General features: G+C 36.1%; 3 protein-coding genes and 1 non-coding gene across 4 annotated transcripts; 2 read left to right on the top strand and 2 right to left on the bottom strand.

Annotated features, from left to right (window-relative positions):
- Positions 1-6,611: 6,611 nt before the first annotated feature.
- Positions 6,612-20,854, bottom strand: LOC105058404 (protein LNK1). The gene is given in 10 exon segments (XM_019855198.3): positions 6,612-7,043; positions 7,045-7,068; positions 7,160-7,295; positions 10,267-10,409; positions 10,992-11,717; positions 15,981-16,278; positions 16,404-16,512; positions 16,658-16,994; positions 20,474-20,551; positions 20,674-20,854. Coding segments are annotated over 9 exon segments (1,947 nt in total). The 5' UTR covers positions 20,489-20,551; positions 20,674-20,854; the 3' UTR covers positions 6,612-6,884.
- Positions 20,855-40,823: 19,969 nt separating this feature from the next.
- Positions 40,824-40,896, top strand: TRNAR-ACG (transfer RNA arginine (anticodon ACG)). The gene has a single exon. It is a non-coding gene; the product is annotated as a tRNA-Arg (tRNA).
- A 738-nt stretch (positions 40,897-41,634) lies between these two features.
- LOC105058405 (annexin Gh1) lies at positions 41,635-48,531 on the top strand. Its single transcript, XM_010941329.4, has 5 exons — positions 41,635-41,794; positions 41,940-42,085; positions 42,185-42,403; positions 43,711-43,923; positions 48,029-48,531. The coding sequence occupies exons 1-5, from the start codon at positions 41,719-41,721 to the stop codon at positions 48,320-48,322; spliced, it is 948 nt and encodes a 315-aa protein (XP_010939631.1). The 5' UTR covers positions 41,635-41,718; the 3' UTR covers positions 48,323-48,531.
- Positions 48,532-58,473: 9,942 nt separating this feature from the next.
- On the bottom strand, positions 58,474-69,917 carry LOC140854139 (putative pumilio homolog 7, chloroplastic). The gene is made up of 5 exons (XM_073249619.1): positions 68,365-69,917; positions 68,081-68,243; positions 60,334-60,497; positions 58,720-58,978; positions 58,474-58,634 (listed from the first exon to the last, which is right to left on the bottom strand). The coding sequence occupies exons 1-5, from the start codon at positions 69,774-69,776 to the stop codon at positions 58,527-58,529; spliced, it is 2,106 nt and encodes a 701-aa protein (XP_073105720.1). The 5' UTR covers positions 69,777-69,917; the 3' UTR covers positions 58,474-58,526.
- Positions 69,918-72,089: the final 2,172 nt, after the last annotated feature.

The raw sequence follows: 72,089 nt of genomic DNA on the forward strand, positions 1-72,089 counted from the left end.
CTAGGATCATTAGGTTCTTGTCTCCTAGTGTGATAGATAAGCCATGTTCCATTAAGAGGCCACCAATATTGTAGGCTTTGATATGATATTTAAAGGTCTCTAAACAAAGTGGGCTAAGAAAATAAACCCATCCCAGAGGGGTCACCCATGAAAGGGAAAAAAAAAAAATTGAAATCCAATGTGTGACACAAAATTTTAGTTTGCTACGAAGCAAAAGAGTTTATGAACCAAAAAAGAATGGGTGATAGACTAGTGCTTTTTGGCTTAATAATTCCACCATCTTTTGCTGACTCCTCCTTGCTAGCTAATCAGTTGGTTGATTTCGTTTACGGGATATAAATTTCTATGCTTTTAAATTGTAGCATCAAAATTTTTTATAGTCCTTGTGATGCCTTATCATCTAAAGATACCAACTATCCCTAAATACTGGCTCGTATATATGATGTTCATCCAAAATCAATCAAAATTTCATATGGCCATGCTAGTGGAGAATTCGATAATGTAAAATATTTCTAGGAAAGGGTAAGTCTTGGACTGTTGCACTCAATTTATAGCGGCACCGATTAGGACCACAGTTTATAACAACACCAATAATGCAACGATTGAGGACTCACAATTCACGGCTTGCTAAATTCTTATAAATGTAACACAAATCGCAAATATGTTAGATATGTCTGACTATTATCACGAACAAAAATTTTTAATTAGAGAATGAAATCGAGAAACAGTCTAGCTGCTAAGCCATGATGCTGATCAGAGTGGCTTCATTTCTTGGTTGAATGACCTTTCTTTACTCAAGATTTTGTTGAAGTAGATGGAAAGAGTAGCCTGTTTTGAAAGAAGGACGCAATCATTATCTTCCCTACATGAGAGAAAAAAAAAAGGGAGGAAACAAAATTCGAGAGAGTGCATCTAGGAGTCTAAATAGATCGGATAACGTAATCCTGACGCACTTTTAAAGGCCATTAGGTTCAATTTGGGCTTCAATTTGACTCATTGATATGAACTAATTTAAGCCTTCACCGAATGCAACCAGGCCGAGACTGGCAAATGGACCACCCAAAGCCCATCAGACGGGGAACCAGTAGGCCTTCTCAAGTGGACCAGTCCAGGCCGTGTGATGCTCCAAGGGCCATCCATCGACTCACGTCAGCAGTGCGTGATGCTTACGCACGGGCCCAACGGGAGAAGGTTGGTCCCGGTGGGGCTACTTCTGTTCACGAAATTGCAGTGGGACCCGCTTGGGGGCCCGAGAATTGCGGCCGAAAGCTGCAGCGTCCATTTATGATGGGGTGGGCGGTGCAATGGGTTTCCGTTCCCGCGATCGTGACGGGAGGTCAGCATCCGACGGTCGTGGGCGGTGCGCATCCCTACGCCCTCCGTACGGTGTGTCATCAGAAGCCCAGCACCCCATCTGACGTTGCCTGCTAGGGCGGTCCCTGCTTACGTGGGCCGTCTGGGCCCACAGAGCACGGGCCTCGCTCTTTTGGTGCAGTTGTACCCTGCTCCTGGTGCACCATGGCCAATCACCGGGATGCGCAAATGATCAATGAGGACGAGATAATTGGTATGATTCATAGTCACGCGGTGCATGTAGTATGGTATATAATTTATTCATCAATCAATTCAACCAACTCAATTATAGATCAGTTCAATCAGAGAGCAGAGGCTTCTATAGCCCTCTTTTTCCTCTTCTTGCTTCTTTGTCATATTTACCCGTATCATTCTCTAGTTGGATTGATCTATTAAGTTGGTAGATCTGATCCAATTAATAATTTTTTTTATTATATATCTTTTTGAGAACTTAGATGCTTATGGAGAGAGGAAAAAAAAAAAAAAAAAAAGCCATCTAGCAAGGTACATGAGGATTTCAGTATATACGTTAAAAAATTTGGATTGAAAAAAAAAAAAATGAATTGCTTATCATATTCATGATACCAATGTACTTCATATGCAAGCTGAGTTTTTTAACTTTAGGGATCAAATAAGATAGAAAAAATAATTAAATCTCATAATTATGAAAGAGATACTAGAGACCTAGTATAAATAACAAAATCTCGAGATTTGATATATTTACTAAATATAAATATGTAATCAAATCTCATAATCATTAGAGGTTGATATGTCAAGATTCGGCAAGTAATATATAGCAATTGCGATTATCCAAGATTCTATAACAAGCTGATATGCTAACATTCTATAAGTAATATATAATAATTGTGATATCCAAGATTCTATAATAGGCAATACTCCAATAACTTTAATACTCTCCTCAAGTTGGTGTACAAAAATATGTAGCATCCAATTTGCCGGATAGATAAAAAAATTGATTATGCGGTTGTTGCTTTGAAGGACTTGATCTGGATCGTGCCTGCTAGTAATTTTTTCTAAACAACATGACAGTCTATTTCAATATATTTTGTCTGCTCATGGAATATAGGGTTGACAGCAATATGAAGTGTAGTTTGATTATCATAATAAAAAGACATAGATGAGAGATGGTGGATAGCCAAATCAGATTGTAAAGTTTTGAGCCAGATCAATTTACAAGTGATTGAGGTCATTGATCAATATTCAGTCTTGTGAGAGATGGTACTTTATTTTTTATGCACCATAAGATAGGGCTATCATCAAAAAAGCTACAATAACCTATGACAGAATGGCAAATAATAGAACAACTTATCCAATCAGTATCACAATAGCATTAAGATAAAAATTATGCAAGGCAGGCATGAGGATATCAAAGCGAGGATAAGATTTAAAGTATCGTAAGACTTAAAAAACAGTATCCATGTAGGGTTGGCGTGGTGCAGATATAAACTGGCTAAGAAGATTGATAAAAATATAATATCTGGATGTGTGATTATGAGATAGATTAAATGACCTACCAGACGTCTATATGGTCCAGAATCTCACCTATTATAGAATCTTGGATATCATGACTACTATATATTATTTGTACAATCTTGGCATATTAGTTATTATAAAATCTTAGATATCCAACTACTATACATTGTATGCCGAATCTTGGCATATCGGCCCATATCAACCTCCAATGATTTGAATTTTGATACATGTACTAAATATAAATATGAAAAAATATATATGTGACAACTGGATCTCGTGATGTTGGAGGTTGATATTGGCTGATATATCAAGATTCGACATGCAATATGTAGGAATTACAATATCCAAAATTCTATAATAAATCGATATGTCAAGATTTTACAATAATATATAATAATCATGATATCCAAAATTTTATCATAAAAAAAATTTGATAACTTTAATATATGCCTTCGCTTATCGTTATAAGATCCTGTACCCCTTTTTTTTAATTACTATAAATAGTAGCTCGACTATCAGCGAGGATTCACGCATCTTGAGTGTTTACAAAGGTCGAGAGCAAAATATCAGGTAAAATATTTTTATGAAATTTCTGTATTTTATAAAAGGTTATATCAAAAATTAAATAATTTGATACTTTAACCTTTTATGGTACGTGAGATGCTTTAAGTAGTAAACATTAATATCAATCCTGATTAAATTCACAAGCTAAAAAAATTTCTTAATGAGAAATGTATTCTAGTTAAATAAATATAAAGGAAAATATTTTCAAATCCTACGTCTCATGCTGACTCAAAAAAAAAAAAAAAAAAAGGAAAGAAATCAATCATAAATTTATGTCAAGCAGGACTCGAATTTTAAATATTCCATCTATATGTACCTGAATTAATCAGATCATTGATTTATTCTTGTTAATGATACTCCATCTTTGCCTGTGCCACAATCATTTGACGTTGTAAGAGAAATAAAATGGCTTAGGCCCATGTTTGATCGAATCACTTGATCGGCCGGGTTGGGTCAAACATAGGTTCATTCGAGCTTTACAGACTCAACCGATTTTATTCGGGTCCAGATGGTTCTCTCCAGCTCTTGTCAAGTTGGGTGCGCGGTCCATGCTTGGCACGAGTCTTTATTTGGGACCATTAATTGGCCCATCGGTTTGAACTGGGAATAGCTTTGTTATTTTGCTTTCTTTGATCGTGTGTCTGACGCTTTCCTTTAACAGGCTTGGTGTTGTATGGATGGGCGTATTCTTCACCAGTAGTTTAGTGGAATGTCGCTTGATGCAGAGAGGAAAAGCCATGTCTACATCTCGTGGCCCATTCTCATATCAAAAATATAAAGGATGAAGAAGCCTTTTCTTAAAAGAATATTTTGGCTGATTATCTTGCAAAATGCATGATCTTAGGTGAAGGAGAAATATTAATAATTTTAATGATGATGTCATGCAATTATTGCAACATTTACTTCTTTTATATGTAGACTAAGGAGAAGAATACTAAGATTTATGCATTTCCATTGATTGTAGAAATACAACTAGAGATACTACTCACATGAACTGTAATTCCCCAGGTTGGAATGTGTGGGGATAAAAGTTGATATCCTTATTGTAATAAAATTGTATCTGTGTAAGGTAATTTTACCAATGGAGACCTGGTGCATTAGTCCTGCAAGGTGATAATGTGTAACTTTTGCTTCCACTTATATTATTTCTATCTTTAGTTTTTCTTGGATTGTTCACCATTGCATCAAAAACTGAGCACACAAATTAACACTTGAGGCAATAATTTAATGAATTGTAGATAATACATCTCTGGATCTTGGATAATTCTAGCATGGATAGGTCTCTCTCTCTCTCTCTCTCTCCCCCCATCCTCTATGAAGAAAAAGTGAAAGAAATAACAATTTACCAATTAGATTGCAAACCTAACTATATACTATTTCACTAGCTCTCTCTCTATATATTTATTTATTCAAATATCATCAACCAACAACCAATTTCTGGGGCCATACTTCTCTAATCCTACATATGGAATCTCAAATCTCCACAAGGCATTTTATTTGTTCCCCTTGATCTCTTTCTTACAAGCTATAAACCAAGTGTTTCGGATCCTTACATGTTGATGACTAGGTTTTCATTCAGAAACTCCGTATTCATCACAGTCTGGTGATCTTCCTTGCTCCATAAGAATCCACCTAAAGTTTAAGTACATGTATCAGTTATCTGGTGGAGTAGCTTATCATATTATTGCAGTGGTCCTAAATTATGATGAGATATGTTTGGGATGCTTCTAGTTAATGCGTTCTTTTATTCTTTGTACTGGTAATCAATCATTAAGTGAGATGCCCATGAATATCAAAAGGGTCAGATTACCACAAGTGGTGTTCCTATTTGCTTTCAGTTAGGTTTTAGTTCTAAGATTTTGCATGCTTGTGAGATGGTAGACATGTAGACATGTGGTGCCACACACACACACACACACACACAAAATGAAAAGAAAAGAAGAAGAAGAGGAAAAAGAATGAGAAACTACAAATGATCCTAAGGCAACCTACAAATACAACAGTTTTCCAGTGGGTTCTTGTTCCTCAATGGCAACTCTTCTAACTATATGCAGACCCTATTCTTAAAACAATTATATCAATAACCTTATCAAAAAAACTAAAATCACCCCAACATTTCTTCCTTAAGTTCTAGTATTCATAAAAAAGAATTAGTCATCATATGTTACAAAAATGATCACTCTGAGGTAATTCATATATTTTGGCACTTCCTTAGTAGGATTTAACAGTGCTTTTTTATTACTTTTTTCCTGTGGTTTTGCTCTTGTATTATTTTAATACATCAAATAGTCGGTGGGATGGACATTGTGACTGCTGAGCTCTTTTCACATTTTTCTACCAAAATTTTGCATTATTAAGCTTTTCTTCCCCATAAAACAGTGCGACTACGCATCTTGTTATGATGAACAAATTGCATTTTACTTATATCATGACCAATTGTAAGTCTTATTTTCCTCCAATTTTGGCATCTTAGATCTATGAGTCATAAATCTTTGTACAACTCTTTGCTAGATGCTGCTTGATGCATAACTACCAAGAGAGTCATATTAAGTCTGTAAACACTCCAAGGAAATCCCTCACCAGATGTCAAATAGTATCACTCAACAATAACTCCACCTGAAGAACCAATCACTACCGAAGTCCTATGATAGTTTGATGGCAGATCACTGTAATTACGTCATGACTGTGTAAGTTGCAGGAAGAAACTAGTCAATAATATGAAGTTTTTCTGATTTCTTATGAACAATCCCAGATGTATGTGTTTGACTTGGGAATCAACAGGGAAGATGAACAACTGGATTACTTTGGCCGGGCTACACATATCCTAGATTATCCAAGAGTGTAGCACAAAAAGTAAAATATGGTTCCAGTTACTTAAGCCAAAAAACAAACACTACAGATGTAAACTAACATTTTCAAATGTTAACACAACCACCTTTTCCCAGCACATCAACCAAAGAGCAATTCGAACAAGATAAATGACTAAAGAATGTGATCCGAGTCACTGAGTCACATCTGGAAATTGTTGCTAAGAGCTATACTGAAGCATAAATAATGAAAGCATACAAGAACAAAATAAATGATGATAACTAATGGATAAGAACCACAATATAATGCACATCTCTACTGCTTTCCAAGAGATGCATATAACAAATAAACTAAAAGCACCATGTACGTTCTTCCACATGGATACAGAGCACTGACCTAAATTTATACGCATTTAAAGAACTAGTGAGTTCACATAATATCTGACCTTACTGTTCCCAATTTCTCTTTCACAGAACACCTTGGACAGCAAAATCCTTTAGTTAGTTCCAACGGAGCCAAAAGGATACGTGGTACATAATAAATAAAGTAACCATCTACTCCAATAGAACTAAGGTACACAAGTTACTGCAGCTCATATATGATATATAACCATGTGAGAACTTATAAATTACAGCATAAAAGCCTGTCCATCCCTCTGATACCACTCAAATGACACTACAGAGCAGGGGCAACCGTCCATGTGGGAGCAGTGGCTGAAGCACCAAAATGTCATATTGCTGATATGTACCCCTGCAGAACTGTATTGCTACTAATGAATACTTGTTGATAGACCATAAGGATGAGGTGTTACTTCCTGGAAGCTGTAATGTGACCATGAATATGTTCATCCTGTTACATGATAGAGTAAGAAGAGAAAAACAAAAGATTTCAATAGCACAAAAAAATGTGGCAAGGTCAACATTTACAATCAGAAACTTACAATCATATGCGATTCAAGTGATATAGCACTTTCAGTTGACATTGTCACAGTCTCTGACCATCTGTGGAAAAGTAAATGTGCAATTGAGCGATCTATTGGATTTGTCTCAGTTTCCGTAGTTATATATTCTGCAGACCTGATGAAGACCAACATGAAGAATAAATTTGATGGTAGACAGAAAGGAATAAACTGTTAACAAGCCAGAGAAAAAAAAAAATGCTCAATGCATTTTCAGATCTTTCGATAATGGACAATATTCTTTTCATTCAGACTCTTGTTACAATCATAAGGTATTAAATCAAAGTCAATAATGAACCAGCACACAGTGCTTAACATGTTCTTTTCCTATTTATATCATTTAGTATACTCCAGGGATAGAATCCTTCAAACAATAAATCCCTCCTTTCGCATGCTTCAGTGTAAAATTTATGATAATAAATAGCACTTGCTGAAAAAGAGACAATAGTACATGTGCATATACAGATGCTAACAAACTGAGAGCCAGAGCACATGCCATTCTGATTACTAGCAATTCAATTCATTTTCACCAAGACGTTTTATTAGCATTCCTGATGTCTCTATTGGAAAAAGCTTTCTAAAAGCAAGAGATCCCCCCACCCAAGACACACACACTTGCACACGTGCACACACAGTAAATAAATAACTTACATAAATCAATTTAAACACATACACATGGAAAAGTAAAAAGAAGGCATAATTTCATCGCCGTTCATTCACATATATTTCCTACCATGACAGAGCATCATCATAATTTTGAACAACCTTTTTTTACCTTTTCAGATGTTTCGGCGATTGTGTCATTGTAAACAGGTCTGCATAAAACAAGACTATAGATTTTTCTGTTCTGATACAAGCATTGTTCTCACAGGTGGTCATAAATATGAGCAAGAAGTAAAGGATTGGGACCAAAAGACGAGCAAAGAGAACCATAAGAATGAGTTGTGCGCAACATTCATTAGGAAATAATGGCTGAATGTGGGAAGGTGAAAGCGAATGAGGTTCCATATATGAATGGGAAGCATAAGGGTATCTAATGAGTGGAAGAGTTAAAAGTTTTGTAGAATTTAAAGGTGGACCAAGCCTCTTTCTCTCTCTGTCTCTCGCTCTCCTTGCAGCAGCTGCCCTCTAACATGGCTACTGCTATGGCTCTCTACGTCTATCCCTGTCCCAACTGGTCACAGCTGGCACCTTCCTCCCTCCCCCCACCTGCAACAGCTAAGGACCACTTATCCAATCTCCTTCATTCTCTATCTTATGAATATTCTTTCTTTTTTACTGCCCGTCAATATTTCTTGGCCTAGTCCTGTGGTGATAATAGTGATGTCTAGACTTAATTTATTTATATGTGGCATCTAATAAAAGTATTTTTTTCTCGATAATTGAGGGTTAGCTAACTGTTTTCTGCCCGCTACATTAGATGCCTGTTAACAAAAAAATTCAGGATGAAAGCAGCTTGTTAATTAATTGATAATTCTTTGGATGAAAAAAAGAGGCAGCATGCAACATCTTTTTTTTTTTAGATATTTTAAAAGACATTAAAGAAAGTGGCTGAAAAATTGTAAGAAGAGATTGAGAATTTGATGAATAGTAGCTTATCAACTCCTTTTTTCCTTTTGATATTTTTATACCAACTAATTTAATTCAGTAGTGTAATTTATTTTTAATTTTTTGATAAACTATAGTTGGGATCAAGGTTCACTAATCATGATTCTTGGGCAAATTACTTAAGATGAATTACCAGAAAATCTAAGGTATAACAAATAGATGAATTAATTACAATATAATTTTGGTGAATGGTGAGATTAAGAAAAAATAGAAAACATATTCTTAAATGTTCTTTGAATAATCGCTAAAGGAACATTTTCGAAAGGATCGGATGAGAGAGAATGCATAGGTAATGCATTCCAAGGATTTAAATACTGCCTGTTTGGTAAGGTATTGCCATAATTCCGATGTAAACATAGTACCTGCATGAGTGTGGGACACCAATTCTCTCTTGAAATAGTCTGTACCAGTTGTGTACAGATGGTCCATGTTAACTGTGCCAGTTGCGTACTAGTTGATTTTTATTCTTGGTGATACTATCTTGGTCTGTCTCAACTGTACTGGTATCATACCAGTTTCATACCATTCTACGACAATACCCATGTCTCGGTACCAGTATATACCATTCTATGACAAAACCCATGTCTCAGTACCAGTATTTAAACCCTCACTACATTCAATTCAAATGTTCAGAGAAAAAATTGAAAAGTCAATTGGCAGATGTCAAGGGCAAACAAGAAAATATAGAAGTTTTGAAAAACTAAAAAAATAAAAATAATGATCAAATAAATATTTTTGCTCCTATCTTGAAGATAATAAGCATATAATTAAGGAGCTATAAGAGTATGACGGGTGAATGAATATTACTAGAAGTGCCAACATACCCAAAGAAACAATCTGGCTGGTTTCTTGCTCTAACAAGTAATAACAGATGGAGAAACACAAATAGAAGAAAAGAAATTAGTGTTAATCTTAAATTACTTAAAGAAAATTTATACGGAGTGCCATGAAGGTTATTTGGTTAGCTTTCAGAATAGTGAACTAGAGGGATGTGATGATAATTCTAGATTAGCTTATAGAACCAATTACCAGAACAATAAATAGATATACCAAGCGAGCATTCCATTGGGGCAGGCCTATGCAGCTTGGGACAATGCTCCCAGGCACTGGAGATTGTTGGTGCGTATCTTCTATGGGTTTCCCTCATGAAAACACAAGTATGCCTGACTTTTGTACTGATTGAACTGGAAGAGGCTTCTTATTTATTTAAAAAATTGTATTATTTTGGTCAACAAGACATTAAAGCAAACTTATTATTGTAGCTTTTGGATTGTTTTTGGTGACATTGGTCAAGATAATGCCAAGCAATAGCAATAGCTTGGAAAGAAAACTGAAAATACTATAAAAAAAGTTTCAGCAAAATGGGCACATTAAGATTTAAGCATGACAACCCAGCATTTCATAACTTCTAAACTCAAAGGACAAAATCCCATTGCATGTGAGAATTATATATTCAAAAATTCTAGCTGGATTGGGAAGACCTGTTTGGTTCCTCTGCATCCAAAATTCCTCCTCTAATCTCTCTGCTGGAATTGTTTGCACCAGCAAAATTATGCCTTTTTTTGGCATTCCTTGCCAAACGGTACAAGCTATCTCGTATGCATAGTTTTGTTCCAACATCCAACTGAAATTTAAAAAGAAAGAAGAAAAAAGTGAGTACCGATCAGTCACTGCAAAAGCAGTACTTGCAGCATCCTACTAAATTCTTGATTGACCCTACCCATGAAAGAATAGATAAAAGGGTAGCAATCTGGTACAAAAACATAAAAACTGCATACATTCATCAGAACTATACCTCTATATTTAAAGTAGCAAATATCTAATTCAATATAAGGAAGTGATTTCTGAGTATGCAATGGACAGCATTTTATTGGAAATGTCCATCAAGCGGTATGTATTAGGCTTATTTATGGTGCATAATGCTGGCAGAAGATAAGACAGTAGGCAATAGAAATGCTGAAATTGTGCACTGGTTTCAAGCATCCACACAAGCAAAGAATTGCATTAAAGAATATTATCCAGTAATAACAGTGAACAGATGAAATTCATGCATTTAGAATCCAAGCTTCTATTTACCATAGGAACACATATCTACACAAGGAAAGTGCACAAACACTTCTATACACATACATCCATATGCACGTGCATTATTTGCCATACAATGTATACAATTGATGGAAAATAGATAAGATGAGTTGAGCAATACCTGAATCATGACATTGTGAAGCTGTTGAAAGCTAGTTGCTTTCAGTGAGATATCATCACAAAAAGCAGATATCATGTAAGGGCTTTCTTGTACTGTTGAAGAATCTACATCAGTTGCTGAAAATTTAAGGCGTTTGTCCTTTCGTACACTGTCACCTATAGTTTCTTGCTGAAATCTATGGTGTTGTTCCTGACATGAAGTTATACTTGTCGATGGAGCCAGGTGAGGTTGATGCTTAATGGTCAATGAAGAACATAAGTTCTGTCCAAAGCATGGTTTTTCATTGATTTCCTCAGACGTCATAGCTGGAGGCTCGGACAAAGGACCAGGCAAGTTCTCCATGCACTGTGGAAAATAATTTCCAACATGTGCTGAGATTTTATAAGAAGGGGAAGGATTATACTCACTTCCAGATAAAATACTCGACGTTGTCTGTGTAAACAGATCCTGATGCAAAGTAAGGCTGCCCTCCAGCTGTGCATGAGGACTGAAGGTGTGCACATAGCTTGAAGAATCAGAACCCCAGAAATGATTTTGCTTTGGAAAATTTTGATATGAATAAGGTTCCTGAGCTGAGAAAACTGGAGAGAGATTACCCTGATCTGAAAATTTTTGCATTTGGCCAGGGACAGAGAAAGAATTGTTACTTGTAGATTCTGAGCACTGATCGTTTTTATTTCCTTCAAATAAGTATTGTCTTCCCAGATGCTTTGAGTGCATATTGATCTGTAGAAGCTCAAATGAAGAAACTGAAGGATATAAAATGGTGTGTACTAGGCAATCCATTGAGAAAAACCTCTAAGATTGTCCTTTCAATCATAAATCATTGAAAGAAAATTGCAATAATAGGTCTGCGCTGACATTTAACGGTTACAGTTGGTGACTATTTATATGTAGATAGAATGCTTGAAAGTCCAACCAAGATGATGCAATAGACACTGACTGCATAACATAGAAACTTTAAAAGATTTTTTTTTTTTAAATGTGTATAATTCAAATGCCAGCTGTGTAATCAATAAATGTTACTTCCTTTAAGAATCCAAAACATGACTTCTCGTGATCTGCTTAAGTCCACCATATCCCATGCTTCAAGAAAGTAAAACATCCAAAGGTATAAAACAATACTGATATAATAAAATATATTTTTATCAGGCACGCCATTGCAAGTTCATCCTTCAATACACAGCACTATTGTTTAAGTGGATTATATATCTCGTTGTAGGTATTTCACCCAATAATGAAATGGCTCCACAACATAGTCAACATAAAGTAAATGGTGAACTTCATTCTCCTAACAAAACTTCCCCTTTTCTTTTGACCACTTTGTTCCACAGAAATTGGCAATCTTATATAAGCTAACTCTAACATATACAGTGTATTGGTGTATCTCCCTATCCTCTATCATTGTATTTCCATGGAAATTTGAAAACATATATTCAAGAAATTTTCTATACATGAGATTTCATGCTCCTATACAGCCCCCGAAACTGCAATCTCAATAATCAAAAGCACACAATCTTCACTTTAAAGAAACCCTGAAGTTTTAAATTCGGAGTACTACCATGCATGAAAATATTTTAAAAAAAGGTGTAGATAAACTAGTGAGGCTCCTATCACTTTTGTGAGCTAGTAGGTACTAATGAGAGGCAAGCGGTCAGCTTGTAATGCAGGAGCCCTCACATTATCATTCGTGCACTCACCACCTTTTTTCTCCAATTTAAGTCCATGCAAAGTCAAATGGATTGCTTAATCAAGACCACTACTTTAATATCCCAAGTAGGAATTCATGGTTTGCACCACCCATATTTTGAAGGCTTCATCATATAACATATGTCACCATGCTCTCTTATAAGCCAGTATGTCCATCATACATGATTCGTTGATGCAGTGTTCTTGGTCGGTGAAGAACATCCAATGTAAGGAGAAATGCAAGGATAAAATAGCATACAAGGATGTAGACAGTTTGGCAAGATTTCATATTCTACAAGGAAAGTGAAACTAGAGTCTGCTATCTGAAGATGCTTAAGAATTATGAACCGATCTTTGCATTCTTCTCAAAGACATTGTTAGCAGAAAAAATGGGTTTGTATCTGGTGAGTTTTATTTGTACACCATGAGTGTCTGCATCATGCCAAATTATCTTTATCTTTCTATCCTAGTTATACTTCTATTCTTTCTATTCGTGCAATATTTAACTAGTTTCTTCCTTCAGTTTGCATGTAACAAGACACTGCTAGGGAATTTAGTGGGGAGTTTCCAGCCTTGTTATTGATGAATGGTGTTCGCTTCATAATGCAAGCAGTCTATCTATGGCCAGCATATGTTTCTAATTACTCAGCAGCCATACAAGGACATGGAGGGATAACTTCATAAGAGGTAGCTGTATCATCCTTGATTCCTTTTTATTCAAGCATTTGTTTTTATTAAAACCCTAGCTGATGAAAAAGACAAAAAATATATGAATCAACTTATGTAATGCATGGTGAAACATTATGTTGTTTGGATTAAAGTAGATTAAAATTTACCAGCAAATCTATTGTCTGAATTTCCTAGATGTTCTCCATGGTCTAGTGACATGTTTATTTATTGATTAACAAACTATGAATCTATGCTTCATTAGCTTAGGTTTCTACGCTATTTGGATCTTTCTACAAATGCAAGCTGCAGGTGCAAAGTATAGGGGATGGGTACTCTAGAAAACAAATTAAAAGTTGGTTAAAAGCATGAGGAAACCCCAAAAAAGCAAGGATTGGAAAGATAAATGACCTCTCTAGGTTGAGAAAAAAAGGGTCCTCAGTTATTTTTCAGTATGGTGCACAGGGAAGGTCCTTTTAGTACAGTGATGTTCAAGTATCTTACTTTCCAGGATGCTTGATAATTTAGGTTCGCTACGAACAATATTCAATGGACTGGATCAGCAGTAACTTACTAAAATTTTCAAATCCTAGAAACCTTATCTTAGATCAAATTTCATTAGACTGCAGCTTCTCCTAAATGTGCCTTTCACTGCATCACCTCATCTCCATTAGTTTCTTTGCTTTCATTGCTAAACTATTTTGTGAGTATAAAAAAAGACCAAATTAGCTGTATTATTTCAGTATATCCTTCCAGTTGAGTAACCTCATTACAAAAAAGATGCTCCAAGTTATCAATAACAAAGTTAATATGTGCCCCTTGCATGATGAATGAAAGCCTTTGATATTTCAATAGCTTTTTAAATATTATAATAAAGATAAGAAACCTTGAAGTTGCATCACAAACATTGTGGAGTCACACCAAAGCAATGACAGAGCCACATCATTTAGAAAAACACATACAGCTGCAAGCAACCAATCTCAACTATTTGAGAAGAGAAAACTAAATGGCTAGTTATAGAGTTACATGACTGCTTAGAACTTGAACTACAATTAGAAAAGGAAAGGAAAACAATTATAAAGTTCCTTCCAGTGAAATTAATAGAAATCCTATTTTCAGCAAAAACTTTTCCAAATGAAGAAAACTACAGGGCAAAGGTCTAGAAATTAGTTAAGCCTCAAGTTTAGTTTACAGAAGCTACACAATGGCAAACTTGTGAATAGCTGCACCTGCAACATCTTTGGGCAGAAAGTACTTCACATAAAAGGGCATAACTCTTCATTTAAACTCCCCAACAATTTGATTCAGTGTCTTACAAAGCTGATTTGGTATGATTGAAATAGTTTAATTTTCTAATTTCATATGGAAAATACTGGTGAAGGCTTTTTTAAATGCTACTGCCCTTGACCAATTAAGCCCATCGCTTGACTCAAAAAAAACTAGAACAGTGACCCACTTTAAAAGGAGCTAGATGGCCTTCTTCAGACACATTGATGATGCTGGTTGAGCTAGTAGGTGGGAACTCCTCTACCTTCACCAAGAATCTCTTCCAAATCTCACTTCCAGCCCCTCTCCATGTACTCTGTTCCCAGTGTACTGAAAAATATCGCATCAGTAAGAAACTATGGAAGAGCATTATCATCGGAAGCATCTTCACAAATATATTTCCCTTTCTAGTCTGATATGTACAGAATGCCATGTCACCATCTTGTTTTCTTCACATTGAGATGTCACAGATTAGGCCGTATTTCTGGTTCTCATTTACAAAGTTCAATTTGGTTTAGGGTTTCGGAATTTTGAGGTGTGGGTCATTTTAAGTAGAATATACATGTTGCAGCATCTCAAAGCACTAGGCTCCCCTTTTTCCACCTCTAGCGAAACTCACCTTCTAGCTGGTTTCTTTGCAAACCTAAAGCACTAGACTTCATTCCAATCTGGGGGACTTGGACAGGGCTTCGGTTGGAAAACCATCAGCATATGCTCCTATCTTGCACCATCTTGGTTCAGGTCTACTATCTTTTCATGCATTTCACTGTTAATTTTTAGTCTTAACCTTCTACAAGCCCTGCTCCAAATTGATGATCAATGTAGATTTACCTAAATAATGTGTAGAAATTCACTTAGTATTAGTTTCATTTGCTATCCAAATAACTTGTCTTATCAGACAATTTAATATGGATCTAACTTCCACCAGATGCATAGTTCTGAAACTGTGTTGAGATCATAATTTAATGAGCTAGCTAGCAAATTCTGAAACATTTTTCTAAGTGAATGGCAGTCAGCAATATTTGTGGCAATTTAATAAGAACTTAAATTGATAATATGCTAATTACAATATCTAGGACCTCGCATTCATTCAAGCTATTCTCACTGTATAATCAATTGGAAAAGGAAAAAAAAAATTAAATTTGTGAATTTGTGCTGATTACTGTATTAAGATTCTCACATTCATTCAAGCTACTTTCGTTGAATTAATCTAAGTGTTGATTTAATCTCAGTACCTCCACCCTCATCATACGTCTGCATATGTAGAAGCAAGTACTCTAAGAATTTAACTTTATGTAAATATTATACTTTCTCTCTTATCAACGACACATAAAAATGATTGCACAAAATGAAAATATTTTCACTAACCTTTTCTTGTACTGGATAGTCACCCCTATTTTCACTATCACTAACCAATGCAAAAGATTGGTGACCATGACTCAAGATCTTATCACTGTCAGCAGCCAATAGATCTTTTTCAGGCAAAATGTTGGTTATTGAACTACGATATGCTGATGTACCCCTTAAAGATGCTGGGTATAAAACTGAAGATTGTGGGCATGACTTGGAAGTATCTCCTATCCCGTGGGTGCTATGTGAAGAAGATGAAAACCATGATAGCTCTTCTGCAATGCTGCTTCCTTGCCCAAATGTGGAATCACAAGTCCTCCAAAAAAGAAAAAAGAAAACTAATGAAAACAATCATCATGAAAACAATCATCATGGAAGAAAATATTACAAATTACTGTAGAAATATGAAGTCAGATCTAGAATAAGAGCTACATAAACTACCTAAGCAGTCTGTCAATATCCTCGAAATTGCCAATATCAGGCAAATCATGATACAGAAAATCGTTTTCTCTGTTCGTTTCTTCATTTTCCACAAAAACAGGTCCAGCATCTGCAGTGGAATCATCAAGAAGTGAGATATTGAAGCCTTTACTCACCTTGGAAGCAACCCTAGATTCACCAATAGGATTCTGATGCAAAATATATTCTTTTCTGTATACATACAGCATTATTGAAGCAATTTTCAAGGAATGTACCATCTTGGGAAGTTAGAGAAGTGAAACCATTGAAGGAATTAGGATCATAAAATGCTGGAACTACTTTTCTAGATGCATGAATCCATGAACCCTCTGGTAGCGTGGAGCTTCCAACCTCTGGAGAAAGGCAAGAGGCTACTTCTTCTTTTCCTAGAAGAACATTTTTATTCTTAGATCCTCTGCTGCTTGTGCTCTTTCCACCATCATTTCCTGCTTCATATTGTGGCTTCTTAAGAAAGCCACCTAATGCTGCAGCTTCATTAACACTGTTACCACCTTGATGAGGCTCTGTATGATGACTACTCTCATCAAATCCATCCCAAACAATATTTTCAATCTGGACAAGCAAATTAACAACTAAGTTACACAATCTTGCTTCGAAGCAATGAACTTATAATTATCTAATTATAACAAAGATTTAAATATGACGGCATCTGATATTAATTACCCAATGCTTACATAGCACACGGAAAGGAAAGAGTGACATTTATGTTCAATTTAAAATAAACAGTAGGCATGAAAATCAATGAGCATTGTGCCATTATCAAAAAGGAGATAGTCTGCTACAACATAATCCTTCTTCTGTTTATATTTTTTCTGTTGAGTGGAAGCACGTACAGCATTCTTTTACCCCATTGAATATTTTTGAAGATATAAAAGAATTTTTTAGTAATTAATTCATACACCAAGATGTCATCATGCCCTTTATCTTCATGGTAAAGACAGAAATATATTTGTTGAAATACCATTTCAATATGTAATCAATAGCATCCTTGCTCAAAAATAAGTGATTGAAAGCATCAACTAGCTAAAGTACTTTGAAAGTGGAGTTATATTATTGTGAACACCATTACTAGGTTTCTAACTGAATATTGTATTTTGTGAATATGTTTTATTTTAAAAATACTTTTAATACAAAATCTAGTCTGATCAATCGACCTGGTGTTTACATCAGTAGCCGGTGACCTTGACCCTTGGCTACATGGATCTCTGGTTTGAATTTCATAACTATGCCTTAGACACTTATGAGTTAGCTTAGTCACATGCTATCTAGATAGCAGATCCCAATCCCATCCTTTATGATTATGTCACTTGTGTCAACTCTCATTACCAAGATATGCTCAAAATCCAATTTACATCTGAAATAATATCCAACTTATACCTACATTCAGATAGAGAAATATAGATGTAACTGATATCTGACTTGTAACCATATCCATTTAGAACAAAAATCGATCCAATTCATATCCATGTATATTTAGAACAAACATAGATACTAATTTTGGTATATGTTTAATATCCATATCTATATTCATATCTGCTAAAAAATATGGATACAGATATGGGTATACCAGCATCTGATTCGTACATAATCCATTTTTAGCCCTAGATACAATTGATGATTTGAAATGTCCAAAGTATCTTTAGGTATCCAATATGTCCAAGAGTCTAATATATCAAAAAACCCAAAAATTGGACTGTCAAAGCATCAGGATACCTTAACACCATTGCAAAATGACCTAGCAACCGTAAGTTACACCAACAAATGCCCCTACTTTTGCTCCCTAGCTTTCTGGTTGTCCTACACCACAATACTACCATTTAGTGCATCAAACAGTTAACTAAAAACCCAAATTGTAGTCATTGGTGCAAGAACAACGTGGTAGCACCAATTCCCTCCTTTCTTGTATGCAATTACCACCACCCCTAAGACACTTTGCTTAGTTATACCTATATTCCATGATTGAGAATTTGAGATCACAAAAGGTAGATGCCATACTTATTTCCAACAACAACTATGGATAGCTCATCTGTTCTAGTTTTCTCCTCTTAAATTGAACCCACCTTTTTGCACAAGTCATGCAAGACCTTAAGTGAAGTGATGTGAATCACAAGGAGAATGAGAAAGTAGAGATGCAGTTTTTTTTTTCAAAGAAGAAGGGAGAAAGATTGACAAAGCTATGAAGTGATATTTCAATAAAGGAGCCATAAGCACAGTTGGAATGTTAAGTGACTCTACCTTGCCTCTAAATCTGGCAGGACAAGTTCCATGTTCTTACCCTATTTTCACCATCATGCTGATGCACAATAATCCTGTGGATGTAAATGGATATTTTGATGGCATTACCAGATGTGATGAAGCTTAACCACTACTAAATGGACAGAATTTCTATTCTGAGACCTTTTTTGAAAATAACATGCAGGGATGCCCTTGGAATATGCATCATCTAAATACATACATTTCCTTTTATGGCAATTAGATGAGGAGTTTCATCCCTCCTCCAGCCACGTTTCTCTGGATAAGGGAGGAGAAGTATATTTTAACCAAACAGATATCTTTATGCTCTACAAGAGATTTCTTGACTGTGGATATTATTCTTCAAATAAGTTGAAAACAAGTATGACTTCACTCACCAAGCCCATTCAAAGTTTATTATGTTACTGGTTGCATTGATTAAATCACAGCACCAGCAACAATGTTCATACTGTCAATGCCTTCGAGAACTTCATCATCAGTTCCACATGAAACGTTTTGAACTGCTGTAATAGCATTAAGATTGCTCACATATTTGCCCCTAATAATGCGAATGAATACTAGAGATTATGAATGACTGAATCAGGTGACACATCATCATACAAAACAGCACTTGAGATTGACTTTGATGAAAAGTAAACTTCAGTCTGGACCAAGCTTAATGTTGCTGTCATGCTGGTATTATTACTCTGCCAGACTGGATTATTATACAGTATTGTCAAAATCTTCAATCAGTTGATAAGCAAATCAAAAAATAGACATCATAAAATTATTCCTAAGTGCCAGGATTTGTTACATGATCAGCTTACTGAAGCCTCATGCTCATAAATAACTCAGCCAAGCTGCAAGCCTTCTGTGATTTGCACTGCTCCATGTATCCAAACAAGAAAATTCACCATGAAGTGGTGCTTGTGACCTACTCCAGTGGCTTGAACTGATGACTTCCACCACGTCAAGGTGATAATGTACCCCTGAATTAATGCCCCTTCCCAACCTCATCAAGAAATAGAGATAACTAGTTCTGTTTTTCAAAAGAATGACAACTGATCCTTACTCCTTTACAGAGGTAGGATTCTGTGCTCTGGCCTCCATAAGACATAAGATCACCCTCACTATTTCCTTCTTATTTTAGATGTTCTTCATCCTCAACCAATCCAACTTGCTTTCATGAAAATCATGATAACATTACAAAATGCGGCCAACATGGTATTCGTAAGCTCTCAAAACCTATAGAACTTGATCATCATAACAATAGTGAGAAAATATATGCTCTGCCACTAAGCAAATCTAGTGGTTTAATTGCACATGAGCATATAGATGATTTCACCAGACCAAAGTACAAGAAGCTACTTCATCATTTAAATGACAAGATGTATGTTCTTAACAACAAACACCAAATTAAGGGGGAGAATTAGAGAAGACCACGTCAAATGTCATACAATTTGTCTGATTGCTAAATTACCAAGTTGCAACTGTGATACAGGAAGCTGAATAGTGTACATATGTACAACCTCATGATTAGTGGGGGATCAAAATCACGAAGAAAACAACAACTAAATCACCACAATGTAATGAATTTTTTTCAAGGTTTACTGAATTATAATCTTTGGGATGCTATCCACAAGAGAAAATATAAATTAGATGCAGTGAGAACTTCTTTACTTCTAGAAACAACACCAAATTAAACTTCACATATGATTCACATATAAACATGAAAATAATAAAAGTCCAAGTTTAGACCCTTTTTCCTAGAATCCACGAAATTGTAAAGAAAATAATACCTCATGATCTGACATCCCTCCAGATACTCTAACCCGGACCAAAGCTATAAAAAGCCGTCGAATCCGATTTCATATTTACTGCAAAAACAGATGACAAAAAACACTGCTAAATAGAAGAAATTCAACTAAAAACAGAAATTTTTCTCAAAAAGACACATGAAAAAAATGGGGAAATCAAACAAAAATCTTCCACACAAAACCTTAAAAGAAGCACCTCAAACCCTCAGAGCTCCAGCCTCCCGCTCCTCCCCAGTTTCAGCTCAAGAACACCACACCCAACCGATCCGAGAGCGAGAAACCATAACCCAAGATCTCAAGGGCGAAGGAAATCGCTCTCCACCCGCTTTCTCCAGAGCCTTCCCCTCCCACTGCCGCCGTCTCCCAAAGTCAATTTTTTAAAAAAAATAAAACGTTTTTTCCCTTTTTTTTTTTTTTAAGTGAGGGACCCGCCCTGCCCTGGACTCGTGGTCGAGATGAAACCTGACGGGATCCGATCTGTCCCCGGTCTCTGATTGGCCAAAGCTCCCCCGGGGCTAATCCGTCGACACGTGGCGGTAGAGGTTTGGTGGCGAAGTAGGCTGGGCCACGGGCCATTCTGGCGAGGCGGCGGTGGAACGTAACGTTTTCGGCTCCGGGGTGCCGTTTTTGGGTGTTTGGGGTTAAGTGTCCGGCCGTACAATTTGGAAGTGCATGGTAGAGATATCGGACAGTTCGTTCGGCAAGCCTAACATTTAGGTGAGTATCCCGATCTGGATCTGACGTTGGACACGTATGGGCCAGGATCCCACGAGATATCTAACTCGGTCATGGCCGATGGCTATGGCCAAAAAAGGTTACCCCCACTATAGTTAGGGGTGGCAAGTTACCCTAATAGAGCAGATTTTTTACGGAGTGTAAAAGATTACATGTCATAATACTTAGCTATTATTTTTTTAATTAATTATTTTTTAATTTAAAAAATTTTTGACTTCATAAAAAATAATATTTTATTTATTTTATTTTTATTATTATTAAAATTTTGATTTATTATGTTCTTCGACACTTATTTTGTTTCATAACATCTAAAACATCAATATTTATTTTTATATTTTTTTTATTTAATTTATATAAAAAAATAATTTTTGCTATTTTTATCTAATTCTATACGTCTTGCCCTTCCTTAAGATGAGCATAGAGTTGGTATAGATAATAGTGTGTTTGTCCTGATCAACTGCCACTCTTAATTATAATATTCCAACGTTGCATTTTTTGACTAAAACATTCATCAACACCAACTTCAGCATATACATGAATTATGTTACACAACATTATTTGTACATCAAATGCATAGTATTATTTCTACTTGTAGCTGCTAAAAATCCTGCCTAGCTAAGACCATCAAAGGGGTGCCATTGAATCCACGGTTATGAAATACGTTCTATCTTGAAGTCATGAATCTTCACACAAAATAAAAAAAAAAATAACTCTTTGGATTGGCTCCAAGCAAACCCTCCGATGTATAAGTCAGATCAGATTTTGTAAGAACAATAATAAAGAGAATATAATAGAGAATTATAGTATAAAATGTTATCCTATTCTGATCGGCTCACTTAGACCTTCTTGAATTGACCTTAAGGTTGCATTTGGTAGCTATCAATCTATCCAGATTGCTGGCAATTTAAAGGAGCCCCATTGAATTACTGTATTTGATACGTTTTTTGGATGGCAATTTGGATTGTCTTGGCAATCCAGATTACTTTCTAGAAGATAATCCGGATTATCTAAGGGAAGGGTGGCTATCTAGATTACCAAATATTTGATAATCTGATAATAAAATATTGGACGAAACTGCCCTCATCAAAAAAATAAACTAAACCCCTCTTTCTCTCTTTCCATCATGGGAAGCCGCTCATGCTGTTGCCTCCAAGCCCTAGCCACTAAAATTTTCTCCTCTCACCTCGCCTCTTGTCGACTCACTGCCGTTCAACTCATCATCGATGATAGCTTTTCGGTCGAAGGGTCGGGGTGCGGTGGCCAGGATAGCACGGGTGGCTGAGGGGTCAGGGTGCGGTGTTGAAGGTGCGATGGGTGGGAGGCCACGGGGGGTGGGGGACCGATAGGATGGATGAGGGCGGCAATGGAGGCGGCCATGGGGGACGTGAGGTGTGAGTTCGTCGGAGGGCCAGGGGGTGGTGCGGGAGGCTAGGAGGATGGGCAGACGGCCAAAGGAAGGTGCCAAAGGTGCAACGGGCAGGTTATCGTGGGGGGTAGGTGTTGGATGTATACCTTAGAAGTCAATCTTGACTGACGCATATCATATTACTAGGACATGATTTTGTACTTATTGGATATTTATATTACCATTCATATTTTATATATCCATGAATCATCCAAAAGATTAACAAGATGATGACATATATTCTCAAAGAGCTGAGAATTTGAGATATGTGTCATTGATAGTTAATTCGTAAATTACTCCTGATCATAAGATCAGCATGGAGATGGTGATTGATCCAGATAGATTAGTGTACGAATCACTTTTTTCGGACAGATAAGTCTCGAGTCTGCAGTGTAGTGACACTGGAGCGAGAGTGCAGGTGATTGTTAGAAAATAACTAATAACCAGCACTGAGTGTGACCAACACGAGAAGTCATATGGATATCTGCTCACTCGTTAGTGACTTTCTCAATGCTGCAGTAGTATGACTGGTCCTTTGACCTTCATTACTATAGCTACTCATAGTGAGACTGCTGGAGTTTGACTATACATAAATATTGACTCAATGAGTCTTTGCAGTGGATGTTGGCGATAGTTGGTCCACTGTAGAAGTAAGGTGTGCATCTAGATAGGATCTATTGATCCTAGCAGAAGGTAATAGTCCTATGAGATTTAAAAAGCTGAATCTTTAAATCTATGGCCATAGCAGTGTGATTAATGAAAAAAAAATTTTATGAGAATCATACAATGACTCGAGCTGATTGAATCTATCATATGATCGATGATGAGGTTTGATAATTTATCCATAACCTGCCATCTGATCAAGACTCACGATAGAGGGATTGTATCATATGTTAACTGCACCTAGAGGTTCATTATCTTTTATTCTGTTAGATTACCACTATATACTACTACGTGTCATTGGTGGATTATGAGACTCACAAGCATCATCTCGATAATCGATGATCTTTGATGGACGAAGTTGGAATGGTTCAAACCTATTGAAAAAAATTTTGATGATATTATAATAGAGATTACAATATATCTCACTACCAGATAGAATAGAACTTATGGGATCACACATAAAGAGATTTTTGACTGATCAGATGGTTGAATTACGATTATGAATCATGATAGGATTTAATTATCAATTTGGTTGATGATTAATCCAATGCAAAAGTTTCAATTAAGTAACTCGCTAAAGAGTTAGTGAGTTATAGAATGATTAATTAGCAATTGAATTGCTAATTGGCTCAATTTGATTGAGCAATGGAGCTTGCATCAAGTTAAATTAAATTAATTTAATTTGACTTGACATGAATTTGATTTGATCAAACCTAATTAAATTATGAGATAACCAAATTGCATAAGAAAATGATTCCTTGTTTGATTAGAATTTATGTTTGACGTAATTTCTAATTAGATTAGGATCTAACCAAGAGTGTTTGAGTTTTTATTTGGATTAAAAATTCTCATCTTCATGGGTGCACTAAATTCTAATTGGATTAGGATTAAATTGAATTTGACTCAAGCACCAAGAGAGAGTCCAAAAAGATTAAGACTTCTTCTCTAATTAGGTGACATCTAATCTAAATAGTTTGGGCTCCTAATCAGATTTGGATTTTAATTTATTTGGATCTAATTAATTCTTAATATGATTAGAATTGGTTAAAGTTTAAATTGATTTAAATCAGTCACCTTAAGAGGAGTCCCATGGTAATAGAAATCTTCCTTTCATGCGCCAAAAACAAGCCCCACGCCTACATTTTCTTTGCGCCAATGTTTCTCCATATACAATGAGGTTTTAATGTGAAACAAAGTTCACGTTGATCCCTTTTCTCTGTGTGATTTATGGCACACAAAAATAAAGAAGGATGGGCGGCTTATATGCTAAAATCCTAAGAAGTTTGGACTCTTATCTCCTACTCAAAATCAAACTCCCTTCTTATTTAAACTTGGGACCAATATAGGGCATGTAAAAAGAAAAAACCAGATATGAATCAGGTTTTGACGCCAATAGAGGGGAGTTGTGCATGGAGAAAAATAAAAGGGGAGAGGACGCGGCATATGGATACATGGCGTGAGGTATGAGTGATCCCATCTCTTCTTTCTTACCAACAATCAAAGGTTGGTTGTTGGAGACTCTTCTCTCTCTTTTGTCTTTGTTTGGACTTGAGTTTTCCTTTCCTTTTTGTCCAAGAGTTGGACAAAATTCTTATATTTCTAGCGTAGAGATTTGGTGCATCGATTTTAGAAAAAAAAGAGAAGAAATGGTTCTTCTCATGATCTCTAACATGGAGATCATCATCCTCCTATTTTATTCTTTTTCTCTAAGAGTATCTTGAGAGAAAATAAGATTTTTCAACCGTCAAGATGCGATCTCTACAAGGGAGCTAGCATTCTGGTGAGATCAAGAAGCTTCTGATCAGATCGAAGCTTCGTGTGGATATCCGTAGAGGTCGAATATTTATGCGGCTTCAAGGGACCTTCGGAAGACATCCACGATTATTAGTTCACAGTGTACATCGATCCGCACCAAGGTATGAAGTTTAATTTTTTTTTTTTTGATTTCTATATCTGAATTCTATCTCACATATGTAGATCTTGTTTATGATTTTAAGATTTGATCTTATACATGTTTAGATTAAATTAGATTTAATCTAAATTTTAAAATTTTCGCTACGTATTTGTTTTTAAAATTTTACATGCATGAAATTATAAAATTTCAACAGTGGTATCAGAACCACGTCATATGCATAAGATTAGGATTTAGATCTGAAATCTATAGAAAAAAAAATTTCGGATCTGAAAGTTTTTGATGTCGTTCTGACATAAAGTTGCCCTAATATAACTTGTTATGCTGAATGGTTGTCCTAGAACGATGTTAAAATTTTTAATAAAATAAAATTTTAGATCTAATTTTTTAGTATATATATGATATTTATTTTATTATTTAAATCTGAAAAGAGTTTCGAGATCTATTTTGATTCGTATATATGATATATGAAAGCATATTTAGGACTGAAATTAGTTTCTATAATCTGAACTTTATTCATGTACATGATATATATTTGTATGGATGATCTGAAAATTATTTCGAGATCAAAATATATCTTTCATGTAAAAAATTTAGATCTAAAAATTTAGATTTAAGATCTGAAATTAGTGTTTATGCATGAGGGATTGGTCATGGGTAAATCAAATTAAGTCATGTAATTGGATTATATCTAGGGTTTCTGATTTGATCATAATGGGTCTAAATCAATTTAACAGTTGATCAAATCGAGTCAAGTGTTGATTAAGATGAGATCAATAAAGCTTAAAATCATATAATTATTGTTGATTGAATCGATTGACACCCATATGTAGACTCGATTAACCTAAGGACCTAATTCGGTTCTATAGCTCGAATCTGATTCACCTAAGCTAACTTATTCAGACCAATTAACCAATTAGTGTCTAAAAAAATAATTAAAAGGTGATTATTTAACTAATTTCGTTCACTGATCTGATCAATTTATTAATGTCTAAGAAAAGTAACGGGGAACCCTTACCAATCTCCACTTACCTGATCAATTTGAAAGATTGAGTCTCAAAAATGGTTGCTTGATGATTTGATTTAACCCATATCAATTAGATCAATCATGTGATGACTGATTAAAATAAAATCTAAACCCAAATCTTTCCATAAATATTAAGTCCAATGGTCTTCTACTATTGTAGATGTGCGGACGTGCTACCGACATTGATTGTTCTCGGCTGGTCACAGTGGTTCAATTGCATCAGGAACATGTAACCACTCTATTAGCAAACAGTTGCTCCAGAGTAAAGATGGGGTTGGGTCCAATAACTATTAGATGAGGGATCTAATGATGACTTTGCACCTGCTTGTGAACGATGGGTCTGACTTAACTAAGGAGTGTGGGCAATAACTGTTAGATGAGCCCATATGACTTAGATATCAAGTCACTGCAATATACTTAGAGAAGCATCTGGACAAAGAGTTATCCATGCATCAGTGTTCGTAGTATCAATAACTGCTAGGTGAGGAGCACAATATCGGTAGGACCGCAGTACCTACTAGAAACTCAGTTGTCGTATTAAAATTTTCATTTCTCCACTCGAAGAGTGTGAGAGATCTGATAAAATAGTGAGAGTCTTTTTGCATCTAAAAGTTTTTAGAGTAAATTATGAAATAAGTATAAAATTCAACTAGAATTTTTACTCTCTGCTGTTCATTATGTCAGCTTCCAACTCTCTAGCTCAGATCTTAGATATCAATCATTTAACCAAAATCAATTACATAGATTGGCTCACAAACCTAAGAATTGTTCTTAACTTTAAAAAATTAAGTAATATTTTCTATCAGATTATTCTGATATTAACAACCTGTCTACCCATAGTCAACGAGCTATACTTGATGAGAGAATGGACAATGATAATAAAGATAGATGCTATATATTGAAGTCCATATTAGATAAACTCCAACGTATGCATGAGCACATGTTCACTGGCAACGATATATTGATTTATCTACAAGTATTGTGAGGTGTTTAGAGTTGCATAGCGCATGAGATGCGCGATAGGTAGTCAGTCTATGATCATTATTTGATGATGATTAAGAACATTAAGAAGCTTAAAAGGCTCGACATGATCATACATAAGAAATTACTTATGGATTTGATCATGCGATCCCTATTTAGTTTATATGGATAGTTTATGGTAAACTACCATATGAATGACCATTTTAGCATCTTATCTGAATTGATCAAATTGTTGCTAACAAAGAAATCTTGAAAAGTTTAGACGTAAATACTTGAAGAGCCTAAATAAATAAAGACATACCTTGAGTAGGCATGTCAAAATTGCTCAATATTATCCTTACGATTTTTTCTTCTTCCAGTTGAGTTTTAGACTCTAGTGCTTTTTATAAAGTCTATTGGAAGGTAGAGGGCTGAGGAAGTAACCCTTAAATTGATAATAGGGCAAGAGTTACTCTGTGGCCATGGGTATCTGTCCTTTGTGATTATCGTTTGGATTTATCTCTTAGAGGTGGTCTCTATCATTTGTATGGTGATGTATCTGTAAATTTAATTGAGCAAGCAGTGAATGCCATTGGATTTGAGAGAGCCAAAATTGAGATGAAACTTAAAGTATATATAGAACCTTAGGCTAAGTCATATAGGAGAAGAAATGATTAACAAATTGAAGAAATATGAGCTTTTGGGCTCATTGACTATTGAGTCATATCTAGTTTGTGCATCATCTCTTTGAAGAAAACTGATCAAGCTACTCTTGTGGGACAAGAGAAAAAAGACCACTGAGATACTTATCCTAGTACATATTTGATGTGTGTAGCCCATTTGATATGCTAACAAAAGGAGTTGTCTTTACTTCGTTATCTTTATCGATGATCAATCATGATATGGGTAAGTATATGAGATACAAATATAAAATTTTTGAAAGATTCAAAGAATTCAGATATAAAGTAGAGAAATAAATTAAAAAATTTCTAAAGGTACTTCACTTAGATCGAAGATATAATATCAAAAAAAAAAATTTTGATTATCTCATAAAATGGCAAAGTTTCATATTAGACCCCTCTTAGTACATCTCAGCTCAACGAGATAATTAAGAAGAGTCAAGAGACTATGTAAGATATGGTCTGGTCCATGATGGAATTCACTGATTTATTTTATTTCTTTAGGAACATACTTTATTTCTATAAAATTGGGTTCTCTCTAAATCTGTTCCTACCACACCGTATAGGATATAGCATGGTGAGAACTGAATCTTGATTATTTCAAGATTCAAGAATGTCCAGCCTGTGTCAAGGACAGCAGATGGATATATTAGAGGATAGGTCTATAAAGTTCATCCTAAAAGAGTTTGAGATACTACTTTTTGAAAAGATCACAATGTGATTATGACCCAACATGCTATCTTCTTGAAAAATTATTTAACTAAGATGAAGTAATGAGAGGAAAGTTAAGCTCGAAGAGAGTGTCTCTGAAGAGCAACGAGCCATAGGACCTATATAACCTATTCATGATGAGCCAGTATGCGTGTATTTTTCTTCCACCTTGTATATATAGTAAGATCTTCCATCCCCTTAAAAGGTACTTGGGTATGCTTGACAGAGGATGTAGAAAAAAATCATTTCTCATGAAAAATAGAAAACATAGAGATGATCCCAAAAACCTACAATGAGGCGATATTGGCATCGACTCCAAGAAAGGGATGTGAAATAACTTTTCTGAATGGATATCTTTTGAAGATTTTTATATGAAATAGTTTATGAATTTCACTTCTCGTGATAGGAGATCACAAAATTTGTAATAATCTTAGAGTTGGAACATCTATTTTGATGATATAATCAAATTATTTGATCAAAAATGAAGAATTATGTGTTTCCAAAAGGATCAGTAGAAGTGTTCAATGCTGACATCGGTTAAAATATGGTTGTATATAGAATTCTTTATAAAAGACATGAAGCAAGCATCCTATATTTTGAAAATATAAAGATCTATAAGATAGATGCAATTGGATGCTTGTATTTTCACAGATAAAGTACAAAGAGTAGATGCTGAAAGGGTTCAGCATAGAAATCTCGTAGAGAGATCTGCTACCCTCTTGATCATAGATGCATGCCATGTAATGTACTTGAACTGATATAGTTAATACTGTGAATGTCACGAGTAGAATCAGTTGTATCCAGGCTGAGAGCACTGGATTGCCGTGAAAACATCCTTAAGTACTTGAGAATAACTAAAGATTTGTTCTTAATTTGGAGAAAGATCAAAGCTAGAAGTGGGAGGATACATCAATTCAGATTTTATGTCTGATATTGATGGTAGTATGTCTACATCATAGATGTAATCATATCGATATCTTGAAAGGGTTCCAAGCAATCGATCGATGGAAGCTAAGTACATTATAGATGTGTAGAATATATTTTGATTATAATGTTAATTGCAGAACTGGATGTCGTGCCATCAAATATCATAACACTATACTGCAAAGACAATAACACCATAGCTCTTACTAAGGAGTTTAGGTCTCACCAGATATCCAACCACATAGAGCAACAGAATACATAACTACCTCAAATAGAAATACATAGAGGTGCAGAGAGCAATCTCTACATAAGATGTGGTTAACCCACTAGTAAGTCACTTAGCTGGTCGAAGACTAAAGCCTGTCTTATGAAGATGGGGCTTGGTATATGGCAGATTGACTTTAGTACAAGTGAAAGATTGTTGGATGTATGTCCTAGAAGCCAATCTTGGCTGACGCATATTATATTACTAGGACATAATTTTATACTTATTGGGCATTTATATTACCACTCATGTTTTATGTGTCCATGAATCATCCAAAAGATTAACAAGATGATGATATATATTCTCAAAGAGTTGAGAATTTGAGACATATGTCATTAATGATTAATTTCTAAATTACTCCTAATCATAGAATCATCATGAGGATGGTGATTGATCCAGATAGACCAGTACACGGATCGCTTTCTTCAGATAGATGAGTCTCGAGTCTGCGGTGTAGTGATATTGGAGCGAAAGTACAGGTGATTGTTAGAGAACAACTAGCACTGAGCGTGACCAACACGAGAAGTCACATGGATGTCTACTCACTCGTTAGTGACATTCTCGATGCTACAGTAATATGACTGATTTTTTGGTCTGCGATACTATAGCTGCTCATAGTGAGACTGCTGGAGTTTTACTACATATAAATATTGACTCAATGAGTTCTTGTAGTGAATGTTGACGACAGTTGATCTACAGTAGGAGTAGGGTGTCATCTAGATGGGATCATTGATTTTAGCAAAAGGAAGTAGTCCTATGGGATTTAAGAAACTGAGTCTTTAAATCTATAGTCATAGCAGTGTGATTAATAAAAAAGAGTTTTCATGAAAATCATACAATAGACTCAAGCTGATTGAATCTATCATATGATCGATGATGAGGTTTGATGATTTATCCATAACCTGTCATCTGATCGGGACTCACGATAGAGAGACTATATCATATGTTAACTGCACCTAGAGGTTCATCATCTTTTATTCTGCTGGATTGTCACTATATACTACTAGATGTCACTAATCGATTGTGAGATCCACGAGCATCATCTCGATGATCGATGTCCTTGATGGGCAGAATTGGGATGATTCCAACCTATTAAAAGGAGTTTTGATGATATTGTGATAGAGATCACAATATATCTCACTACTAGATAGAATAGAACCTATGGGGTCACACACAAAGAGACCTTTGACTGATCAGATGATTGAATTACGATTATGAGTCGTGAGATGATTTAATTATCAATTTGATTGATGATTAATCTAATACAAAAGTTATAATTAAGTAACTCGCTAAAGAGTTAGTGAGCTATAAAAGGATTAATTAGTAATTGGATTGCTAATTGGCTTAATTTGATTGAACAATGGAGCTTGCATCAAGTCTAATTAAATTAAATTTAATTTAATTTGATATGAATTTGATTTGATCAAACCTAATTAGGTTATGAGATAACCAAATTGTATGGAAGAATGATTTCTTGTTAGATTAGGATTTGATTTAACTTAATTTTTAATTAGATTAGGATCTAATCAAGAGTATTTGAGTTTCTATTTAGACTATAAATTCTCATTTTCATGAGTGCACTAAATTCTAATTGGATTAGGATTAAATTGAGTTTGACTCAAGCACCAAGAGAGAGTCCAAAAGAACTAGAACTCTTTCTCTAATTATGTGACATCTAATCTAAATGTTTGGGCTCCTAATCAGATTTGGATTTTAATCTATTTGGGTCTAATTAATTCTTAATATGATTAAAATTGGTTAGAGTTTAAATTAGTTTAAATTAGTCACCTTAAGAGGAGTCCCATGGTAATAGAAATCTCCCTTCCATGTGCCAAAAACAAGCCCCACACCCACATTTTTTTTGCGCCAATTTTTCTCCATATATCATGAGGTTTTAGCATGAAAGAAAGTTCATGTTGATCCCTTTTCTCTGTGTGATTTATGGCACACAAAAATAAAGAATGGTGGGCGGCTTATATGCTAGAATCCTAATAAGTTTGAACTCTTATTTCCTACTCAAAATCAAACTCCCTTCCTATTTAAACTTGGGACCAATATGGGGCATGTAAAAAAAAACAGATATGAATCAGGTTTTGATGCCAATAGAGGGGAGTTGTGCGCGAAGAAAAATCAAAGGGGAGAGGGCGCAGCATATAGATGCATGGTGTGAGGTATGAGTGATCCCATCTCTTCTTTCTTACCAACAACCAAAGGTTAGTTGTTGGGGACTCTTCTCTCTCTCTTTTGTCCTTGTTTGACCTTTGGTTGTTGGAGACTCTTCTCTCTCTCTTTTATCTTTGTTTGGATATGAGTTTTTCTTCTCCTCTTTGTCCAAGAGTTGGATAAAATTCTTACATCTCTAGCGTAGAGATTTGGTGCATCGATTTTAAGAAAAAAAAAAGAAGAAAGGATTCTTCTCATGATCTCTAGCATAGAGATCATCATCCTTCTATTTTATTCTTCTTCTCTAAGAGTGTTTTGAGAGAAAATTTTTTTTTTTAACTATCAAGACACGATCTCTGCAAAGAAGCTAGTACCTCGGTAAGATCAAAAAGCTTCTGATCAGATCAAAGCTTCATGTAGATATCCGTAGAGATCAGATATTTGTATAGCTTCAAAAAATCTTCGAAAAATATCCATGATCATCAGTGGCAGTGTAGATCGTCCCGTGCCAAGGTATGAAGTTTATTTATTTTTTTCTATTTAATTTCTGTATTTGAATTCTATCTCACATATATTGATCCTATTTATGATTTTAAGATTTGATCTTATGCATGTTTAGATTAAATTAGATTTAATTCGAATTTTAAAATTTTTGCTAAGTACTCATTTTTAAAATTTTGCATGTATGAAACTATGAAATCCCAACAGTAGGGTGCACGGAGCAGTTGGGGGCGTCGGGGGTGGGGGGAGGGGTATGACATGCGAGGAAAGGAGAAGAAAGATAAAAATAATAAAAATAATAATAATAATAAGTATTAAAAAATAATAAAAAAAATTTTAGATTTTTTTTCATAATAATAATAATAACCATCGAATCATCTATTTTGATAATAAATAATTTTTATTATTAAAAAAATTAAATAAATAGTTTAATTATTTTTAAATTTTAATATACCAAAAAAAATAATTTTTTTAATATATATTACATAGATTGATTTTGTTAAGAATTCGAATCACTAATCCTACTAAATATATGTTAAAATACTAAATTAATAATTTGATTTAAGGATATTTTAAAAATTTGATGTTATATTATCAGTAATCTGATTGCCATATCAAACATGTCAATCAAGATTCTCAATAATTTTACTGCAATATTATTTACGTGTATCAAACATAGTAATTAATATTACTGATAATTTAATAGTGACAATCTATCCTGTAGGTCATCTAGATTATTTTTTAAGATTGCCTGGTGATGTACCAAATGCAACTTAAGATTAATCTTTAGGAGCTTTGCCTTTGGGATCTTAGCTTATTGGAGCTTGATCTTCTCAATGTTTCGATGAGTCTTGATTTTCTTGATTTTTTGATGAGCTTGATCTTTTAAGATTTACTTTTTGATAGGCTCGACCTTCTCAGTCTTCTCGACCTTTTGAATTTAGCTTTTTGATGTGTTCGATCTTCTCGATCTTTTGAGATCGATTTTCTGATGAGCTCAACTTTCTTTATCTTCTGAAATTGATTTTCTGATGAGCTTAACTTTTTCGACCTTTCGAGGTTGGCTTTCTGAGGAGCTCAGTCTTCTCGACTTTCTTAGGTCGGTTTTCTCATTGGCTTAGCCTTCTTGACCTTCAGAGGATGACTTTTTGATGAGCTCAATCTTTTGAGGTCAGTTTTCTGATAAACTAAGCTTTCTTGATCTTCTTAGTCTTCTCGATCTTTTGATATTGATTTTCTGATAAGCTCAACTTTTGTGGCCTTTCGAGATCGATTTTTCAATGAACTAGGATTTTTCGATCTTCTCAGCCTTCTCGACATTTTGAGGTTAATTTTTTTAATAGGCTCGGCCTTCTTAACTTTTTGAAGTCAGTTTTCTGATAAGCTCGATCTTCTTGATCTTTTGAGATTGGTTTTTTTGCCTTCTTGATCTTCAGATGAGCTACGGAATTATAAGAAAGAAAGAAAAGAGTATGATGGATGATGGCTTTATAAGCATCTCGTCATGAGAGTGTTGAGTCGTAGGAGTCTCTTCCCCTTGGAGTCTCATTTCTTTTTGGGTTCCTTGGCCCTATTTATATAGATATGGAGCAAAAATCCATTATAGTTGGAGGTAGAAACCAATATATGAGACATAACTCCCTCATTATAAGCCATCCTTTTCTTGCTTTATTTGAATTTAAATCTGCCATAATCATCCATTTGTTTTTAGATTTCTCTTAATTGCAAAATTGTTACTGTCTGAAATTCAAATCTTTACAGAATTACTGGTCACGTGTCAATTAACAATAGGAAGAATGATTTATATGCCATATCACTTTTTTACCATAATAATTGCGTAATGTTGTCATTGTGGGCATTTGTAACGATAGATATATGATGTATCGGATTGGACAAGTCCCAAAATACTTATACTAGTTTTATAGGGATACAATGGTAATTATCAAAACCCTAGCATGTGTATAGAGATGATTGTTCCTAACGCTATTGAGCCATCTTGGATGGAGGCTCATATGAATTACCTTTTGTGTGATGCCTGCAAGATACACATGCTAGATTCGAAAGTCCGCATTCTTGGTCAGCATTTTTTTTCTCCCGAGGTGATAATTGGTTCGTCAAAGAGGTAGCAGTCAAACCTGTTGGTCTGTCCCTCCCATGTGGGGCTTACAAGCCCAACCTATTCATATGAGTTCATTACCCAAATAATTTTTTTAAAAAAATTATTTATCAAAATAATATAATTTTTAATTTATTTATAAAAATAATGTAATTCTATAAAATATCATTTGAAATGACGTTTTATAGCCTCCACATTACCACCCTCTCTGCTCCATGTGGATGCCCAAAAAAAAAATTTAAAGTCGCCATTTGAAATGACGTGTATGAAAACGCCATTTCAAATGACGATTTTAATTTTTTTCAAAAAAAAATAAAAATAAAAAATATAATTTTAAATTTATAAAAAATAAAAATTTTGATTTTGATTCAAATAAAAACCATCATTTCAAATTAATTTTTTTAAAAAATATCCAAAAAATACATAAAAATAAAAAAATATCATAAAAATAGAAAAAATGATAAAAAATAGAAAAAAATGAGAAAAAAATTAAAATTTTAAATTATAAAAAATAAAAATTTGAATTTGAATTCAAAAAATTCTCTATTTCAAATTACTTTCTCCATTTCAAATTAATTTTTTTCATAAAATACAACAAAAAAGAGAAAAAGTACCTAAAAAATACCATAAAAAATAGAAAAAAATGAGAAAAAAACTAAAATTAAAATTTTAAATTTAAAAAAATAAAAATTTGAATTTGAATTCAAAAAAAAAATCACCATTTCAAATTACTTTCTCCATTTCAAATTACTTTCTCCATTTCAAATTAATTTTTTTAATAAAATATCTCAAATAAAATAAAAAAAGCTCAAAAAAATAAAAAAATAAAAAAATATACCATAAAAAAATTAAAAAAATGAGAAAAAAAATAAAAATTATATTTTTTAATTTTAAAAAATAAATTGAAACAGGATTTAAAATTAAAATAAAGTAAAATTTAAAATTTTTATTTTTTTAAAATTAAAAATTATAATTTTTATTTTTTTATTTTTTATTTTAAAATTTATATTTTTTATTTTTTTGATATTTAAGCCTATTTTTAAAAATATCATTTCAAGTGATCGGATATTATGCTTTGTGGACATGGATACACCGAGTCTCATATGTCTCATCTGTCTCAGAATTAAAATTTTTATTTTTTTTAAATTTAAAATTTTAATTTTAATTTTTTTTAATTTTTTTTTATTTTTTTTATGATCTTTTTTATTTTTTAAAATTTTTTAGGTACTTTTTCTCTTTTTTGGAATATTTTATTAATAAAATTAATTTGAAATGGAGAAAGTAATTTGAAACAGTGATTTTTTTTTGAATTCAAATAAAAATTATAATTTTTTTATAATTTAAATTTATAATTATATTTTTTTATTTTTTATTTTTTTCTATATTTTTATGGTGTTCTTTTATTTTTTTAGGTATTTTTTCTCTTTTTTTGAAATATTTTTTAAAAAAATTAATTTGAAATGAGGAAAGTAATTTGAAATGATGTTTTTTATTTGAATAAAAATAAAAATTTTTATTTTTTTTAAATTTAGAAATATAATTCTTATTTTTTTCTAATTTTTTTCTTTTTTTATGTTGTTTTCTATTTTTTAATTTTTTTGAGGTATTTTTTTATTTTGGATATTTTTTAAAAAAATTAATTTAAAATAGGGATACTAATTTGAAATGGTAATTTTTATTTGAATTAAAATTAAAATTTTTATTTTTTAAAAAATATAAAATTAAAATTTTTCTTTTTTTCAATTTTTTTCTTTTTTTATGGTATTTTTTTTATTTTTTTGACGTATTTTTTTTGGATATTTTTTTAAAAATTAATTTGAAATGGTGATACTAATTTGAAATGATGATTTTTATTTAGATTAAAATTTTTATTTTTATTTTTTTTAATTTAGAATTATAATTTTTATTTTTTTAGAACTATTTTTTTAGATATTTTTTAAAAAAATTAATTTGAAATGGATAAAGTAATTTAAAATGATGATTTTTATTTGAATCAAAATTAAAATTTTTATTTTTTTATAAATTTAAAATTATAATTTTTATTTTTTTCTTATTATTTTTTTTTGGGTAAATAATTAAAGTCACCATTTGAAATGGTATTTTTGAAAATGTCATTTCAAATGATATTTTTTAAAACGTCATTTGAAATAGTATTTTTCAAAATGTCATTTCAAATGGCGACTTTAATTTTTTTTTTTTTTGGCATCTACATGGAGCAAAGATGGTGGTGACATGGCGGCTATAAAACGTCATTATAGTCGTGTGGCATTTTATAGATTTGCATTACTTTTGTAAATAAGTTAAAAACTATATTATTTTGATAAATAAATATTTTTTAAAATTATTTAGATAATGAACTCCTATTCATACTCACAGGCATGCACGTGTGGGCACATGCATCCACTCTCTCTCTCTTTCAGAGCAAAAATCTATATAATAATAATAGTAATAATAATAATAATAAATAGATAGATAGATAGATAGATAGATAGATAGATAGAAGAGTGGGAGAACCATTTGTAATTGATGTAGCTAATGACCAGCTGCATTTTGATTTTTGGCCAATGTTGAGATTAAAAATTTCTTGATGAAATTTCAGTATATTGATCATGACGACAAGAATTTTAGTTTGAGATGTTGATTATTTTTATTTGCTTGTTCACTTGAATACGCTTGATCTTGTTGTTTTTTTTTTTCAATCTACCTTTAGGTGATAATGATTTTGTTATCGTGGGCAAAAGATTATGTTATTACTATTTGTGAGCCTCTAGTTTAATTCAGAGGACTTTTTGTAACCCTGTTAATTTTTGAATTACTAGAAATTTGCCCAGCTTGGTTCTGTGCTCTTTTTCCTCCATGTTGGAGGATTTTTCACATTCAGTGCCTTGACTTTTCTCCATTAATTAATTACTACTTGCTCTTATAGTATTGGTGTTTGGAATTATTATTGTCCATTTTAATTTGCAAAAGTGCAGGAAAAATTTGTTATATGTTTTGTAACTTAGGTGTTTGCCCAACAAACAGTACACATATCAAAGTGGATGTAAGGGAGTCAATGTCGCATAGAAATATTGCTAAACTCGGATTTGTGGGAGGCCATGCTTATGGACCGGTGAATGATGATCTTGATAGTTAGCAGAGAGGACATTAGAGTATAAATATTTCAACCATGTGTAAGTGCATGACATATGAGATTATTTGTTAGATAGCATCTGCAAGCATCTTTTCCATAAAACAATATGCAAAAGTTTTCATGTTATGATACCAAAGATATTTGTTCCTGATATTCATCCTCTACTGTTCTTATCTCTATGAAATACTATGGGAAAAAATAGTGGACTCCATGGATAAAAATATATCTCCTTTTATAGGCAAAACAAAATGTATGATTAAAAAAAAAAAAAATTGAAGCAAGCCCATACTCATACAAGAATAATTTTTCTCTAAAAATTTGAATCGAGAGAATTTTTTTGTGCACCGCAGGTGGTGTAAAAAATCCGACGTAGAGCGTATCATCTTGTCCGATTGATCCATATAGCCACTACTTTCCAACGCATATTTAATACCTGCAGTTTCATTTTTTCTTTTAAAATTTTAAATGACGAAATTATCCATCCTTTATGAAAAAAATTATGACATGCTGTAGCATATTATGATATCCTACGTCAAATTACAACTTCTTGCATGCAAGATGTCATAATATAGTCCAAAATATTATGACATCCTGACATATTATAACATCGTGCGTCAAATTACGACTTTCTATATGCAGGATGTCATAATATGGCCCAGGATGTCATAAAATGGGAGAAGTATTTTTGTCCAACCACTTTTCAATGCGTATTTAATGCCTACAATTCCGCTTTTTCATTTGAAAAATTTGAATGATGAAAATGCTCGTACTCTTTGGAAAGAATTATGATATCCTATAGCATATTATGATATTCTACATTAAATTATGACATCCTGCCCATCAAATTGTGATATCTATAACTTCCTGCATGCAGGATGTCATAATATGAAAATAAAATATCATAATTTTTTTCAAAAAATAGAGACATTTTCGTCATTTAAAATTTCAAACAAAAAAGTAAAATTACAGGCATTAAATGCCGCACTAAAAAGTGATGACTACATAGATTAATGAGATAAGATGGTATGCTCTATGTCAGATTTTCTACACCGCTTGTAGTGCATAAAGAATTTTTCTTTGAGCCAAACACAAAGTCTGAATGACTTTTCCCATGATCCAATTAGCTTGGCCTTGGGCCGAGTGAGACGCTGGTAGCTGTAGCCATTAATGCCAATATGAGAAAGTCTTTGTGCACCATATGCAGTGCAATAAAAATACACCACCTATCTGATTGAGCTATATAGCCATTATTTTTCAACACGTATTTAATGCTTGCAATTCTATTTTTTCATTTAAAATTTTAAATGATGAAAATATCTCTTCTCTTTTAAAAAAATTATGACATCCTGTGACATATTATGACATTCTGTGGTTAAATTATGACTTTCTACACAATAGTAAGTCATGAAGTTATAATTTGACCATACGATATTATAAGGGAGGGATATTTTCGTCATTTAAAATTTTCATAAATTTTGAATGATAAAAATATCTTTTTTTTTAATGAGTTTTGAGCAAGAAGTCATAATTTGACTGTAAGATGTCATAATATTATCATAAAATATCATAATTTTTTTCAAAAAAAATAAATATTTTTATCATTCAAAATTTTAAACGAAAAATAAAATTTTAGATATTAAATATATATTAAAAAATAATAACTATATAATCCAATAAAATATGATGGTGTATTTTTTCTGCAGCACATACGATGCACAAAAAATAACTCATGTCAACGTTAGCAATGAGACGTCTTTGCGAATCCAAACAGTTCATTGGGTTTGGGTTATGCCTCTCACGCTCTTCTCGCAGAGTAAATTGTTGGATCGTATTTTGTGTAGCTTTCAAAATATAATATTTATCTTATAATTTATTATTGATGGATGGAAGGGAAAGATTGAGGGCCCTGAAAATTGTGTAAAATATGATTCAATAGTTGTGCTGATAGAGAAGATTAGCCCTTCTTTTCGTGCAAAGGATACTATTTAATTGAAAAAAAAATCCGATTTAATTGAGAAAAATCCGGAAGAAGAGTGATATCACCTGTGTACAAATCCCAATGGATTGCTGGCCAATATCTATTTATATCTCCCCTTGTTTTCCTTTGAGGGATATAAATAGGGATTTTTCAGAGAAAAATGATAAAGTAATATAAAAATCTCGCAAAGGTTACGTGGTGGTTGCAATTTTTTTGTTCGTCCTCTCGCTGGTAGTCCGTAGCATGTTCTCTATCGGTTGTCGCCGGCCATTTATATCTCCAACAGGGAAGCTACATGAAGTTTTTAATAATATTTTTATGTTAAATAATCATTTTCCAAATGATGCATAGGATTTTTTTTTTTTTTTTTGGACTTGTTAGCAAATCTAGTGCCTGCGTCAAAATTCTCATACACCTGATGGAAGGATAGGTGTGATTCTTCCACATGGTAAATCATCCTTTTAATATACTAGATTAGAGGTGGCAATCAATTTTGATTGGACTAGTTCAGATATGGATTGAGTTGGATGCAAGTCAAATTAAAAATTGATCAGTCTGATTCTAATCTATCTATTAAATAGATTAAAAATTTAAATTTAAATCGAATCTATTTATTAAAATAATAAATTGATCTAATCTGTATAACTCATTTACTAAATAAATCAAATAAAATTAAATAACATAAATTAGTTAAATTAATTTTAATAAATTAAATAGATTTAAATGAGTTAAATAGATTAAATGTATTGAACTAAACATAATAGAAATGAGTTAAATATATTTTAAATGAATTAAGCATATCTTAAATGGGTTGGATGAATTGTGTTATAATATGATCCAACTATTAAAAGAATCAAAATAAATTAAATAAATTAAAATTAAAATTTGAATTTAATTTATTTAATAAATAGATCTAAATGAATTAATCTATTTATAATCTATATTTATTTATGCCGGATCATGGATTAATTTTTGTGTCATGGATTGCCACCGTTGATAGACAAATGAGGAGGGAACGTGAGGACAGGGTTGCCGGCAAATCCGGACATGACTCTTTCTTGTGCAATCCCAGGGTCATCCTAAATTACATGGCCTAGATTTAATTATTTTGCAGCAGTCGGGTTCCAGTATCTATAATTGAATTTGACGTTCGTCCAACGACTCCATGGCCCAATGGATAAGGCGCTGGTCTACGGAACCAGAGATTCTGGGTTCGATCCCCAGTGGAGTCGAACGTCTTTTTTTTTTTTGTCTATTACAAGTCAGAGGACGAACGAATTCGTCATTTAAAAACAGGTCAAGACCATGAGAGTCATTTCGTCCTATACATACCGTCATCGACGCCACCTCGCCGAGTCGCCGCACACGCGTTCACGCTCGAGTGCACCTCACCACGTCCCATATAATCTCCTCCCAAAAATAGCCGTTGGTACCTCTACCGCTGCTCCTAAGGCCCTACCACCGTCGGATGATGCCACGTTTTTCACAATCCAACGGCCACAAACGAACATCCCAAATAAGTACGGCAAAAGTCTGCCCTGGCCCACGGATACTATCGGAATTGAGCCATTGTCCCGCGGGAAATATAGCTAACTTAGAACCACGAACGTGACATAAAAAAGGGGTAATCCGAGCGACACGTATACTTCATTACCCGCGGTTCGTACCGACCGCCGAGCAAGGCATTTCTGAAAGCACCGTCATAATTGACACGTCTCGCTTAAATAATCGTGGTAGAGCCACGAGGCAACAGCGGAGCTAATCACGCATCGAAAGCACTCCGTGTTCGTTGCTGGGTCCCACAGCATTTCCGCTGCCCAGCGGACGTCCGCGTCTTATTTGATTAATCATCCACTCAAAATTGAATGCCAACCGTACAAATATGTGATTAGAAATTTGGCTAATAAAACGATGCCACGTAGGCGGAAGAAGATTAGTTATCCTTCTCTGAGAAAGAGGATACGCTAGATCATTCTCGTCCCTCTTCAAAACCTCCTCTTCTCCACACCCCCTATCTCTCTCTCTCTCTCTCTCTCTAGCTCTCTCGCTCAGCCATGGCTTCTCTCAAGGTTCCGGCTACCGTTCCTTCTCCATCGGAGGACGCCGAGCAGCTCCGCAAGGCCTTCGAAGGTCTCCTCCCTCCCTCCTTTCCCTTCTTCCTTCGTCTTCTCTCCGGATCTTGAAGTCAGGGCCTGCGATCTTGTCTCAGAAACTTTCTAAACTCTAGTATGACCCCGACCTCTCCGTTTTGATGTGTCGTTGGTTCTTATGGCAGGTTGGGGCACCAATGAGGCGCTGATCATCTCCATCCTCGGCCACCGCACCGCCGACCAGCGCCGTGCCATCCGCCAGGCTTACCGCCAGGCCTACAACGAGGATCTCCTCAAGTCCCTTGATGGCGAGATCTCCGGCGACTTCGAGGTTTGATCCTCTTCTTCGGTCTCCAGTGTCTTTTTTTTTTTTTTTTTTTGGCTGTTTTCGGATGTGGTTTGGGCTGAGATCTGAGGGATTTGTGGACAGAGGGTGGTGCTTCTGTGGACGCTGGATTCGGCGGAGAGGGATGCGTGGCTGGCGAACGAGGCGGTGAGGAAGTGGCGCCCTGGGAACCGAGTGTTGATCGAGATAGCCTGTGCAAGGAGTTCCAAGGAGCTGTTTGCGGTGAGGCAGGCGTACCATTCGCGGTTTAAGAGGTCTCTCGAGGAGGATGTGGCGGTCCACACCACTGGGGATTTCCGTAAGGTAATTGCAAAGGATTAGAAGTGGATCTGGTTTGATCTTTCGTTTTGCTGGTTGGTTTGTGATCTGGGTTTGGTCTCTGGGTGGGAATTTTTGCTTGACAATGGTCAGTTTTGTATTTTGACTGCTGTTTTACCGTGTCTTTAACCGGATCAAGTTTTGGTATTTTTGGACTGTAGTAACCTGTATTATTGTTTTGTGAATTTTATGTATGCCTTTGATGCTGATTCTTTTGTGACTTGGGTTTCATCTGTGAATGAAGATTTTCACTTATAGTTGTCAAATTTGAACTTTGATTGTTGTTTACAGTGCCTTCAATGCCACCGGCCACCGGATTTTGGCATCGCGCAATTTCGTGTGTAATGTTATTTATTCTGTTTACTTGATTGGTATGTGGTTTCAATTATGCTTCTCTGCTAGAAGATTTTTTTGCTTGGCAGTTGTCGAACTGGAACTTTTTTTGCTGTTCAATGTGCCTTTGAGGTGATCAGGCTTTGGCTTTGTGGGCTCTAGTGTGTGTTTATTATTCAGTTGGTTTTTGGTTTGATGCTCATTTTAGCCTTTGGATCTGACCTCTATATTAAGAATTTTGCTAGGTGGACGTCAAATTTAACTTCGATCATGGTTTTGTCTTCTTCAATGTGATTGGACTTGGGAATTCTGGATTTGAGTTTAGTGTGTGAAATTTCTCCCCTCTTTTTTCTTGGTTGAAGTGTTGATTTGTTCTTGAAAGCAAAAGAGGCAGAGTGGAATGTCCATAATTAGCTGCCACCTCTTTGCTTATCATTGGGATTCATTTATAAGATCTTTCTGTTGAAGAGGTAGGTAATTATACTCATATAACGAGGTACTGCTTGGTTGCTTGCATCTCAAAATGCTGTCCTTGGACCAGGGAAGTTGTACCATAGGTCATGGGGAATAGACTTCTGGCCTTCAATGTCCTCCTTTTTTCCTGGCGTCTTATTTGAGACCTTCAGCTTAATGGGATTAAGTGGTAGAGTTAGGATGATGATTTCATTAGTTGGTGTAGTGAAGGTGATTATAACATTCTTACATTTACTGACCTGCAATGGAAGATGTTTCCATCCAGAAGCTTAAGCCAAAAACAGGTTTAGCAAATCGTTTGTTAAAAGTTGTTCAGTTTCAGACCTTATATTAATTGTCTATTAAAGCATAAGTATTTTCCTGTGTCACCCAGTCTTTCACACTTTTGGGAGGGGGTAAACTATTGCTCCAAAATTGAACAAAAGAAAACCAAAGAGCAACTACACTTTTGTGGCTTATTCACTAAAGGTCATTCTGTGTTTCAGCTTTTGGTGCCACTTGTAAGTGCATTCCGCTATGAAGGACCAGAGATTAACTTGACTTTGGCAAAATCAGAGGCCAAGATGCTGCGTGAGAAGATCTCTGATAAGGCCTACAACCATGAGGAGCTTATTAGGATCCTCACTACGAGGAGCAAAGCACAACTGGTTGCAACATTTAATCACTACAATGATGCATTTGGTAATCCAGTTAACAAGGTATGCATACTTCTTTTAATTAAGCTTTTCTTTCATTAACCAGTGTTGGTGCTTAATTTCTCATGCGAGTTTATTTGTTGGTTCTTGATAGCTGTACTGATTATGTTCGTTCTCAGCATTTGTTGATTCTCAACCATGATAAATGTGCTGTTTATGTCTTACTGTCATGCGGTTTCCTTTTTCAATTCCTTTTTTCTTTTGTTGGTTTTTTTTCCAAAAGTTCATCTTGCAGTCCTTGCTTTTTCACCTTTAAAAAAAAAAAGGTGCAAATTCTTGGTGTCTTTTTGCTCCAATAGATGTTTATACTTCTAAAATTTTCTTGTATGTTTCATTCTGATTTTACGTATCTTTCATGATTATTCATTCATGTGTACATGGTGCTACATGCTTTGCCATTTGAAGCTTTGCCCTCCGCCCATCTTCATGACATGGACCAAGGCTTATCATATACTCCCTTTCTCTGAGTCAAACATCGATGAAGTCATTTGAGGCACTATTATGCTCTTCTTGCATAATAGCTATCCCACCTTAATTGGCTTGTTCGGCGCTTAGTTACTTCTTTAAAATTGGCAAACATACATACCTTTAGATCCTTACATCTATAGGATAATATCATCTACCTGAATACTGTAGACACTCTAAAATCTTGATGCAATCTTGCTTTTGTTTTTAACCTTTTTTTCTTTTCTTTCTTTTATTAAAAAATTCTTCCCGTTCTCCACTTACCCACTCAAGCACCTGAATCTGTTGACACCTGCTCTTGATTTAGACAACAAAGCTTCTACAATGTCAGTGATTGAATTATGGATCCCTTGTTGCACGCCAACTTTCTGACCCTTGATTTCATAACACTAGCATGCGATGATTTCTTGACACCGACACCATTTCTCTACTCCATCCGACATGTTCATATTTTATTAGTTATGTCAGAATCACTGTGGAAAGATTTTTTTTCCCCTGCACTGCGGAGCTGAGCACACTGCAAACAACGGATTTTTTTTTTAATAATATTTTTTTTAATAAAATATTTTTAAAATATCATGGTTCAGAAATTATTTTCGAAACTATCGTTCGGAGATCACGGAGGATCAATCCATGAATTTTGATATTTGAATTCGAATTTTGATATTTGAATTCGTGGGCTGAAATTACAATTTAATTAAAACTAAATCTGTCGGTTCAACTCATGAATTTATAAATTTGTAGATTCAATTCATGAATCAAACTATGTATTTAATTTTTTTTTCCCACGATGTATGACGAGCGGGCATGGAGGAGCTGCACAGGTAAGGCGCTGGGGGTGGGGGGTGGGGGAGGGGAGAGTAGGTGAGGGTTACATGCGATCGAGGACGCACAGAGGTCGGGGGGGCACGTTGACGGTGGGGTGGGGGGGAGTGCAGTTGGAGGGTCGGGGGGCGATGTCGGAGCAGTGGGCGGCTGTGAGGGGAGGGGAGCACGGAGCGGTGGGCAACGTGGTCGCGGGAGAGGAAGCACGAAGGAGCGGCAGTGGCGCAGCATCGAAAGGGGAGGAGGAGAGGGGAGGCGCGAAGGGGCGACGATGGTGCGGACGGCTGGAATAATAATGATAAATATTAAAAAATAATAATGATAAAATATTATTTAAAAAAATAATATTGAAAAATACTTAAAAATAAGAAAAAATAAAAATAAAAAATAAAATAAAATTTTTAAAAATATTTTTTTTATTATTTAAAAATAAATTATTTTTAAAATAATTTTTTTCAAAATTATTTATAATCTATATTTTGTCGAGCGGATGTTCAAGGGGCTGAGGGCGGAACAATCGAAGGTTGGGGTATTGTGGCGTACAGAGGGCACTGAGGAGCAGTCATCTATGCTTTTAAAATTATGGTGCTGAGATAGTGATGCAACAAGTAATAAAACTCCTTTATGGCAATCATGCAAGAGGTCACAGGGAAAAGAGAAGGAAGAAGAAAAAAAATTAAAAAATAATAAAATAATCAAAATAATATTATTTTGGGGGGAGTGCGGTTGGGGGGTCGGGGGGCGATGTCGGAGCAGTGGGGGGCTGCGAGGGGAGGGGAGCACAGAGCGGCGGGTGGTGTGGTCGCGGGAGGGGAGGCACGGAGGAGCGGCGGTGGCACAGCATCGGAAGGGGAGGAGGAGAGGGGAGGCGGTGGTGCGGACGGCTGGAATAATAATGATAAGTATTAAAAAATAATAATGATAAAATATTATTTAAAAAAATAATATTGAAAAATACTTAAAAATAAGAAAAAATAAAAATAAAAAATAAAATAAATGATAAATAAAATAAAATTTTTAAAAATAAATTATTTTTAATTATTTAAAAATAAATTATTTTTAAAATAATTTTTTTCAAAATTATTTATAATTTATATTTTGTCGAGCGGACGTTCAAAAGGTTGAGGGCGGAACAATCGAGGGTTGGGGGATTGTGGTGTACAGAGGGCATTGAGGAGCAGTCGTCTATGCTTTTAAAATTATGGTGCCGAGGCAGTGATGCAACAAGTAATAAAACTTCTTTATGGCAATCATGCAAGAGGCCACAAGGAAAGGAGAAGGAAGCAGAAAAAAATTAAAAATAATAAAATAATCAAAATAATATTAAATATTAAATAATAATAATATTTTATTTATTTATTTATATCTTTGGACCTTAAGTTTTTTTAATATTATTTTTTAAAAATAATATTTTATTATTATTTTGAAAATCTATTTTTTTGTAAAAAAATCTTCTAATTTTAGAAAATATTTTAAAATAAATATTTTGTAATGAAAAAGTAGATTTGTAAATATTTTATTATATTTTATTTATCATTTTATTTATTTTTATTTTATTTATTTTTATTTATTTTATTTATTTCTTATTTTTAAAATGATAAAATTTAAAATATATGTTTTAAAAAAAGATAAAATTTAAAATATATATTTTTTAAAAATGATTGGAAAAAAATGAGTAGGTTGGCGTGGAGAAGTGGTAGTCGGGCGGCCACCGCTACTCCATGCCCCCCTCAAATTTTTCAAAATTATTTTTTTAGAAATAATATTTAATTATTTTAAAAAAATTAATTATTTTCATTACAAAAAATAATTTATTTTAAAATATTTTTAAATATTTTATTTTATTTATCATTATTATTTTTAATATTTTTTATTATTTTTTATTTTTATAATTTTTATTAATAAATTATTAATTTCTAAAAAAAAATTAAAAAAAATATTTTTTTGATTTTTTCTCTTCTTTTTCCTTCCCCCACACACCACAACCCCCCAACCTCCGGTCGCTCTGCCTTTGACCCTCTGGGTTGAGCACACGGTTCCACTGAGGTCGTGGGCTGAGCTCAAGATTTTTTTCTTTTTATTTTTTTTGTCATTTCTACCTTCTCCCTCTGCCCCGCCACCCTCACGGCCCCACGCGTCCCTCGATCGTCATGTGCCTGCGACCGCCTGCAACAGCCTCTCCAACCCCAATTGCTGCGCACCCACCCCTCCACCACCCTCGGTGCGTCCATCGACCTCCATGCACCCCCAATCGTGTGCAACCCTCGTGCCCCCTCCTCCCTCCCTGCCCCGACGCCACCCCCTTGCTGTGGCGCACCTCTAGCTCCCTACCTCCCGCTTCGGCATCTGCACCCCACCCTCCACCTGTACTACTGCTTCAAGCCTATTCATCATTCGGTGCGGGAAAACAGAAAAAAAATTACACAGCTTTAATTTATAGGCTTAATTTATGAATTTAATTTTAAGTAATCGTGGATTCAATTTATGAACTTAAATATCAAAATTCGTATAGAATGTTCATGCAGATTCAAAATTTATGGATTCAATCTACGAATTTATCCTATCCTATAGCTTCTGAATGGTAGTTTCGAAAATAATTTTGGAGTCATGATATTTTAGAAATGGCACATCACACGTCTAATCATCTACTGCCCAGTTTATATTGTTGGTCAACTTCACTTGTGGAATTTCTCTCGAAAAATAAAAAATTGGATGGAATCTTAACTGTTGTCTCACTGCATTTAATGACCCAAAAGCTACGTCCCAACTTCTATCGTTGGACTTTCTATCTATCTTGGTTTTTGCTTTTGTTTCACAGGATTTAAAATCTGATCCCAAAGATGAGTTCCTTGCTGCACTGAGGGCCACCATTCGTTGCATTTGCTGTCCTGAAAGATATTTTGAGAAGGTCATTCGGTTGGCCATAAACGGGTTGGGAACAGATGAGAATGCTCTAACTCGAGTCATAGCCACTCGTGCTGAGGTCGACCTGAAAGTGGTAGCAGAGGTTTACCAGAAGAGAAACAGCATGCCACTTGAGCGTGCAATTAAGGGCGACACTTCTGGAGATTATGAGGCCATGCTTCTTGCACTGTTGGGCCAGGGAGCTTGAGGAGCGTGCTGGTCGCCCTGGTGAATCCCTCTACAATAAAATCATGGTTTGCGTGGTAGTAAGCTGAACTAAGTTCGTTTTAGAAGTTGGTGGCATGCTTAGATGTGGGTAGCCACCTCCCAGTTTGTGCAGTAGTAAATTGTGGTGTTTGTCAGGTTGTTTTCTTGTTCTGGTGCTCTGTTAATGAATGTGGATTTTTATCTTCGTCAGCATCTGAGTTGCAGGAAATTTCGCTATCCTCTGAGCAATGCATGCTTTTTAAAGAATGGCGTTAAATAACAGTATTATAATCATTATAAAGGCTATTATATATATATTTTTGAAGGTAGCCATCCTCGTTATGTTATCTAGATAAATAATATGAAGAAAAAAAATATAAACTCCATTATTTTTATTTGTAGCTTTTTTAAAATGAAATAATATTTTTATTATTTATAAAATTCGTTGAAAATGATTTTATGGCGCAAAAAAATATATTATTGTATCTAATTAAGAAAGAAACAAAAGGTAGCATCGTTATTTTTTCATTGTTGTTCATGATTTTTATGATGGTATCGTTATAACCACCAATCGCTTTAAATAATTATTTTAATATTATTAAAAACTTGTTTTAGGCCGTTATAGCAGGATAAAATGGCTAAAACTTTCCGGATTCTTGAGATTGGCCCATCTTCGGGATTTCGTGAGATCTAATTTCAGATCCAATGATGATTTCACTAATGATCAGGTTGGTTGCTGGATTATCGGATGATTTCGTGAGATCTAATTTCAGATCCAACGATGATTATTCACTAATGATTAGGGTGGTTGCTGGATTATCGGATATCACCTGAAGGCCTACCTTCACCAGTTATCAATTCTACATTACTTCTGCTATCAACGCCGTCTAATGACCGCATCACCATGATTCATTGAAGCTGCAACGCATGTTAGCTTCCTAGCTTATCACTTGTCACCCTACCTACTCTACTCGTCACTGAGTTTTGCTTTAATATTGCTATCAGTATTATTGAATTGCTGCATTTCCATGATCACTTTATTTTCTAGGTATCTTATCACCAGCCATATTATATGGAGGTTACATTATTGGCATCAAACCTTATCACCCCACATACCCCCACCCCCCCACCCCGGGGCTTGGACCACACCCAGATGGACCAGCACAAATCTCGGAGCACATGCATGGTGGATAACATGCAATCGGGAATTCGTGGTATACAAGGGTTAATGTGGGGTGTTATGGTTAATGTGGCGTGTTATCCACCATGGGATTTGGCTGGGCTATCTGGCCGTGGTTCAGGCAATAATTTCTCCCAAAAAAAACAACACAAATGGATTCATGTCTGATTCATGTCCCATTGTTTTAAGATGGGTGGAATTCATGTAATCTGATATGTTTTTTATATTTTCTGAGAAGTAAAGGGAAAGTCAAAAAAACTAGATTTTTTTTAAAAAAATAATAAAAATATTTTTAAATTATTTTTTATTTTTTATGAATACTTTTATGGTTTTTTTTTTTTTTTGGTACAAGCAGGCCATTGCACTATTCTAGTATGAATGCAGTTCAAAAAATCAGAGTATAAAATGTCTTACAGGATTCGAGGATAATCATCGCTCCACACTAGGTCCAATCTTCGGTATGCTCGATAACAAAAGAAGCAGTCTAATCTACAGCGCTGTTCATCTTCAGAAATACGTGCCAGACAGATGATTCAATGACATGACGAAAGAACCTTCAAATATTATGGAGCAGTAGATGGACCTACAGATGCTTCATCTCATTCTGAATCCAGTCGATAACTATAGTCGAATCACGTTCGATAAAGATCTTCTCAGCTCGCAACTCATATTTCGTACAGATAATGCCCATCTAAGCAGTATGGAGCTTCATCCTAGAAACAAATGGGTCGAAGAGATAAGATCTCCCAACAACCAACAGCCTGACGTCCAAGCTCCGAATGACATAGCCCGCACCACCCCTATCATCCCTGATACTGCCGTTAAAGTTGACCTTGACAAACCCCAGGCTTCCAGAAAATAAAAAAAATCCTCTGAACCATTGCAGTCACAGCAAGAAAGTCCCAAAAACTTGTTGCGTCAAGGGATGTAGCAGTAGTATCAAAGCAGCGATACTCTTCAGCTAAGCAACGAGCTTTCTCCACCATCCACTACACAGGCACAACCTCAGCTTCAAAAATCAAACTATTTTTGGAGAGCCAGAATGATAGGTGGTGTAAACCATCCTGGTGCCCAAGACGACCCCTTGATCATGCTTTGGTGAACCACACTCAGAAAGGACGAAAGCCATGGGCCATTATCATGTTCCCAGGTCTGGCCACCTGCCATCCTCCAAATCAAATAAGCCCTCAAATAATGGAGAAAGGCATACTCCATCAACTCGTCCTCTAGTCCATAGATCAGGCAAGCAGCTGAAAGCTTCACACTTCTATCTTTGAGATGTGTTCGAATAGGTAGCCGATTCCAAACAACCTTTCAGAAGAAAATTCTAACCCTGAGGTGAACAGCTGCACGCCAAATCTAAGCAGCCTCGATCTTCCTAACTGGCACTGACCTACTCATCATAGTGAGATCCCTAATAGGAACCTTAGGGCAGCAAGATCGACCCCACACCCTCAAGTCGTGGATCCGATAGATAGGAATCAGAATGGTAAAAATTCTATCCGTAAATAAGGCCCCAAAAAGATGGATGATATCCTGAGCCCTCCAACCCCTGCCATCGATCGTAATCAAGTCGCAGACCTGCATGTGATCGTCCACCTAAATGCTGACATAGGTCAGCCAGCATGAGCGGGGTTGGCTAGAAAGCCACACTCTGACTCATATCAATCGAAGTTTCGTCACTAATTTGTCATTGATCTGGGCCATGACCACTCTAAATCTCAGACCCCTAGCTCCAAGCCCCATATCGAGCCCTCACTACCTTGCTCTATAACCAATCAAACTGGGCAAGAAATCTCACAACATATCTGATAATCATAATCTCCCTCCTAGCCAATAGGGACTGAATCCTCGAACCTCTATCATGCATAGGCTAGTAGACCACCTCCTAGGAGAGTAGATGAAGCCCCTAACTGCCTTGCCTCGAACCCCATAAAAAATTTCGAAACTGCTTCTCTAGGCCTATGAAACAAGCATATGGCACAATAGTATTCCCCAAAAGATAGATCGGATGGAGCTTAGGACTGATCTCACAAGGATAATCTTCTCCATCATGGAAAGGACATTGGCTTGCCAACCCTCGAGGCAATCACAGATCCACTGCACCATGGGCCTATAGTCAACCCTCTGAAGTCTCCACCCTGTAATAGAAACCTCCAGATAGGTCAGGATCCCAGTCTTTTCAAGAATCTCCAGTCTATCTCTGATCACCTGCTTCATCTAGACCTTTGTCTTAGGACTGAAAGTAACAGTAGACTTCTGCAGATTCACCAACTGACCAAAAGCTCAACAGTAGGTCTCCACAAGAGTCGCGAAGCACCCAGCATTCCATGTCAAGGTCCGATCAATGAGCAGACAGTCATTTATGAAGAGAAGGTGCGAGATCGATTGAATCTCAAGGGTAGGCTAGTAGGGTTCCAGCTCTGCCCCCTAAACCGCCATCCATAGAGCATAAGATAAAGTATCAACTCATAAAATAAACAGGTAGGGAGAGAGAGGGCACTCTTGGCAAAGACTGTCTGCCAAATGGAAGAACTCTGTCGAGGCACCATTGATCAGGATAGCAAAGCTCGGGGCCTCTACACAATCCATAATTCAGTCCTCCCATCTATCTTGGAAGCTAAACTCATAGAGTGTCTGATGCAGAAACTGCCAACTCACATAGTCGTAGGCCTGCTCCATGTCCACCTTGATCGCCATCAGGCTCGGCACACAGAAGCATTTTACAGATCATGCATAAACTCCTCGATGAGTAGAATATTGTCAATGATGTAGCGACCACTGATAAAGACACCCTGCTTTGGATTAATCAGGTGAGCAACAATCAGCTTCAATCATCAAACCAGGAGCCTTACTCACACTTTATAGAGAGTGGTGCAAAAGCTGATTGATTTGAAGTGCCTTGGGGCAGACGTATCAAGTCTGTTTGGGATGAGAGTGATCAGCATCTTCTTCCACTCCTTAGGAATGTCTCTGAACTTAAAAATCAATTGTAATGTCTCGACCACCTCTTCACCAATGATAGTCCCGTATCGATAGAATAAGAGAGAAAAAAATCATTTGATCTCAAGATTTTGTCCTCCCCAAGAGACTAGAGGGCCCGCCGCACCTCCTCAGCAGACACAAGACGAGTCAAGGTCACGTTCTTCTTATCGAAAATGCTGCACGCAGGTTGGGACACCTAGAGAGAGGCATTCTCATCCAAAAAAGCGGTCCAACATGATTTGAAGAACTAAAAAGTTTGGTCCCTAATCTCATCCCTTTCCTGCACCATGCTACCATCGCTCTTTCTAAACTACTTTATGCCATTGGTAGACCTTCGAATCATCATCGCCTGATGGAAGAATCTGATGTTTCGATTGTCCTCTCTGATCCACTACACCCTAGACTTCTGCCCCCATAGCAACTCCTATTGTCTCAACAAAGAGTGGTGAATGAAAAGCTTATAACGAAGCTCCTCTAGGTCAGGCTCTTGGAGACCCTATTCCTGGTCCTCTCTTCTCTGAAGCTCCACAATATCCGCCTCCACCCCCTCTATCCATTTGAAGATATTGCCAACCTCAAGACGGTTCCATCGAATGAATCGGTGCCTAGCCAACTCGAGCCTTCTGGTCATTCGGTGCCTCGCATTGCCATGAACCGGCATCCTCCAAACTTTCCTAATCAAGTCCCATGATCTCGAATAGAAAGTTCAGAATTTTTCAAACCTGAATAGAGCCTTAGGCAAGTATGGGCCATCGATGGTGATGAAAAGCGGACAGTGGTCCAAAGCGATCCTCAAGAGGTGCTGCATCTGGTGCCTAGGGAATCACTGAAACCAATTGGTGGTAGCAAGTGTCCGATCAATCCTCTCCTAAATCCTGGCAGCCCCAAGATGGTTATTACACCAAGTAAACTTAAGTCTGGTGTAGCCAAGGTCAATGAGGCCCAAGTCACAGATGAAGTCCCTGAACTCTCTGGAGTCAATGATGTCCACAAATTACCTCTCATCCATCTTCTTGTGGGATCCCATAATATAGTTGAAGTCTTTAGTGACAAAAAAAGATAGGCTCTGCAACACCAACTTAGACATCTTAGATCAGAGAATCCTTCACTCTCTGTACTCAGTGCTCACGTATACTTCCAATAGAAGCCAAGGATCTCCAATCTGCTTTGAAATGACAAGTGCCACCTACTGCTTGCACCTGTAAAAAGCATCCACCTTGACTAAGCTGTGATGCCATAGAACCACGATCCCTCCGAATAGATCCTTGGACTCCATGGCATAGGTGTTCCATGCCAATGGGATTCGTATTCTGACCCGAGCAAGGATCATCCTGGATAGATGGATTTCAAGTAGAACACAGATACTCGGACAGTGCAGCTGGATAAGTCTTCCGAATGTTGTCCGAAATAAGGGCTTCCCCACCCTTCGGACATTCCATATCAACAACCTCATTGGAACATCTGGTGGGAGAAGAGATCCACACCAGTACCCCTCTCAATCTAGCTGTCAGCCTCTACCCCAACTACCATCAAGTCCATTAAAGATGGACTCCCCTCTTCCTCCTGGATGGCCTACCTCAGTCGGACCACTACCTCTCCATGATCCATGATCAGACCTTTCGTCACTGGCTCCAAATGCACCCCACTACCCTCCAACATGGGCGGTAGCTCCTGCTCACCATGAGCCACCACCATTGGGCCCTCAAGGTCGACCACCACCACATCTACTTGAATTGTGGTTGTTTCTCCTTCCTCTGGGATCCTGATAAAGAAAATGAAGATCCTCGGACCATCAGAGATAGCAGAAAAATAAATCCGGACTTTCGGACTGGCCGAACCCTTGCCCTTGGCCCTATTCGGCTTTGTAGGGCCTTTTATTGGATCCACTAGGCCCTTTCTCCTATCCTTTGGATTTCACAGGTGCCCGGCCCACATCAAAGTCGCTAGGCCGGGTGCACTATGGTTGGCTTGAGCCCGCTTCCCTCATGTTCGCCCCATCGGCTCACACACCATCAAGCCCACCGCTTGTGTCGTGATCCGGCGCCAATGGGTTGAACCTATTGACAAGTCGGGCCATGCCTGGGCTCGAGCCTATGCCAAAACTCGTACCCTTTTCTGCATGGATCTCCACATTGCCCCTGCCTTTGATCTGGCCATTGATTCGAGAGGAGATCGTTGCCATTCAATCTTGACTAGTTTGATCCAGCTATCACATCCGACTGATGGGTCGACTCGATTTGAAACCCCCTAAATCGGTTCCTTTCCGAGTCGGCTCGACCGGAGATCCAACCTATGGACCCGAGTTGACTCGGCTCCAACCTTCCCCACACCTCCCGTCATCTCTAGCTTGGGCAACCAGTGCTGCACGGCAAAAAGCCAAGGCCCCATGCACGGCGCATCATCCACTCCAACCTCCTTTCCTCCGGCTCGGACCATGTTCTTCGAGTGGAGGCCAGCCATCGAGCTCCTCTCCTCCCCATCCATCGGCACTCCACCATAGAATGGAACCGGCCGCACTAGAGGCTAACGCCGCTGAGATTTTCATAGATGAACATCTGCCATCGGGAACCCTCTAGTCTGTTGATCAACAACCTCGACCTCAACGGTCAGGAGAGATCAAGCCGGACACAAGCCCGGGCAAACCCCAACTGTCTTTGCTTCACCGTGTAGTCGTCCACCACAGTCAGCTCGTTGGCCAAGCTTAGAATACTATAAATAGCTGCCCCCCATTAGGACTTCAACAGGAGTCATGGCAGTCGGACCCAAATCAAGATGGAGCAAATCGTTCCCACTGCTGGGCAGAACCGTGGCTGCCATGGCTCCCCCGCTAGTGCCTGGCCGGTGACTGCCCAAGGCCGACCGAACACTGCGTCACTCTCCCCGGCCTCTGTGAATCAAAACATGGAGTACTCCTGCTCGAGATAGTAGCCCGTCACCTCCCCTTTAAGGCCTGCATGCAGCCAAAATTTTCGAACCACCGCCTCCACCACCACTTTCTAATCGAGACTTCATGCCACCACCATCATGGCTGCCCACCCCTCCGTGTCCACCCTAACCTTTTCCTTTGGGAGCTCTGTCACCTCTGAGAACTATCGAACGAGCTCTTCCATCTCCTCTGACGTTGGTTTCGGTGAGACCTAAATGGTGCATCTTGCACCGCCCATTTTCAACCCGACACCGATCGATCCCCCCCCCCCCTCCCCTCTACCTGTGAGACTCTCGGACTGCTTGAACATACTCATCATCCCCTTCGATGCCACCGATCGCTGCATTCAAACCAGTCATCGGCGATCACATGCAAAAAACTTCAGACATGAATCTCAAAGCACCAACGGACAAACACAATGGTCGCTGCTCAAAAATCACTTCCAACCATACAACTTGTTTCTTTACCCCACTTTTATGCCTTGCATTGCCGTTTGTTCCAGAAGCGGGGCTGCCAAGCTGACCGGGTCTGCGATGTCATCACCTCTCAGGGTGGGGCCCCTTGGGGGCTTGTGCTCGCGGTTGTGTATAGCCGCCTGGTAATGCGTGAAGTGTGTAACAAACTAAATGAGAGTGATTTTTTAGATTTGGAAAGGCAATTCAGGCTTTCCATGTCTTTTCCCAGGACTAGACATGTAGGAGCGCAACTGATTCGTCTCAAGGATTTATGTGAGAAGATAGAAATGCAAGAGTATGATGCAAGCCATATGGATTTATTGTATTTTTGGTTTAGGAAATAAAAATAACAAACAAATCAAACAAACAAACAAACAAACTACAATATAAATAAGAGGAGCATGTATTATTGAACTAAAGCATAGAATAGTAAGCACGAATCAAATAAGTAAACCTAGAACTATGCATGCTAGCAATCACCCTATCATGCTCATAATGCTCTAGTAATCATATACGGAATCAGCAAAACATGTAAGGACGTATTTCATGAAATTAAGCATGAACAAAACTAGGAAAGTATGATGCTAGACTATGCAAATATAAAGCTTTGTCTTGGCTTTGCTAAGTTTAGCTTACTAGATTAAAATCATAAATGGAAGGCATAAAAATTCTGTTGTAAATTTAAAGGAATTACGTTTATATTTTGATGGCACAGTGGCCTCTAAAAGGCATGTCATTTATTGGGTAACTGTTTCCTTTTTTTGGGCAATAAATAGTATGTTTTATGATTGAATTAGAGATAGAAAAATCTAAATCTAAGGGCTGCTAAATGACTAATCCTATTGGATAGGGTGTGAGGAAAGAAATTGAAGATGCATATAGATTCAAGGGTTAGAATTTACTGTAAGTATAATTCTTTGTGTTTTTTTAGGTTTCAATGGCTAAGATTTTGAAAGAGGAGAAAATGATTTAAGATCTAGGATGAGAACTCTTTGGATCTAGTGACTTTAATTAATCTGAAGTAGCATGTTTTTATTGGCTAACAGAAAAGGGGAGGAATATAGAGGTGTATGGTTGGGATTGGATGAGGTTGTGCTTTGTGGATTATATTTCTGTAGATCAATGAGACGAAAGGATAAAGGGAAGGGATAGATTAAGAAGAGAGGCCTTAATCCAAGGATAGAAAGGAAAACCTAGCATAGGAAGGGGATAAGCCATTCCTGCTCCCCTTGGACTGATGAGGTGGAGCGGTAAATAGTTGAGATTTTATAGAGGGAAAGAAAAGGATCTAAAGGAGGACGATATGATGATATGGTCGTATTTCGGATTAAGACCCAAAGACGATTTCATGGGCTAAATAAATCATTAAAAAGGGTTTTAAGGGCTAAATACAAATCTTTAAGTCTCAACTATTGCATGTCATAAGAATGGTATAAAAAGAGGTGGGAGGATGTTATTGTTCTTACCTTGGCCCTCTTGTAGGGTTAGGATTTGATGTTCAGATGATAGCACGATAAAATGGTACTTGGTGAGGTTCATGACTTAAGGGTAGATGGTGAAGGATTGAGCTACTCGTAGAAAATCACGACTTAGATAGAAGCCTACTATAGTACCATTTACATACTACGAGACAAGTGATCCCATGAAAGGATGATGGAGGCTGAAAAAGAGGAGTGGTTTTAGTTAGATGTAGACCCTCATTTAATAAAATCTTCTTCAAGATGTGCACTTATGCACAACAAGAGAGATATCATAGGCGTGGTCATTACAACTAAATCTAGCTTGAACCCACATTCGGTTCAAGTTAGGTGAGTAACAGGTGTAGTTTTTTAGAGTTTTTAAGTGCATGTACTATGTTTGGCTCTTAGGAATGGATTAAAACAGAATATGATATCACCAACAATGGCTCAACCAGGACACAATGCAGAAATTGTTGAATTCAGCATATAAAAAGCAACAGAAACAATTTTAGAAACAGTTCAACTAACGGAAGAAGCAATGATGCAAGTCATGCAATTAAACTGGATTTCCCCCTACAAGATCACGGCAAGACCATGACCTCCTAACTTCCTGGACTAATGGCTTCATGATTTTGTCAGACAAGTACCACGATTAACATAAAATCTAAATACAACAAACCACTAAAACAAGAAATTCAATCAGTCTCCACATTGAATCACCAAGTAGTGAAAGATTCTAAAAGCACAATAAAAGTAACAATCTCACATAGACCACTCCAGCAGGTAATCTCTTAATATCCACAACATATTGCCTAACATCAGCTCGGGCCAGAACTAGAGAAACTATACTGTAATAACTAGAGATACTGTACCGTTATTACACTGTACAATTGCATAAGATGCAACTGTTTCAAAACAGGAGGATAATCATAGTTTTGGTAATCAAATTGTCCGCAGAAAATAAAACAGTTAATGTGCATTTCATCCACATTACAAACGTACCCAAGTAACTGGAAGCAAAATTGCTTATTTTTACAGCTCTACGCCCTAAATGCACAAGAGCTGCAAAAGGACACGAATAGTTCCATGTGGTATCATTGGACTCTTACAGCCGAGAACTCTCAATCTGGAGGTTATATTGATAAGCTATTAGTGAACAAAGGACAACAACACAGCCTCTTTACTGTCCTAAATGTACATCACTTCTTCAGCATCGTTCGGGAGAAGATCCGCTTGCAATATGGACTGGTTCGAAGGACTGCTCCATAAGGACGGATGGCTTCAACCAGTGTAGCATAGAGAGATCCCTGGAAAGAAGATATTGACATTAGAGGCTTTATATCTATCCATGAAAATATACTTTAATATCAATAGTGTGTTGATGATAAAAACCTTGGAATTCCCGAGGGCAGATTGAATGACATAGTTTGCATAAGGGTCCTGCAGTAACTGCTCAAAACGAGGCACTGAGAGCAATTCAACTATAATCCGTTCTCGGTATTCTTCTCCAAAAAATTTGAGGCATTTTTCCACTACATTGCTGCTGAACTTTTGTGTTGAGAGGTTTACATAATGCCCTTCAAATTGGGATACCAGAATTGCAGTTGCTGATGGATCATCTAGTTCTAGGATATATTGAACAACATAATTTCTGAGGCATAAAACAGAAGCATTATAAGAATGAGGATGCAGTGATGCAACAGCAATGACAGAACTTTAGCTGTGTATTGATATTACAGAAAACGAAAACAAGAATGGCAAAAAATGATCACATGATATCAAGAATATAATAAAAAAGAGCAAAATCATATAAGAAAACGGCAAAAGCATAACAAGTATGCATTGTTGATATTCATGAAAAGTTCTATAATAAACAAACACTATCTGGATTAATACCTACAAAGTAGCTTCTAACAAAATGCTTACAAAATGCTTGGAGTCAAAAAATACACAAGGAATTCCTGAGCAATTCTTGCAATCTTTGATGGTAGACTTTATGAAGCATTGACAACAACTATGCATTTGTTTGTGTAATCAATTATTCTGAATTCACGGCCAATATTATCAATAATAAATCCAGTCCCAGCACCTCCATTGATCAGATAGCAGTCCATCCCAAAATATTTTCATATATCTGTATCTAAAGACTGCATCTTGAGTGCACTCTCATATCTAAACCAGCCAAATGTCATGTTTTATCCCCTTGCTTAATGTCTCTTTCAATATTTAAGTGTCTCTGAGGAATCTTTGTTCAGCATATTTTTATCCTTTACATCTTATTGACATTGATTTTGAAATAGAACTCAAACTGAATTTAATCTCATTTACTCCCTGTAATGTCCAAGGCATCACTTTAACATGTAAATAGTTTTAGGACCTGGATTTAGACTTGATTCATGTTTATGACACTTCTGCAAAACTAGGCCTGAAGAGTAGGAAGATGATCCAACAATGATCATTGAATGAAATATGTTATATGACAACTACAATCACTATCTGATATCACAATAACACTAGATAGATGGCTAACACAGAATTTAATATAAAGGAACATGGATTGGAAAAGGAAAGTAACAAGAAGAAGAGGAAGAAATGTAGAAATCATCAACTAAGAATCTTTAGACATCTGTTAATCCAATTCAAGTCCAACTCTCTCCAAATGCAATGCAGTCATGGCTATATACAGAAAAATGTGAGAGAACTCAGATCTAAACCTCATATTTATGTACCATGCATTTTCTGGGAATGTCAGAATCTCAACCATTGACTTTAGACCTTAGTTCCCAGGCTTTAGGACCTATATTAACCCAAAAATACCAACCATAACCTCAGAAAAATCTAATAGATTCTGATGCCACATATGGAACTGCAGCAAACTCCATATAACTGGTGTTGATGCTGATACATGTAAAGTCAGTATTGATAGGCACCAAAACAACTCAGAAGTATTAAGGAAAATTGGTGTTATATGGACAACAAAAGGCTGCTTTATTATTAAATAATCACCCAAAGGCATCTTGAGCGAGGAAAAGTCCATTAGCAGAAATTTCAGCAACCAGTTTTGCCCGATGTTCTCCAATAGCATGACCTATGCAGCGTTGCAAGACACAGCATCCATGACGATGAGTCGCAATGTCAACACAATGCTCAGCAGCAGCAACAAAAATAAACTGCCAAAAAATACAAAAACTTTATTACATGAAAAAACAACAAAAACAGATTCTTTTGCATGATAATATGATAATATAGAGTTGGTGAAACTTAAGAAATAATGATTTAGTATATAGTGGATAAAAGTATAAATAACTATACAAATCAGATTAACAATGCATCATTGATTTGGAAAGGTAAGGACCCCAGTACTGATTTTTTTTTTGAATGAGGTGAAAATGTTTTTTTTTTTTTTGAATCACAAACAGTTGCAGATTTTCTGTGGCTCTCACTTCTTCATTCCAAGACAGTTGAAATTGAGAGTTTTTTGTTCATGTTTAGAGGCAGTATTTTAAATCAATTTTCTTTCCTGGAAAGCAAACACAATCTGAAGAGGAGATTACAACAATGATCTCCACAGTGCGATTCCAAAACATATATCATAAAAGGGAAAAGAAGAAAGAAGCAACATTTAATAGATATCATAAAGGGAGAGCCAATATGGTCACTTCAGTGGATGCATGTTTGAAGACAACAAACACATCAAGATCTGGTCCTAGCTATTAATATTACGAAAAGGAAAGAACTGCCCAAGATGTGAAGACCAAGTGGATGTACATCCCTCTAGAGGCAGCGTTCCCTTGTAGTTTGCCTTAAGTGTTTCATTCAGTTAGTGATATAATCTTAACTGTGAAATTGTCAAGGACAATTATATCGATATGACATCCAATCATATGTACATATATAAAACAATACTCTGTGAAGGAGTATTGGAATGTTGCCAACTCAGCTTCTCAAATGAATTTTGTTGTGCCACTTGAAAGGAACACCTTTTCATATTAAATTATGTTATTAATGTATGATATTATCTTTCCACATCTTCATATTAAATTATATTATTAATATATAGTATTATTATATTCTTACAATTAAAGCCTATTTATATAGGTAGTTGAGAATATGAAGTGACTCTAAGAATTTGAATGAATATTATTTTATTATTTATATATAATTTTTTTTCAATCTAATCAGATCTAGAAGAAAAATTATTTTCGTACATCCGGCCCCGCGCAATGCGTGGATCTTCGACTCGTTGACCAATTAATTCATGCTCTTAACAGCAACTAAATATCCTAATAGACACCTGCATAGTATACTAAATGAATAGAAAACATACTTATCTCATGTATTCATCATACATTTCACTATGGATGATTCAACCTCTTAATCCTTAATAGCATGAAAATTGCATTTCACTTTTAGCTGACCAATTACATAATCAAAATCAATACGAAATTCAAAATCCTACTTCATTTGTCAACTTTATTCTTGCGTTAAAAGCATCATATGTTCCAAAAGAGGAAAAAACATTCCTCATGAATATCACCACCAACTATAGAAGAACTCTTTAACAAAGGAAGCTCATACATACATTTATGTTATTGTTACATGTTGATAAATGAAAAGGTAGATTTTCTAATGGAAACCCATACAAGATTGAAAATCCTATTTATGTTGTCAAATTCGATTTTGCTTTGAAAGCACCATATATTCCAAAAAGAGGATGGGCCATGCCTACTGAATATTCCAACATAAAGAAATTATTAAACAAAGAAAAACTCATATGCATATTTAGTCGCTGACTGAAGAACTAGATTCTGGTCACATAGTGTTATGCAACCAATTAAGTCCTGTGGCTTTAGTGGCTTATCAAGGTCAGCTTTAAAATCTTGCTTACCTTTTGTTCACTATCCCACTCGTTTAGCTTTTATTCCCTCCCAAGTCCATTACATGTTTTCCAAGATTTATATTGATGATTGTTTCTATATGGATACATACAATCAGGTGTAATGATATGGCTAGAAGCCAGATTGACATCCATGGTGTGCTAAAAACAAGATGTTAATAAACCTTCTAAATACCTGTTTTCTAAGGCACGAGGAATTTGGAGGATGATAATTCACATGATGAGAATTTATTTCTACATCTAAGCATTATATACTAAGGTGTTGCTTTAGCAATGCCCATGTTGCAGGTCCGTGACTCTTATGCTAACCATTGTTGACTGCCACTTGACAACTACATCACCTGGCTGCAGATTCATCACCTGGCTTTCTGATTTGCATCATAAATTGGCAGTTGTCAATATTGATTAAGATGCTCTAGAGTGAGTTTATAATGTGGCACCATGACTGGCACAACTGGTTCATGACCTTGCCCTAGTTGCACCGATATATCTTCAATATATGGCACATGATTTTCATGGCTGATGGTACCATTAAACCTTTTTGATAGTTGATACTGTGATAACCAAAGCTATATTTATTAGCACTTCAGTCTTCTCTTGATCTGAATCATTTGTACATTTATAACTTTGAAGGATTAACCCTCAGACTGCTTTCAGCATTTTTAGTGTGCACATAACTATTGACTTTTACCTTGAAATCCAATAATCTTTTATTCATCTTTTTTCTTATCCAAGTCCACCATATTTCTGGTTCATATTATATGTGCATTAGGCCACTTTAGCAAATGCACATATTTACAGCTTATTTAGTAGCAAAAAGTACTGCACTTAAAATCCTACACATTCTGTAATTTAGAATGCTTGGGATGCTCTGTCTGTTTAGATGGGTTAAAAGCCACATAAGGTTATTCACAGCACTTCAACTTCCAAGACAAGCAACTTAAATGATTCAATATGAAAAATGACGTATAATGGTGTATCTTGGAATGTTAGTTACTTTGTGTTACTATTACTAAAGGCTAAATGAGTGATAGATTGTCCTTACCTCAAATTTTTGGGCAGGCATACATGATTATCGAATGATTTCAAATATACACTAAAAAATGTACTCGGTAATAAAACCTTAAAATTAAGCCATTATTTTCTCTGTCAAGGCTCCCACTTGCCCCTTATCATCCACAGTTCTAATAAATATGTTGCTGTTGAGGAGGCATTAACTAAGTCAATCTTTTATACTAAAGATAATACCAATGCTAGCTGCCTATGGCCTCAAAAGAGATACTCATCATGGTAGCTTGTCATCACTGTCTACAATTACAATGTCAGTGGAATTGTTGGTAATGGTCCCATATTTTTACTTATAATGGTGCCAAACCCACCCCTAGTAAAGAGTTTCATAAATCCAACAGTAAGGTTTTTGCCCATGAAAATCCTGATATTGTTATTTACCCAAAAAAAAAATACTGATATTGTTTGTCAATTTAGCACACAACCACCAATTAGTTTTCCTCAAAATGCAGGGAAAGAAACCATTTTGATTACATAGTAATAGTGGGAATTTATGTCAGAAACTGATAGGTAATAAAATCTAAAATGGGGGAAAAGCATGCATATGTATAAAGACAATATATGTATCTATTTTTATATACTCATTTTAGAAAGTCAGTTGAAAGACACCAATAAAAAAGAAAAGAAAGATAAACAAAGAAAAAAGAAAGATAAACCATAATAACAAAGAGAATACAATTAGAACTAATTTTGGCCTCTGAGCAGCTCACACTCTGGAATCACGTGCTTAAATAAGAATTCAGGTTTCTTATGTTTTTATAAGTCATTTCTAGGATAATGATATTTAATTCCGTTGTAGTTTGTATTGCTTGCTAGACCTGTGGCTAAGAAACCTTGCAATCTCAAAACCATTGAAGCACATTGCATGAGTTATTGCTTGATAGAACATTCCATTATCATCTGATTATAGGTCAACTACATTTTGCCCAATTAAATTACTCTCAGTGAAAAAACTCATTCAATTATAGGTCAGCTCCATTCAAACAAGCCTCATCTATAGACTATACACCCTCATATTTAACATGTAATTGTCAAGTTCGAATTACAAACCAAAAGAGCAAACCTTTGTACTCACATATTGGAAGCAGAATTTTATGAGATTTAGAAGACAGGTTAGTGATCCTAGAACTGTGTAATATGTTATCATATGTAATACAAACTACAATGGAAATGAATAAACGAATCATGAGAGATAAGAATGTGAAGGATGTTTCCTCCTGAAATTCCCATTATGAAAAATAGGCTGCTAGAAGTCCAAACTTGCTGAATTCTTATTGTGTCATTGTTGCGCTTCTACAAATGTCTTTCAAGATTCTCCTGCTTATGTTCCATAATTAGCCACCAAAATCTGAAGCAGGTGCAGGACCTGATTTGGGACCGGGTGTGGGGAAGCAGGTATTTTGGATTCACAGTTCGTAAGAAAGCACTTAAGAAGCATATGCAGGCTTAGGATTCCAAAGCGGGTGTGCTGCTGCAGTTTGAAGATTCCGGAAATTAAGGTTCCAAATGTATGTAGTTATAAATGCACTCATCAAATTATGTACAATTTTTAGTTTGTTTCCATTTAATGCTATATTACTTTTTGGTTTCTGACTTATTTGTTCTCTAACTGTTTAACTAATTTAATCATTGATGTTCTTTATTTTGAGGGAAATTGATGAAAAATATGAATGGTTATTTTATGAATTTGCACACTAATTTCTTTAACGATAGTTGCATAAAGGTTTTATCTTGAACAAGGTTTGCCATAAAAGTGCAAACCTCTCCATAACAGGCATACGATATTGTATCAGTATTGAATCGAGACTTGGTAAGAGAAGTGTACTGAGTTTGGGTACACTGAATCGACCCTGTAACAGGTGTACTGATGCTATATCAGCATGATAATGGTACAGGGTTCAGTAGTGAAATTGCAAACCTGGATTTTGAATCTAATTTACTATAATGATCAACTATAGGTGCCTTATGCTTTATATACATTCCAATCTCCTCACCAAAAAGCCACCAAAACTTTTCTTGGGATAACATTTTATGGTTTATTCAAGTTGACAGTGAAAATTCTAGCAACAATTATGGAATAAGATTGCAGCATTCAATGCTCACTTCAAATTGATCTTATATCTATGTATCGTGATCACTATTCTGGGCTCCCATAATTTCATCGTGCAATGATATAATTGGGATCAATTCTCAAACAAAGTAATAACATATTTAGTTAGAATTAGGTTTTGTCACATTTAGTTAGGTTTTGCTTAGTTTGGTAAAAACAAGTGAACTTTGTAAAGTCTAAAACAAGTTTCACCATCTCAGTAACTCATACCAGTCCCATCTTCTTACAATGTCGGTACACACTACTATACAAGATGGTAAGACATATTGAGTATCAATTACAGTATGAGATAGCATACCAATTCCGTACCGATATAGTACGGTACATCTGGTATGATATGATACTGACTAGTGCGGCTAACCTTAGTCTAAAGTTTACTAAACTCAAAAATGTGTAGTTTTCTAGCTTCCCCTAAAAGCCACCTGTTGTCTTATGCTTCTAGAGAAGTACTCATTTGAATGTTACCAAAGACCTCTTTTTCAAAAAGCAAGCTTTTAACCTTAAAAGTCACAAAAGGAATGCTTTTTAAGCAAGACCAAATGCATTTTTATTCTTGACAGGCTAACACCATTTAATTGATCCAAGAATTCTTTCTATTCTGCATCTAATTTAGAAGAACTATATTTCTAACTAGCTAGAAGTTTTCTAAGTTGTTATGCATTATTCAAAATACACATATACAGCTACATTTGGATTTCAGGTACTCTTAAATGTTTTAATCTGATTAACTTAATTAGAGATCTGATCCCAATTCTAAATGCATCAAGATTGTTGAACATGTGCATTTCCAAGCATCAGACAGAAGGATATCAACAATAAAACATATATGAATTCATAGATGCAGCAACATATTTGAAATCAAAGTTTCACCAGGAATACTTAAAAAAGAAAATACTACATATTCATATAACTTAAATTAATGATACCTAGGTGTTTGGCACTGATGAATCACAAAATTCTCTTTGGACTTAGACAAGCTGTTATTAGTATCTTCTTGTCAGTCAATCAACCATTCCCATTACCAACAACATATTGGTGCAAAAGGATCGACACAAAAAAGGCAGCTAGAGTTAACTTCATTGAAACCAATGAAAAAGAAACCATCAAAATGTTTAGTAACAATGATGATCCTCGAAAGTAGACCAGGTATGGTGTTTGTCTCAAGTGATATTTGTGGCAAACTACCTACCAATAAAGAGAATAAAGCATTCTTTCCCAAAAAAAGGTTTTGCACAAATCAAACCATCAATTGGATTGAGGTAGAAATTACTCTTCCAATGAACTTGAACATAAAATACAATTTAATTTAGGTCATCCGATTAAATTTGCATCTTAAAATTATTATTGACAATTACAACTGACAGGACTATGTTTGATGCGATGCATTAGAAATCCAGATCTGTAGGAAAAATGATATGGTAACAACAAAAGCTAAAACATGTCAGGCCAGTTTACGCTCCACTTGTCTGTAGAACAAGTTTCTAGTTTTGGGTATCAAAGAAGTTTTTTAGGAGAGCATAAACCAGCTATTACCTCACTATCCTGTTACAGGGCTTTCCCTTAGTTTGGAAACTGCACAAGCATAACTAAACGAACTCTACAAATATTTTTGCCAAAAAACCAAGTTTGCTAACACAAGATCAAGAATACTTTAAACCTTTATAGCATTGTTTATAATTATTTCCTCGTGAAGAACCTCTTACAACTATAGCCTTTCCAATCAATCCATCTATGCCTTTGCTACCAAGATAAAACTCTGAATACCTTCATAATTTAACATGTCTATATGTTTTGCTAAAGAAATGTCAGGTTCTATTACTCATGAGATATTGCATGCAGAGTTAAATGCGGTAAAAATGTCTCTGACATGTAAAAGAAAGACAATAAATAAAATGGAAGCAATATAAAAGTCTACAAAGAATTCATGATCTTCCTAGTTATATTATGGATCACTTCATATAACAGGTTCGATTTAATTAACTACCAAGTGAGCAAGTCTTCAAGAGCTTAATATCAGAACAAATTGGAAAAGCAATATGTTCTGAAATCTGTACTTAAAAATGCATTTCACACAAAGACATATATTGATAAAGATAAAACAACAGATGGAATTTAACCCCTATCAGTTTCATGAAATTAAATAATTTGGAAGAAGGATCACAAATAATTGCAAATAATTAAAAGCATTAGAGAAAGATAACTATTTTGGTGGGTTACATCAATAACATTGTGCATCATTCTGAATTTCTTGTACAAGGAACAGAGCAAGTCTTCAAGAGTTCAAGACTAGTACAAATGGAATAACAACATGTCCCAATTCTCTGGTCAAAGATCTATACAAAATGCATTCAGGTGGAATATATTTAGAGAGTAAGAGAAGACAATGACTAAATATATTTAGAGAGTAAGAGAAGACAATGACTATGTAGTAAAAAATCATGACACCTTGATCCCATTGTGTAAATTAGATGACAATGGAGATCATAAAGGCTTGTCTAAATTTGACAATCAGTGGATTAAAAGCATTCATTTGCATATAAGATCAGTAAACATTACATATCTTCCCATGCGTAAAAGCTAAAACACATACAGTTTGAGCATGAACTAAATAGCATACGACACATTTCAACCATCAAAATTGATATCAATTAGTCCAACAGAACCAATTAAATGTATACCTCATTGTCTTTTGCGGAAAGACATTGCAAGCAACGCTGGACCACATGATTGCCATTCAAGTCCTTTATAAGGTCAAGAAACCCTGGCTTAAGGGCAGAAACCACCCGTGCTATTTGTTGTGGGGTTTTGATGGTCTCTATCAATTTCTGCACTGCCCGTGTCCTGGAAAAACATGGCATCACAACGCACTGATTAAATTAAATTAAAGCAAACTTTGACATGATTATGGAAGAACATAGAATCAGAAGTAAACACGAAGAGCAACATGAACAAAGAGCAGTACCCATGAGTGTTTAGAGAGATCCTGACAAGCTCGGCCGGGTCTTGAGAGAGAACGATAAGTATGTTCATCCTCTGCTCCTCAGTGCAGACTTCCAGCAGCTTCTGCATGAGATAGTTCCCGAAAGGGTTCACCATGAGCTCAACCACATGATTGATGATCCCGTTAAATATCGCAACCACTTCGTGAGGCTTCCCCTCATCGAACTTCTGCTGCAGGAGCCGGCACCCATGCTGGTCCTTCGCCATGCGGTAAATACACCCTTCATCATGCATCAAATTATCATATTTTAGTGGTGGAAGTGGCGAGCACTGAAGCCTCGGACCATGCACACCAGACCTCCCTCTCGCATCCAAGCGTTCATCAAGATGTGGCAGCCTCCTGTGCTCCCTCTGGAACTCCCGCCCATTGTTCCCCACAAAGCGCAGCCCTTTCCCTTGTATAATTAAACCATCCTCGCAGCCGAAAGCTTCAACATTTCTTAGGTTTCTTATCGGGGACGGGGACTGCAGTGCCCAACCGTTCGCCAGCGCCGCTGACGCCGCCCGTTCATTCAGCATCGGTGGCCTCGGTGAATTAGAGAAACCCAAATTCTGATTAAGACCAACCCCGCCCTGCTGCGGGAAGGCTTCAGCAACCGAAGACCGATAAAAAGCTGCCACCGAATTGTCACCATAAACTCCCCTGTGGTAAGAGTTCTGGCCCAACCCGTCGTTGCCACCGATCGGCAAGCCATTCAACACATCATCCCAGTTCTGCTCTGGATACATACCGGCCGGGTAGCCCAGCGGGGGATCGGACCGCGGGGCTTGGAGCCACGCATCAAATAAATTATTGCAATGCTGCTGGGCGACCAACCCAGGCGTCCTCCACTCCTCATTGAACGGCACCGTGCTCGGCGGAACAGAGCGGCGAACGACTCCGTAGCCGCCTTCGAAGGGTCGCCTCATGCCGGCATTGCTATAGCCGCTCCGGGGAAGAAACGGGTCGGCCGGGCCGCAGCCGGGCCACCGGGCACCCGCCTCCCCGCCGCCGTTCCCAACATGCATGGCGCGGAGGCGATCAAGAAGCCAGAGCTCCTCCATCAGCGGGCGGCGGCTGGGCTCCGGGGAGCGGCGCAGCCCGTCGTCGCTGGAAATCGAGCTCGACCCCGACGGCGACACCTGAAACATCAACCCATTGCCATGCCCATGGACCTGCGGCGCGGCGGCGCAGGCGTACATGTCAAGATGGCCCGGCAGCCCACGGCGGGCGTTGTCCGCGCCGCTACCGATGACACGAGCGTCGGCATCGGGGATGGGGTGTTCTTGATGATGATGATAGGGGGATGTTGCATGGGGGATCTCGTCCAAGAGCAAATCCATCTCCTTCTCCTCCTGCTCCGTCTCCTTTTCCTCCGGCTTATCTATCTTCATGGTTCGCCTGTTCCCGAGAATTCTACGAAAATTCCCGAAAACCGACGGAAAATCTATAAAAAAAAAAACGGAAAAGGGATCGACGAAGAGAGAAGAAGGGAATCAGAATAAAATCCAATCGATAAAAGAGAAAATTAGAGGATGTGATGACGGGAATTGCGATCGTATTGGGATTCTTGGAGATGGGGTAAAGAAGAAGAAAGGTTTAGAGAGAGAAAGATTTTAGAGAGGGATCGGGAGAGAGGCGATAGGGTGGTCGTCGTCGTCGTCTCGGTGTGGAGGCGATGAGGGCTCCGTGGAGAGGAGTTGATACACCGGGCGTTCGCTATGGAGGCAATCCACCATTGGAGGCCGGAGAAGGGAGGGGTATAGGGAGGACGGTCGGAGTAGAGCGGAAGAGACACGGAGGGGAGAGGGAATTTATATGTGTGGGTTTATGGGGTTTTTCTCTTTATTTTAATAGAGAAGTTTTTCTCCGAGTTAGAGTTAGAGTAGGACTGTGGGAGTCCGGTTACTTTTAGGGTAAGATTACCATTAATTTGGGTTTTGTACGTCAAAAGACTTGATAGGTGTTGAAGATGAATTGAAATAGAACAGATAGGCCCTTGATTTAGTTTTATGTTTATCTATTTATTTATTTATTTATCTACCTTTTGGTTAGTTTGTTGCCCTCGAGAATTCCTTATTTGTTTATTTAAAAATCATCATAATTTGAAATTTAAAAAAAAATAAATAACTGCAGCCAGGCTGAACCTTTTCTCCATCAGCTTTGTTGTTAGTTCAGTTATTCAATAAATATTTTCTAATAATTTAAGAAATCTTGATATATTTTTTGATGCTATTCAATTAGAAATTTACACTTTATTTGGAGACGGCAAAATTGTTAAGAATGAGGTTGTTTCATATGATTTTTAAATATCTTCCATTAAAATAGATTAAATATTTTGTAGATTTACAAATAATAGCACTGTAGAACTTTGTTCCAAAGTTTAAATCTAAACTATCCATTAACAGTTCTCATCAAAATGGTAATTGAAATGATATTACTCAACGTTATGTCAATAGTGAGTTAGTGGTTTCCTAAAATGTTTCATAGATATATTTATATCGTTAAATTAAGAAGTTAGTTTCTTATAAAATCTTAAAATTTCTTATATAAATTTTTACTTAATAAGTCTTTTAGTAAGCATATATAACTCAGATATTAAACTTTAGATATTTAAGAAAAAATATAATTCATAAAATTAATTTTCAATATTCATTTAAATCAGAGAGTTTGTGTTCCTGTTAGAATTATCAAAAATTACTCACAACAAAAAAAAAAAAAAAAAATTAGTTGATAAAAAAATTTGCCTACCATACTAAAAAAATATATCTCCTCTTTAATCTAAAATTATTTTTATTTAAAAATTAAATTTTATTAAACTCTTATATCCTTACATTTATATTAAAATGTGATATAATGTTTTGTTGTTGTTTTAGATTTTTTTTTAGAAGGAAGTTGTTATATTGTTTGGATATTGTTTTGAAATTTTAAAGAAAAGTTTGAACGTTTGAATGTTTCAAATTGTTTTGAAAGAAGAAATTTTTTTCCTCCTAAGTACTCGGATTATCTGGTTCGTATCCAAACAGATTCGCCAGCCGTTCAGTATTCAAAAAAAAAAAAAAAAAAAACCAACTCCAATTATCTAATACCACGCACGTCTGATTAGAATCGGACGGCATGGGGCGGATGTAATCGTCCACCCGAAAACGCGCTTCCAGACGCCCGGACGCGGCGTGAATTCCAAATGAGAGGTCACTCGGGTGCGACACGTGTCAGAAAGAGATCGTGGTTCTATCCTTCGCGCGGAAGAAGGATACCCCTACCCGCGCGCGAAAGAAGGATACGCTTTTGTTCGCGCCTGGCAATCGTTGGATTATCCACCGCGCGCTGCGCAACATGTGCAGTGGTGTTCGTATCACTTTGCGATCTGTGCAGAAGATAATCCAACGGTTTTCGGGGGTGAAGGAAGGCATAACCTTCTTTCGGGCCAAAGTTACAACCACGTTCAATGGTAATTATGGCGCTTGGTAGGGTCAGCCAGGATAACCGAATATAACTACCCGGAAGAGGAAAGGGAATATTGAAGTGGTGGATGTGGCTTTAAAACACTGCCGCTGTGCAAAGAGGAAGAGAACTAATAATGTAAATGCCAACTTTGGGACAAACTTTGGAGGTCTATTCTCCAATAAATATTTTTATTTTGTTTTACAGCTGCCTTCTGTTGTTACATGAGGCAAGGTTGCTATGCCTAAGGAAAAGAAGTTTGT

The sequence above is a fragment of the Elaeis guineensis genome, chromosome 15 (genome assembly GCF_000442705.2).
Source record: "Elaeis guineensis isolate ETL-2024a chromosome 15, EG11, whole genome shotgun sequence".
Classification (NCBI taxonomy): Eukaryota; Viridiplantae; Streptophyta; class Magnoliopsida; order Arecales; family Arecaceae; genus Elaeis; species Elaeis guineensis.

Coding starts and splice junctions, on each gene's coding strand:
- LOC140854139 (XM_073249619.1), bottom strand. CDS start 69,776: ATGAAGATAGATAAGCCGGAGGAAAAGGAGACGGAGCAGGAGGAGAAG. Junction 60,498..68,080: donor TTTCCGCAAAAGACAATGAG/GTATACATTTAA, acceptor ATTTTTTGGCAG/TTTATTTTTGTTGCTGCTGC. Junction 58,979..60,333: donor CTCGCTCAAGATGCCTTTGG/GTGATTATTTAA, acceptor TTTATGCCTCAG/AAATTATGTTGTTCAATATA.
- LOC105058405 (XM_010941329.4), top strand. CDS start 41,719: ATGGCTTCTCTCAAGGTTCCGGCTACCGTTCCTTCTCCATCGGAGGAC. Junction 42,086..42,184: donor AGATCTCCGGCGACTTCGAG/GTTTGATCCTCT, acceptor ATTTGTGGACAG/AGGGTGGTGCTTCTGTGGAC. Junction 43,924..48,028: donor TTGGTAATCCAGTTAACAAG/GTATGCATACTT, acceptor TTTGTTTCACAG/GATTTAAAATCTGATCCCAA.